Source organism: Solanum verrucosum, unplaced genomic scaffold, assembly GCF_900185275.1.
Source record: "Solanum verrucosum unplaced genomic scaffold, falcon-dt-bn FXZP01000257.1, whole genome shotgun sequence".
In the NCBI taxonomy this organism is placed as follows: domain Eukaryota; kingdom Viridiplantae; phylum Streptophyta; class Magnoliopsida; order Solanales; family Solanaceae; genus Solanum; species Solanum verrucosum.
In genome coordinates, this window is record NW_026020539.1 from 1,989,720 (window position 1) to 2,061,808 (window position 72,089).

A 72,089-nucleotide genomic window follows, 5' to 3' on the forward strand; every position below is an offset into this window, starting at 1 on the left:
TTCTAATTTTTAAATTAAAATAGAATTTATTGTTAAGTAAGTTATAGACTTATGCTTTCTTTATTAAGAAAAACTAAAACTAAATCATATTTATTGCTATGTTGAAATTGTTATAAGAGTATTATGTTAAAATTTTTGTTTTGAATTTATAACTTATGTTATATTTTCAGTTTCATTTGTTTTAGTAATAGTGAATCTACATTGCATGTCATTTTTTAATTAGAGTTGATAAATTATATTTTTGTCAAACATTTAATAATTTATGACATTTTATTTATATATTATTCTTTTTATCAAACATGCATTTCACGATGTTCGTAGAAACTTCATACTTTTAGTTGTTACGATCAATTCAATTGAAATATATCAATTTGAAAAAATATAAATCAATTATTTTTTCATAATATTAGTTACAGAAAATATGTTTATTAATTAATATATTTTCAAAAAAGAATATATATCTTAAATATTTAATTTAATGTCATTTATAAAGTTTCTTATTTGTCTAGTATAAATTTATTATAATTAATTTTTATTTTAAAAATTTATTATAATTTTATGATTACAATTGTGTATCCAAACAGAATATGTGTAATAACACTGTGGCATTCAAACAGGACATGTGTAATTACAGTGTGGCAACCAAACAAGTCAGTGTAATTACTAGACAGTGTAATTACTAGGCTGATAATTACTACCCTAGTAATTACACCAATTTCAATTACCAGGTGGCTTTCCAAACAGACCCTAAGAGTATTGACAAGGTCCATTCCACTTGTCACTTTTTTCCCAACAGTATTTGCCTTCTGCCATTTGTATTTCTGCAAAAATGAGAAAATTGAGAATTAATTAAATTTTCTTTTTGAAAATTCATAATCTTAAACAAATCATTATATTTGATAGGTATAGAATCATGACAACTCACCAGTTGCAGCAACAAGGAAGAGGCAAAAGAGGAGGGCGAGAAAAGTCCATAGCTCTTATTTTCTGTTGATTTCTTGGTGACGAAACAAACAATTGAAATGATGGTATTTATAGTGTTGGAAACTCAAGTTGTCAACTTAATTCCATTTTATTTGTTCAAGGATTACGTTGGATGTTTGATTAATTAGTCATGAGAGATGGATAATTAAATTATGACACATCAAATACAAGGAATTAGTCCAATACAATTATCATTTCTTTATTTGTAAAGAATTTGAATTAATCAAAGAGCCATTTCAGTGATAAAGTCTTCTACTAATTGATCAATTCTACATCTCCACAAAGTCTTTACAAAAATTCATTGAATTTTCGGTTGTTAGGTTTTTAGTGGTATAATAAACTTTAATCTAGTTGTAAGCATAGCCAAAATGTACAAGGGAAGGTGATTCTTCTATAGTTGTTTGTCAATCATCGAAACTAATTTGAGGATAATTGAATAGTCAAAGGATTATGTAAATTTACCTACGTGGAGTTACTTTTGGTAAGATAGGATTTAAGAATTCTTATCAGTAATGGACTTACTAATTTGAAGGAAGCATTCATTCACACAACAAATATTTTAAAGGTTGATATTTTCACCTCTTCAAAATTATCAAATATATCCTATTTTTAAAGGGAAAAGGCTCAAATATGTCATCGAACTTTCAGAAAAGGCTCATTTATGCCATCCGTTAAAAGTTTGGCTCATCTATGCCATTACCATTTAAGAAAAGGCTCATTGATGCCATTATTTTTTAACGGTGGTTTTGCAAAACCATTTTTTACACCTGGCCAATTATAATTCGGCCACGTCATTATTTTTTTAATAATAAAAAATCAAAATTCTGAACAAACATTTTAACAGTGGTTTTGCAAAATCATTTTTTACACGTGGCCAATTAAAATTCGGCCACGCCATTATTATTTTTATAATAAAAAATCAAAATTCTGAACAAATATTTTAACGGTGGTTTTGCAAAATCATTTTTTACACATGGTCAATTATAATTCGGCCACGTCATTATTTTTTTTATAATAAAAAATCAAAATTCTGAACAAACATTTAAAAAAATGGTTTTGCAAAACCACCGTTAAAAAATAATGGCATGAATGAGCCTTTTCTTAAACGGTAATGGCATAGATGAGCCAAACTTTTAACGAATGACATAAATGAGCCTTTTCTGAAAGTTCAAGATGGTTTTTAATGGCCAAGAAAATTCTAATTTGAAATACTTCACTTTCCCTCACACTTAAACCTCCTAAATTCACACTAAGGTAATATTTTCTTTATTTTTGTCCTTTACTAGCATTTTAGTTTGTTGATTTGTGCTCGGAGTTGGAATACTTTTCCACCTAGCTTTTCAATCGCATTTCAATCGGCATTAAAGGTTAGTCCTAAAACCCCGAGTTTATTGTTGAAAATTTTGAACTCTTTTGCAATAATAGTATCGTATTGATGTGTGATGGGCCTCTCTGCTAGAATTAGAATGTTTACATGCCTATTTCAATTTGAAAATTTTGCCCGTGGTGCTTTGATCGTCAAATGCATGTATTTGTTGTGATTATAATTGAATAAAATCTCATTGGGTTGTGATTGCATGTGGTTCAATTGATTGGGTGAAGTCTGAGTATCCCGCATGTGTGCTAAATGTCAAAAATTTACGCAATGATAGAACTGGTGACACCACTCTTAAGAGAAAATATCGTCCAAATGGCAAAATGCGGCACATCCAGGAGAAATCTGAGTATCCCGGGGCAATGGGTAGTGTAGGTCCTGATTGAATTTCGTTAGTGCATGCTTTGATTTTTCTTTCAAGGTTTGCGGGATTGAATTCGAGAAGGTAGATTGAAAATGGGCACGATGGGTCATTCGGCGAGCTGAATCGAGCTCGCCGAACCATTCGGCGGTTTGCCTATTTCCTTTACCTCGCTTTTTATTGTCGCGTCAAATTTGAGGTTTGATTCTGTAAATTTCGGTGAGAAGTCATAGCTTCACCGAAGGCACTCGACGACTCACCAAAAGTACTCGTTATCGCACTTTATTTACACCCTGAGACCCTTGCACTGTAACTTTCGGCGAACGAACCCTTGCTCGCCGAAAGTAGTCGGAGATTCACCGAAAGGACTCTCATATCGCTGACTTCCCTTAATTGTTTAGCCAGCCTCATCAGCGAGCCAGATTTAACTCGCCAAAGCGGTTCAGCGACTCGCCGACTGGATTAGCGAGTTTATCTGCAACAAGATTTGTTGTGCTAGAATTTGAATCTGTTTTCTTAATTTCTCTCGATCTTTTGCAGATATGGTACGCACCAATCTGACTGAACCACCCTATAAAAAGGAAAGGGCACTACAATAAATGAAGGAGGATCAAACCCTCCAAAGATGAGAGGAGATGACCTCCAACCGGGACACAAAGGCAAGAGAAAGAAACATATAGCTAGAAAAAGAGCAGCTATTGAGCCAGATTTCCCTGAACCGGAGGATGAACAACCTCTAATTAACCGAAGGGATGCGCTTCGGGCCAGATCTCAGCCCACAGCCACCAGTACTCCCTCAGTTGCCACTCCTCCGACTACAAACTCAGTGCTAGCCCAGGCATCCTCAGTAACTCTTGCACTTCCTATAGTTCCTCCACCGAGGGTGTTCAATAGATTGAAAGGTGATGGTTTACGAACCATCATAAAGGAGAAGTTGCTATCCATGGATAGTCTGGAAGGCAAGCATTCTGATGTGCTTGAAACTCTCTGATACCATGGATTTGACCAATTCACATGGCCCGAGGACTTTTCATTCCCTCCTAGGTAATAGAGTTTTACACTACTTATGGGGAGTTGGTGCCTAAGAACAAGAAGAAGTCAAGAGAGTTTCGATCGGTGAAGTTGGCCATGGTTAGAGGCAAGGAGGTGGAGTGTAACATCGAGCATATTAATGTTCTATTAGGTAGACCACAACACTCTGCACTCCCTTACGAGGGGTTGCCGATTGTTCAGTCCATGGATGACTTGAAGGGTTGGTTAGATCCAATGATTTCTGACACCACCCCGAGGTGGATGGATGCAGGAGCTCCCATTGAGAAGAGGGACATGAACATCGCCTCCAGGTTCTGGTTTGGCTTCATCAACAGCACTATCATACCATCCCAGAACGAGTCTATTTTGCGCCATACTAAGACGGCTTTCCTCGATTCTATCATGGCTAGGAAGCGGATCGACCTAGGACTGCTGACGTCGCAGGAGATGGTCATGAAAGCCAAGCAGAGACTTACCTCTCTGCCATTCCCGGTTTTGATCATTGAGTTATGCCGACGCGCTGGAGTACCCCGGGATCCTGCAAATGATATAGAGGTCATCCCTTCATCCTCTACGGACATCCAGCGTATTGAGGCCGAGTTCACATGAGAGGAGGTTGACAGGAGGAGAGCAGCTCCAGCAGATACTTCTCCAGAGTTCAATGTTGACTCATTACCAGTAGAGGCACCTTCGCCTACTCTGGCATCTGAGCCCTCAGGTACACCCGCTCCTTCTTCCTCTTCCTCACAGGATCCAGGTGTGTCCTCATCCTCCCAGTCTTCCAGGATTACTCAGGCCATGATCCTGAAGATGGGGCAGTTGGCCTATTCAGCTGATGTGAGAGCTACCCGATTGGAGAGATCCATCCCGGGGATGATTGACAGTGCCATACTAGTAACACTTACCCCCTTTCAGACTTCTGTTGATACCTTGACAGTGAGAGTCATTGCTTGTGAGAGCAGACATGGGGAGGCCTCTGAGGTGACGGCTTTAAAAGTTGAGATTGCGAGTTTGAGGAAGGACATAGACTATCTTAAGTTTACTGACTTCACTTCACTACTAGAGACTACTGAGGACGAGGATGCTCCTGAGACCTTGAGGATTCATCCGGCTACCACCGAAGATGTACAGCGGGATGGCACAGCTCAAGCAAAGTAGAATGCAGAGACCGACGATGAGTTGATATCAATACATGCTGAAGAGAGGAAAGATGAGGGCATATTCAGAGACTTGCCAGATCTTATAGAGACGATTGTGCAACCGGTGATCCAGACATTGCTGCTGGGACGTCCACAGCAGCTCCTAGTGGATCTGGTATTGTTATTCCGTCTCAGGCTACTCCGGGCACTGATGCCCATATATAGGCTACTACTCCAGCCACCGAGACCCCAACAGAGAGAGACTGCATAGACAGGACCTTTCTTTACCTCTCTATGTCTTATTATATTTTTACTTTTGGATACCTTTATATGCATTTGAGGACAAATACTTTTTAATTGTGGTGGGGTGAGGCCTACACATTTTATGTTGATAATTGTGTTTTGTGTATATATTTGGGTTGTTCTGCTTTAAAATTGTGTTTTATTTATTTATGTGGATGATTGAGCTTATGGCTCCTTTAATTTATTTTATTGTAACCTGTCCAATAATTTTTGCCACTGGTTGTTCTTTAGCAAAATTTAAGTCTCGGTCCCGATCAATACCGATGACTTGAATAGTGCTCTAAATCAAACAAACATGAATGCGCGGCTACGATGAGGCCAAATAAAGTTGCAAAGACAATATGTGAACTCTTTGCATCTCATTTTGACTGGCCTAGTATCAAATCGAGTCTCTTGTAATGACCGTTGCACACTAGCGAATGTGTGGAGTCTTGTTTGACTATAGTGTCAAAGCCTAGTGTGATGAGCTTACTTTTAAAAATGCATGATAGATCCTAGAATTTACCCCGTTGGTCTGATCGACTTAGTAAAGCTCTCTCTTGGCATAATCTTAGGCAACTTTGAAAAGTGTGAGCCAATTTGAAATATACCACTTATGTGGCCTACCATGTAAGTGTGTGAATCTCTTCTGAACAACCCATGAGCCTTACCTTTCTTTCGAAGAAAATTGATGAAATCATAACCTTTCTTTATCCACTACCTATAATCCTCTTGAATTGTGGTTAATTGAATAACCAACTTAGGCCAAATGCCTAAGTTGAGGGTATGGTGAAAAGATAAGGGCTAGTTAAGAAGTGCAAGGAAAGTCTCCTTTAACCCATGGTGTTGAGAAAAATGGAACCCGTCCATATAAAAAAAAAGAGAAAGAGAAAAAAGAAAGAAAAAGAAAAAGAATGAAAAAGAAAATTGTGGAATAAAGTACCAAAGAAATGGGGTTCCCAAACAGCCCTTGGAAAGTGAATAATAGGATGACTTATGAGCACTAAAGAGAATGATGAAGGAAAAGGGAAGGAAGTGTTGTGAGCACCACAATTCATGAGGATGAAAGCCACTAAGCCTAAATGACCATACCTCTGCACTCAGCCCCATTACAAGCCTTGAAAAGACCTTTTTTATCTTGAGAAAGCTGAAACAAATGTCAATTGGAAAATACGGGCAAACATATGGGTGAAAGCATACATTGTTTTCATTTTTGTGAGTGTGAGCGTTGCATCTGATTCCTGAACTTTAGATTACTAAGTCATTATGAGCGATTATGGAATCATTTTTTCTGTGAGGGCATTCAAACACTTTAGTTGAGCTTGAACTTGCATTTGAGGCAAGTATTGTGAGCATGAGATTCTCTAATATTGGTGAGTCACTACTTGAATCTTTAAGTGCACAATTGATCTTTGCATAAGTAAATTGAGTCATGTTGTGTGCATTCACGATTGAGTCTTGTGTAGCACTGTTCAAGACACCCTTTTTGAACGACTGAACTTGAGTTTGCTTGAGGACAAGCAAAAGTTTAAGTTGGGCGTGTTGATGAGTCCACTATTTAGACTCATTTAGGGCTATATTTTGATGAAATTAGTGTCCTCAAATGCATGTTTTATCTCGATATCTGATGAAAACCTTTAAGTTTCAAGTATTTGAAATTTGAGGGAAAGCATGGACACTATCGAGCAAAAAGGAGAAAAAGAAGCTAAAAGAACGAAGAAATGAAGATTTGTGAATTGTCAAACCCATTCAGGGAATCGCTAATAGATCGCATATTCTCCTTTTGTTCCAGTGCACTGAGCCCTGAAGGAAAGGAGCAAATCGGCGGTAAAAAGGAGCAGTCGGTGTATCACCGAGCGACTCCGCGAAGCAATGATACATTGCCCAATTATCCATGACATAAAGATGTTGAAAGCAAATGATGAAAGGCAATGAAGTAGACCAAAGGGCGGATCGCCGAATACATCGGCTATTCCCACTAACGTCGCCGAAAGATCCTTTGGAGCACATTTTCTGAAAACTATAAATACTAGTTCATTTTTATTCTTAGGGGCGAATGTTACCTTATTTTATCTAGTTTTTTAGATTATTAAGTTGGAGACAGATTTTTGAAAATATCTCTCTAAGTTTTGGAGAGGGTTTTGAAGAACTTGGAGCTTTCAAAGGGTTTCAAATTCAAGGAATTGGACTTGGGTCTCTTGGGTTCTCCACTCTTGGCTGGTTTTAAGAATTAATCTTGCATACCCATTGATGGAAACTGATATTGGTATACGTCTTTATCTCTTCTACATAGGTATCTAAAACCCAAATTCTTGGGGTGTGATTTTGTGAATATGGGTTAGATTAGTTGTTGGGTCTTGCTTGCTAATAGACTATTCATATTTTAAATGTGATTTCGTTTAGTGGTTGTGGATGAATATAATGAATTTGTAGTTGCAAATACAAGTTTATTTATGTGTTTTCGGCTTGCTCGAGAGATAGGTCTTGAAACTAAGACCACTAAATTGATGGCTAGTGTGAGTGGGTCGACATGAGATTCAGCTCGAGAGAGTGAACCCTAGTCCCATGTCCACACACTCAGCTCGAGAGAGTGAGTGGGTTAACGCGGAGGCTGTTCTTCATGCAGCATATGGGTGTCCGAGAGGAACGCATTTGAAACGGGGTAAGTTGCTCGCGACAGAGCTTATCCCCCTTAAAGTCTAGCTTAGTCACAAATACTCAATGAATTTACTATCAAAAGCATGTACCCAATGATTTGGTCTATCCCATATTCCTATCACATCCCAAGAATCCTGTCTCCATACTTGTATTTTTCCTTGTTTTCACTGTTTTGGTTGTTTCTTGCTTACAAACCCGCATTTGATAGTTGACGCTTGTGTCACCCTTTTTAATTTGTGATATTTTCATTCACCAAAGTCTTTAGCTGCGATTAGCTTTAGCACTTTCACCCTTAACCACTAATTCTCACGCCTACTCCCTTGGGACTTGACCCCAACCGTTGGTTGGGTTACTAAACTATTGTACGATCGTAGACACTTGCATCAAAAATTGTGTCTTGATTACGCAAACACCAATAAGCAACCTTACCAGTACACCTCAAAATCTGATTTGGGCCTACATATCGGGGACTAAGCTTCCCTTTCTTACCAAATCTCATTACACCCTTCATGCATGAAATTTTCAAGTAAGCTCAATCATTCACATCAAACTCAAGATCTCTTCTTCTACCATCGGCATAGGACTTTTGTCGACTTTGAGTCATTTCCAACCTTTCTCTAATAAGACGAACTTTATCCATAGCCTCATGTACCAACTCAGGGCCTATCAAAGCGACTTCACCCACTTCAAAGCATCCTATAGGAGATCTACACCTCCTACCATATAATGGTTCAAATGATAGCCATACCAATTACCCTAGAAATATATCACACAAGCTCTCAACATATCTTTAAAAGTTTGGATAGTACGCTATCCTTGCCTATCGGTTTGCGAATAAAAGGTCATACTAAGCTTAACACAAGTACTAATACCCTTTTGAGAAGACCTCCAAAACTAAGAAGTAAATTAGGTACAACAATCGAAGATAATGGATAAAGGCACTCCGTGCAACTTTACCATTTCTCTCAAGTACAACTTAGCATATTCCTTTGTCAATAAGAAATCTTGACGTGAATGAAATGAACCGATTTCTTCATTCGATCTACTATATCCCAAATCCAGTCATGTTGTCGTCAAGTGCAAGGCAAGCCAACGATGAAGTCCTTATTCAAATTTTTCCACTTCCAAGTAGGAATACTAATGTATTGGGGTAAACCTCCCAATTTCTGATGCTCAACTTTCACTTGTTGACAATTGGGACACTTAGCCACAAATTCCGCAGTATCCTTCTTCATCCCATTCCACCATAGATCTCCCGCAAATCACGGTACATCTTGGTGGCTCCCAGGTGAATGGAATATAGAGAACTATGGGATTTTGACAAGATCTGCTCCCTCAAGTCATCTACATTAGGAACACACAAATGACCTTGATATCGAAGCACTTCATCTCCCCTTTGGGGGAAAGCCTCAACGGACATTTTAAGCATTGCTTCCTTTAGTTCAACCAAAGTCATATCAAGACCTTGCTTGGCTTTCACATCTGCCACAAAAGATGATTCTGACCCATTGTGAACCATAACCCCACCTTTAGTAGAGTCTACTAACTAAACACCAAACCGGGCCAATCTATGGACATCTAAAACCAACTCATTTTTATCATTTTCGATGTCAGCAACACTACCCATAGATAACCGACTAAGAGCATCTGCCACCACATTCGCCTTACCGGGGTGATAGAGAACACTTATATCATAATCCTTCAATAACTCAAGCCATCTTCTTTGGCAAAGATTTAGGTCCTTCCGATTAAACAGATATTGCAATCTTTTGTGGTTGGAAAAACATCAACATGAACACCATACAAATAATGTCTCCAGATTTTAAGAGCAAACTTAACTGCCTCTAGCTCGAGGTCATGGGAAAGATAATTCTTCTCATGAATCTTAAGTTTCCTTGAAGCATAGGTAATAACTTCCCATTTTGCATAAGCACACATCTTAGCCCAATTCTCAAAACATCACAATAAACAACAAAACCATCAGTCCCTTCCAGTAAAGTAAACACTAGAGCAGAAGTAAGTCTATCCTTCAATTCCTGAAAGCTCTTTTCACATACTTCGGACCATATGAACTTAGCCTTCTTTTGAGTTAATGTTGTCAATGGAGAGGTAATCGATGAAAACCCGTCAACAAACCTTATGTAGTAACCAGCCAAACATAAGAAACTTCTACTATCCGAAGGGGATAGAGGTCTAGGCTAACTCTTAACAGCATCCGTCTTCTTAGGATCTACCTCAATACCCTTACTTGAAACAATATGACCAAGAAAAGACACGAACCTTAACCAAAACTCACATTTTCTAAACTTTGCAAAGAGTTATTGGTCTTTGAGAATTTTCAACACAACCCTCAAATGATTAATATGCTCATCTTCATTCCTCGAATAGATCAATATGTAATCAATGAACACAATCACAAACATGTCAAGGTATTGTATAAACACCCTATTCATCAAATCCATAAATGTTGTCGGAGCATTACTCAAACCAAACGCCATTATCAAAAACTCATAATGACCATACCGAGTCTAAAAAACCGTCTTCGAAATGTCATCTTATTTCACCCTCAATTGGTGATAACCCAACTGAAGGTCAATCTTGGAAAATTAACTCGCTCCTTGAAATTGGTCAAACAAGGCATCTATCCTTGAAAAGGGATACTTATTCTTAATGGTCACCTTGTTCAATTGTCGGCAGCCAATGCACATACGGAGCGAAGCATTTTTCCTTCTAACAAACAAAACTGGAGAACCCCATGGAGAGATACTCGGTAGGCTGAAACCCTTATCCAAAAAATCTTTCAATTTCTCTTTCGGCTCCTTTAGTTCTGCCAGAGACATTCGGTGAAGAGGGATAGAGATAGGTTGTGTATCTGGGAGAAGGTCAATACCGAAGTCTATTTCCCTTTCGAGAGGAATATCAGGTAAATCATCTGGGAACACTTCCGAAAACTCATTAACCACAGGGACCGACTCAAGAGTAGGGGTTTCGAAATCTACATCCATCACCCTAAATAAAGGGTATATGCAACCCTTAGAAATTATCTTTCTAGCTACAAGACAAAAGACAAACTAACCCTTAGGCATAGAATTTCCCCTTTTCCACTCTAAGACAGGCTTATTTGGAAACTCAAACTTGACTACACGAGAACTACAATCAATAAAAGCATAACATGAATGCAACCAATCTATACCAAGGATAACATCAAAATCTAGGATATCAATCTCTACCCAAATCAACAAGAGTAACTCTATGGGATAAGAAAACAGGACACTTTCTATAGACCCTCTTAGCCACAATAGAACCACCAACAGGATTAGAGACAGAAAAGGGGTATAACAACACATCCAAAAGAATATCAAACCTTATAGCCACATATGGCTTCATAGAAGACAAGGTAGCACCAGGGACAAGTAAAGCATAAACATCAAGTTGAAAGACTTTTGACATACCGATAGCCACATCGGGAGAACCGTCTTGATCATGACGAGTCTGAAGTGCATAAAATATGTTTTGCTTGGGAGCATTTAAACCCGAACCACTAGGACTGGATGAAGGGTTAGGTTGAACCCTTTGACGATTATCTCCATCGTTCTTAGCAACTAAAGGACAATCTCTTATCTTGTGGTCCATCATACCACTACTAAAGCAAGCATTGGAACCCTCTAGACACTTTCCCTCATATTTCCTTCCACACTTAGCATAAGTAGGCAATACAACTTGCTCCTTGAGGCTTAGGGTTAGACACCCTTTCTTTGTTGAACTTAGAAGGAACATTGGAGGAACCTTGATCGGAAAACCTCTGTCAGAACTTAGAACGACCATGTCCATCGGACCTTGAATATGAGAAATTAACATTATAGGTTTTAGCCTTCTTTGCCTCCCTACACTTTTCCTTAAGTTTATCCTCTTTAATTTGTTAAGAATGAACCATGAGACGAGAAATGTCCATATCATTAATAAGCATGGTGGTACGACATTATTTAACTACCATTCCGGATACGCTAGAAATGAACTTAATCATTCTTGCCCTAGGATCGGCAATCATAGTGGAGCATATCAAGACAATTATGTGAACTTCAAAGCATATTCCTTCACATTCATACTTCCTTGACTAATGTTGATAAATTCAAGCACCTTTGCATCCCTCATCAATAGGGGAAATAACTTATCAAGAAAAGCAACTTTGAACTTTTGCAATCGAGAATACCCGCATCTTCCGATCTTCCCTCTTTCCATTGGTTGAACCACACTTGAGTGACACCTTAAAGTTGATAAGAAGAAAACTCCTCATTTTCCATCGGCGTCACTACCATGATCATCAACACCTTGTACACCTCATCAATGAACTCTTGAGGATCCTCCTCAACCTTAGAACCCTGAAAGTCCAGGGGATTAATTATAGTGAAGTCCCTCACTCTAGATGTCATCGTACCCACATTTGGGTTCACGGGGACCGAAACCTCCCTATTGTCTTGGGTTGTCTTGGCTTGATCCAATACTTGAAAATCAGCCCTAAACTCTACATTAGTCACTTTCTCAGCCAAAGGATCTGCCGAAACTGGAGAAGCAGGAGCTTTTCGTTCCACATTCTCCCCCACATTTCTTCTAACATATGCTCTTCAAGTAGCCATATCCCATAGAGAATCGATTAAGGATTAAGAGAGAGACCTTATAGAGTTAAACTAGATCACACGACTTAAGAGTAATGAACGAAGTGGAGTTCCCTAAACATCTTGTAGCTTCTCATTCATAAATGTGGTGTGCTTCACACTCATGAACAAAACTATACTCAACGTGGCTTATGAGACTTCCTAGGACCTTTCTCAACCTTGTGCTCTGATTACCAAGTTTGTCACGACCCAAGGTGGCCCCTGGGTGTATCATGGCGTATAGGACCCCGAGAGACCCCATACAAGTCACTTAGCATCAGCATACAAGAAATAAAATAACAAACAGATAAAGAGAAACATTTCAAGTCTAAAAGTTTTATCAAAGTAAAGCGGAAGTCTAAACATTGTCGCAAATCCATCTAGTACATAAGAATGAATCTGGGCGTAGCCTGTACATCATGTTCCAAAATGGAAAATAAGAAAGGACTAAAATGATAAATGTTCGGTCCTCGAAGCATGAGGACTCACCAAGCCCAAAATCTCCTCATAGAACTCTAGCCACAAAACTGGTAATGTTGAATGTCGGATCCTACATTTGGGAAAATATAGGCAAAAATATGTGTTAGTACAAACATTTACCAAGTATGATAGCAATGCAAAAAAAACATATAAAGTCATGCTAAAAAGGGACATTTTAATGAGCATGCAATGATCGAGCTAAAACATGAATCTTGAATGTTAGAAAACATAAGTCATAAAACATGATTAATGCAAGTGAACATCATCTTAAAACATAAGAAAGATACTTCTTGAAGTAACCTTAGTTCATCATAACTTGCTTGTGGGAAGTAGCCTTAATCGACATATAAGATCATGTGAGCTATCAACATGGAATCTGATGTCTCCCACACCGAAAAGGGTTTTCTTACTTTCCAAGGTAAGGAGCATGAACTTCTAGCTTATGTGGATCCACTTGCTAATGTCTATCTAGACAATCCTATGTTGGAACATAGTTTATGGGACACAAGTAATCGCCACTTGTCCACTCGGTACTAAGCTTAACTTCCACAGAATAGTTCTTAATCATATTCATCTTAGCTCTTAAAGGAACATGGGTAATCACCTTGTGTCTTTCACGTAGAGAGCATGGGTAATCGCCTTTTGCCTCTACATTATAATAGCTCCTTATCATTCGTTCATTTTAGGTGAGAAAGCATTTCAACCTTAGGAACCCTTATTATGTGAGAAAACCTTTCACAATCATGTTTTCATGTGTATATAAGAAAATCCTTTCAATAACACAACAACAACAACATCATTGATACTTTACTCTCAAAGCATCCTTAAAATAGTGGCATCTATTTCATGAGAACATGTTTTATTTCATAAACTCTTCTTTCATAATCCAAAACCCACATCATATAATCATTGCTTGGAAAAAAACATGGAAATTACATGGGTTCATGGGGGGTCATCATAAAAACATGAGATTAACTTAATTCATTCATAAAAGATCATATATCAATCAATTAAATCAATAATTAAGAGAACCCATAATATAGAAGAAAAATCCTAACTCAATTGGGGATTTCTAACTTTGAAAATTAGAGATGTTGGAAACTCCATGGAGGAAAGGGATCCGTGGATGAAAACCATCATAACTCAATGCCAATTGCTTAACTACAATGGAGGATTAATAGACTTGACTTGAAACCCTAGGTCGAACCCTTCTTCTTCAAGCTTTTTAGAGAGAGAAATATTTGAGGCGAAGACTTGTTCTTATTTTGTAAATTTGAGAGAATGATTTCTATTAGGAAATTTTGGGGTTAAAAACACTTATATAGGGGTTTTGGTGAAGAGTAAAACGACATAGTATTAGGTTAGAATAATTAGGAAAAAACCCAAAAGCCCCTAAGAAAAATAATTGTCGACGCCAAAGATGGACAGACCGACGGTCCGTTGGTCAAAACACGGACCGTCCTGTCAGGGCGTCATCTAGATCAGAAACTGAAATTTTAGAACCTTAAACAAGGGGACCCACCCATGGGTCGTGATCCAATCAACGAGCCATGGGTCCCAACCATGGTCCTCAACATTCGACCTCAAAATCTCTCTAAGTTAGGGACTCACCTACAAAACCAATTTACGGCTCGTGCATTGGATGATGGACCATCCTGGTGCACCGTTGAAAATTCCAGAAAACTTGATATTTTGGAAAAACTGACTGGCCAACCATGAACCTGGCCTACAGTCTATGGGTCATTCCACGGGCCGTGGATGGCACCATCAGAATTGGCACCAGATTTTGAAAAACTCAAGTTTTTTGTCTTTTCGAATGTGAGGTGTTACAGTTATACCAAAAATTGGATGTATGAGAGTTACCCATTCAGCCAAAGAGATAGACACAACAAATCTTGAAACGAAAAAAAATGTAGAACAATCTATTCTAAAGAAAGAGTTAATTCAAATAATCATTCACATGTATGTTTAAAGTTTGAAAAAGTAAGGGGAAGAATAATAAATTCAACATACCTTTGCCGCAAGGAAGTAGGGCTTTTGAAACTTAAAATGATTTCATGTCTTCGTATATATACATACAAACAAATTTTCACAATCGGTTTAGCTTGAAGAAAGAAATGGGATTGTCTCAATCCTCAGATTTTTAGACAGTTGGCAAAGGTTTTAGGTAGTTGATAAATTTTGGGGATTTTAAACTTTTATCGACAAGACTTTAAAAATTGATAGCTACATGAGTTTTTTTGTCTACCTTAGTCCTTACTTCTTGTTTCCTATCGTTTGTCACGCCCATGTTTCTCCCCCTCTTAGAAAGATTTCCAATAATTTTTAAATAATAATTTCTGGACACATTTGTTAGAACGATTACAATTCTATGAATACATGCATGTTATGAGTAATAAAATGTAATAATTACAAATATTATTATAAATTTGTGACAAGAAATATCAAATGAGGGATCATTTTTTAATGTTTAAAATTTATTTTAATATTTAGTACCTCTTCTATCCATCCTTCCTAAAAATATTAATATTTTAAATATACAATAAGTTTACCATAGAGGATAAACCAAAAAAAATGTAGATTGAAGCTCAACACTCTAAATTTCTACCGTGTTTAAAATACTATTAATGGCTATGATGTGAGATACAAATGTATGCTGGTCACTGAGAGTCTTGTAGACTAAGATTGGATTGAAGGCTAGGTTTTTTATAATTCTTCACTAGTAATAAAATTCTTTATTTTTGATGTTACCCCTTCAACCAAAAAAATATTAAACCATAATAATCTCTTTTTTTTAAAAAAAAATAAAGCAAATTTCTCAAAAGCATTTTCATTTAGTTTCTGTCAAATGAAATTTCTTCAACACTTAAAAGTGTAATAACAAAAACTGATTGTATGAGAATTCCCCATTTAGCCAAAGAGATAGACACAACCAATCTTGAGAAGAAAAAAATGTAGAACAATGTATGCTTAAAAAAGAGTTAATTCAAATGAACACTTTACATATATGTTTATGGTATGAAAAAACAAGAGGAAGAAGATAAATACACCATACCTTTTCCAGAAGGAAGTAGGGTTTTCGAAACTTAAATAATATGTCTTTGTATATATACACACAAACAAATTATCACAAGCAGTTTGGCATGAAGAAATAAATGAGATTGTCTCAATCCTCAGATTCTTAGACAGTTGGCAAAGGTTTTAAGGTAACTGATAAAATTTGGGGGTCTTAAACTTATATCGACCAAACTTTGAAAAATGATAGCTAGATGAGTTTTTTTGTCTACCTGAGTCTTTACTTCTTGTTTCCTGTCGTTTTTCACACCCATGTTTCTCCCCCTTTTAGAAAGATTTTTAATAATTTTTAAATACTAATTTCTAGACACATGTGTCCCATATTAATTTTTATAGATTCTTTAGAACTATTAGAATTCTATAAATACATGCATGTAATGAGTAATAAAATGCAACATTTATAAAAAATATTTTTAAATTGTGACAAGAAATATCTAATGAGGGATCATTTTTGAATGTTTAAAATTTATTTTAATATTTAGTACAAGTTTTAATATTTAGTACAGCTTCTACCCATCCTTCCTAAGAACATTAATAATTTAAATATAGGGACAAGGCACATGTACCCCCTAGACTATGACCGAAATTCAAGAGATACGCCTTAATTAAACTAAGGTCCTATTATCCCCCACTGAAAACTCTTTTTTTTTGTAATTGTGTACACCTTTTGGCTTACGTGGCACACTCCATGACTCCACGCAGTTGAGGCGCGTGGGAGATATTTGGAGGCCACGTAAGCCAAAAAGGTGCACAAAATTGCAAAAAAAAAATGGGTTTAAGGGGCTAATAGGACCTTAGTTTAGTTAAGATGTGTCTCTGATATTCAGTCATAGTTTAGAGGGGGTACTTGTACCTTATCCCTTAAATATACAATAATTTCACTGTAGAGGATGCACCAAGAAAATGTGGAATTGAAGCTCAAGACTCTAATTTAATTCTACTATGTTTAAGATGCTATAAATGGATATGATGTGAGACAAAAATGTATGTTGGTCAGTGAGAGACTTCTAGACTAAGATTGGAATGTAATCTAGGTCTATTATTTTGCTTTATAATTCTTCACTAGCAGTATAATTCTTTATCTATGATATCATCAAAATTACCCCCCTTCAACCAAAAAAAAAATCCTAAGAGTCTATTTTTTTTAAGAAAAAAAAAAATAAAATCACAAAAGCATTTTCATTTAGTTTCTGTCGAATGGAATTTCTTCAATACTTGTAACTGATATAACAAAAATTGCCAGTATGAGAATTCCTCATTCAGCCAAAGAGATAGACATAACAAATCTTGAGAAGAAAAAAATTTAGAACAATGTATGCTTAAAAAAAGAGTTAATTCAAATAAACACTTCACATATATGTTTAAGGTCTGAAAAAATAAGAGAAAGAAGATAAATTCATCATACCTTTGCCGAAAGAAAGTAGGATTTTCGAAACTTAGTTAATCATTCATGTCTTTGTATATATACATACAAACAAGTTATCACAATATGTTTGGTGTAAAAAATAAATGAGATTGTCTCAATCCTCAAATTCTTAGTCGGATGACAAAGGATTTAAGGTAACTGATAAATTTTGGGGGTTTTAAACTTTTATCGACCAAACTTTGAAAATTATTGATAGCTAGATGAGTTTTTTTGTCTACCTGAGTCTTTACTTCTTGTTTCCTAGTGTTTGTCACACCATGTTTCTCTCCCTCTTAAAAAGATTTTTAATAATTTTTAAATACTAATTTCTAGAGACGGGTGTTGCACGTGTGTCCCATGATAATTTTTATAGATTCGTTAGAACTGTTTGAATTCATAATACATGCATGTAACAGCAATAAAATACATCTACAAATAATATTTTAAAATTGTGACAAGAAATATCAAAAGAGGGATCATTTTTTTATGTTTAAAATTTATTTTTAATATTTAGTTCAGCTTCTACCCATCCTTCCTAAAGGCATTAATATTTTAAATATACAATAAGTTTATCGTAGAGGATGCACCAAAAAAATTATGGAATTGAAGCTAAAGACTCTAAATTTCTACCATATTTAAGATTCTATTAATGGATATGATGTGAGACAAAAAGTATGTTGGTCAGTGAAAGTCTTCTGGACTAACATTGGATTGTAATCTATGTTTTTTATTTTGTTATATAATTCCTACCTAGTCATACAATTCTTTATCTTAGATATCATCAAAATTACCCCTTCATCCAAGAGTAAATTAAACCATCAAAATCTGTTTTTAAAAAAATAAAAAACAAAGCAAATTTCTCAAAAGCATTTTCATTTAGTTTCTTTCTAATAGAATTTCTTCAACCCTTATAAGTGTTATAACAAAAATTGATTATATTAGAATTCTCCATTCAGCTAAAGAGATAGACATAACCAATCTTGAGAAAAGAAAAATGTAAAAAAATGTATGCTTAAAAAAGAGTGAATTCAAATGAAAACTTCACATATATGTTTAAGGTTTAAAAAATATGAGGAAGAAGATAAATACACCATACCTTTTCCGCAAGGAAGTAGGGTTTTCAAAACTTAAATAATCATTCATGTCTTCGTATATATACACATAAACAAATTATCACAATCCATTTAGCGTGAAGAAATAAATTAGATTGTCTCAATCCTCAATTTTTTAGACAATTGGCAAAGGTTTTAAGATAATTGATAAATTTTGGGGGTTTTAAACTTTTATCAACCAAACTTTGAAAAGTAATTTATCCCTCTCTTAGAAAGATTTTCAATAATTTTTATATACTAATTTCAGGACACATTTATTGCACCTATGTCCCAAGTTGATTTTTATAGATTCGTTAGAACAATTAGAATTCTATGAATACATGAATGTAATGAGTAATAAAATACAACAATTACAAATATTTTTTTAAAATTGTGACAAGAAATCTCAAATGAGGGATCATTTTTTAATGTTTAAAATTTATTTTCATACTTAGTACATCTTCTACCCATCCTTCCTAAAATTATTAATATTTTAAATATACAATAGGTTAACCGTAGAGGATGCATCAAAAAATGTTGAATTGAAGCTCAAGACTCTAAATGTTTTCCATGTTTAAAATGCTATTAATGTATATGATATGAGATAAAATTGTATGTTGGTCAGTGAGAGTCTTCTAGACTAAGATTGGATTGAAAGCTAGGTTTTTTATTCTGCTATATAATTCTTCACTACTAATAAAAAAAATTATTTTAGATATCATCAAAACTATCCCTTTAACCAAAAAAATATTAAACCATAAAAATCTATTTCAAAAAATAAAAACAAAGCAAATTTCTCAAAAGCATTTTCATTTAGTTTCTATCAAATGGAATTTGTTCAACGGGTCGTGGTGCTCTTCACGAGCCACTTCACGGCCCATTACAGGTAAGTCGACATTGATGAACCTGACCCGACCCGCGCGACCGCAAACCCAAAATTAATTGTTTTAAAAGAATTTCTAGAGCCAAAGGTTAGGTTCTTTCCCATTCTTCTCATTTGTAACACCCTTTTAAGAGTATAAAACAGTTTTTGATCATCCATAACTCCAAATCAAAGAAAACCCAAATCCTAAGTGTGCATTGCAAGGAAGCCCTAGATTCAAGTTCATCTACTCAATTATGTGCGAAAATTTGAGCAAATTTTGAAGTAAGTTCCTTTACCCACTTGATATAAGTTTGATCTTATCTAAAATCAAGTTAGAACTACTAATTATGGTTCCCATTTTCGTATATTTGTATGATGATTGAATTTTTGTGGGTTATTTGTTGTGGGTATGAGTTTAAATGATGGAATTTCATGATTCGAGGTTGATCTTACTTATAATTTGTCATGGGTTGTGCTTGTAAATGGAAATATTGATAATGTGTATTCATAGGTTGTAGGTTTGTATGAAGTTTATGTGTGGAACAGGTTGATGTTTAGATTTTGTTGGGTTGAGTCAAGACGTTGAAATCATGTTATGAAAAGGCTCGGCAAATCATTTTTGAGTGTTTGTGATTGATGGAATTGATAAAAGTGTGTTGGGTGAAACATTACCTACGAATCTGGCCTAAGTGTAAGTACACAAGGGGCTTCACGGACTGTGTAAGGAGACACGAGCCGTGAAACCTCTCGTGAACCACACCAAGGTGATAGATAACTCACTGGCTAAGTTCACGAGGGCCTAAATGTCTTGTGGTAAACTTAACAGACCGTGAAGCCCTCCGTGAACCATAACCAGTGGGATGGTCTAAACTAAAAGTTCATTGTGTCAAGTTCACGAAGACCTAGACGGGTTGTGGTACCACCACGGACTGTACAGGTCCTCATCTCAAAAAAAATAAAATATATATCGGTCTTTCATTCTTTTTAGCTTCATATGTGGCCCTTCCCAATGATAGATTGGGTGACGACATTCTTAAGGTAAGGCGTCACATTGTATACTTACACAGGGTAAGTTTGAGTAACCGTTAGTGCGTCAATTAATAGATGTTACTAACCCTCTACTTTCTCAGGTACAATGGAACCAAGGTGAAAGACTGCACAGCTGCATGTCTCACCACCTCTTTCTCCAGCTCAAAGTTCAAATGAGAAGGAATCTAGTAGCTCCGAGGTCAGGATAACTACGGAGATCGAAGATAATTCACCCCAGCTACTAGATCTCGGACAGCTACAACTACTGGGCAGCACACTCCTTCCTTGTTTAAAGAGGAAGGCAGTGAGTGTGGGAGTGGTCAAGAGTATGATGATGAGTACCAAGCATCTCCAAATGAACCTCAACTAGAAGAGGGTGAAGAGGAAGAAGATGAGGCCAAGGAGGATAACGCTGATGATAGATCCGGGGATCCGATGGTGCGGTATGTTCACCAGCGTGAGTCTGACCCGGTTGTGAGGCAACAAATAATCGATTGCTTTCACCGAATGTGGACAGTACCTAGATCAGATGAGTTCTTTGAGCATGGCATAGTATCCAAGGCTGGAGGTTATGACGGGCTACCTATTATACTTGAGTCCAGAGTGGTAGAGACAGATATCCAGGCATTACCAAAAATCCACAAACTTTTCAAACTGCATCAGTTTGATAGGATGAACAACATGCCATGAGAATATGCACTCTACCCAACTAGAGAATTTTATGCCTCATATGTAGCAACCCTAATGAACTTTGTTGCCGACACTGAATCGACAAAGAAAGGGCAGAAAGCTTTTGTAGCTACATGGGGACCGCTAGATGCAGTGTTGGTGAGGGGTAAGTTTGTGGATATCTCAGAAACCACTATAAAAAGGATGATACATGACCCAGAGTATACACACATGTTTCATGGGGTCATTTGAAGGTAGGCACTATGCAGTAACCAGTGATACAGAGATGGATGATCCGAGTTCGCGGGAGCGTGTCTTGTGATGGATTGCTTGATATATCGCCACAAAGGGAGAGGCTATAACATGGGTGTTAGGGGTACAAGCGCAGATTACAAAGGCATCGATGTCATTTCTAGCCAAGGTCTGGTAGGCAGTCGATCGTGCATAGTTGCGGCCTACAGTTAATGATAACATGTTGTAACATTCACTTGCATCTATAGTCTCTTGCCTCATGGGTGGTTACCCTGTGAATGTGGGCCGAATAATTTCCACATAAATACGGGACATGGCACTGCCTCAAAGGTCGTTTCCCTATTTTATAGGGAAACTCTGTTTGCAAGAAAATATCCCCCCCCCCAAATAAATTAGTGAGCAGGTGGGTAGATGCATCCAAGGTCACCGCGGCATCAAAGATAAAGAATGTGTCCAACCATCTTCATGGTTTGAGAGCAGAGCCGGCAGGACCTTTGGCAGTTGTACCAAATGTGCCAATTGAGATTCTGAGAGCTGAGGGAGGTAGTGAGTAGGGTGATTCTTCACAGCCAGCTGCAGGAGCGCCACCACCACCATTTTCATCTTCACATGCTACAAGTACCTTCATGTTTATCCCAACTATAATTTTAAAGCGATTGGTTACAGAGCAGCGGCAAACACAGTCCATAGTTGACTAGATAGTGGTCAAACTACTTCAGGTAGTACAGAGAGATGTGTTGGTTGCGGAGAAGCGGCTGAAAGATGAAATGAGGCAAGAGCTTGCGGTGCTGAAGAACCGAATGGATGATTTTGAAGCCCATGTGAACAGCCAACTACAGGTTGCAAGTTCTATAGACGGTGATGCTTTGAAAGCACAAATGGCTGAGATGAGAGCGGATATTGTTTCACTCTCAGATCAGGTGTTATTTGCTGGTGCACAAAGAAGCAAAGATCTGTGTCTTAATCAACAGCTGAAGAAGAGTACGTTGCTACCTCTGGTGCTGTTAATCAAGCTTTATGGTTGAGAAAAATCTTGATTGACTTGGGGTTTCATCCAAGCAAAGCAATTGAAGTCCTTTGTGATAATAAATCATATGTTGCCATGGTAAAGAATCCATTTTTTCATGGAAAGTCTAAACACATTAAAATAAAATACCATTCCATTCGAGAAGGTGAAAGGGAAAATGAAGTTCATATTTTGCATTGTTGTGGTGAAGATCAACTAGGTGATATTTTTATAAAAGTGCTACAGAAACAAAGATTTGAGCTTCTTAGAGCTAAGCTTGGAGTATCCAGCAACACTTGCATCAAGGAGAAGTGATGAAGGGTGGTATATTTTTTGTATGTGATGCTAAGTGTTGTCATGTTAGTACTTTTGTCTGGATATTTTTTATATAACTTTTGATTTATATTTACTACAAAGTTCTAGAATGTAGAAGATATTGTAATATATGGTGGAGCTTGATTTAAGCACAAAATAGGGAGTCAATTTCCAGGATTTAAGGGATTTGACACCACTTTATGTATCTATATGTAGTAAGCTTTTGCTGAATGAAAAGTGTTGCTCCCTTTCTCCAGATTATATCTCTATTATCATCATATTTGTCTTATGTTTCTCTCCTTTAAATTCAACTCTGATTGAGGTGATTTGAAGTCCTGCGTGATCCGGGAGCTCGGGGCCACGTGGATGGATGATCTGGGATCACCTGGGAACCTTCGTTGGAGGTAAATTCCACCCTGAAGGGGTTGCCCTCTGTCTTAAGTTGATCTTTAATGGTGATATTGTTGCTTGATCTGATTTTGGACTATTATGAGCCCATAATTGTGTCCCTTTTTTTTATACAAATTCAGGAAGGTAAATTGGACCTTTTGACGGAGTCAATTCCAAAATTTTGGATGTGGCTCCCACTTTTCCCGTTTCAACACCAATTTGGGTCCATCTCCATTTTGTGTGTTTTGGTGTCTAAATGATTGTATTAATGTTGTTATTCATTTTTTAATAGTGTAGTAGTGTTCAGAGGCCGCTCGGAAGGGAAAAGCTCTAGAATAGTGATATGAAGTGTGTGTGGTCTGCCTTAAGGTAGGTTAGGACTTTTCATTCCTTAGATTGAGCTTGAATACGTAAATTTGTATTGATTTGTGTGAACTTGGGCCTAGTATCTAGTTGTTCACGGTTAGTTTATTAGAAATCATATTTTAGGCTATCTTATCAGGATTTTGGGACTTAGAGCATGCTAGATTGTTGTTTTAGATCATCTTTACGTTGTGGTGTGTTTTTGTTGTTATTTATGATTGATATTTAGCATGTTTGGCCTTAGTCTAGGCTTATACTAGTGATTGTCATATGTTTGTGTAGTTTTAAGCCCATAGTCATTAGAATCTCTTCGACATTACTTCGGATGGCTTAACTCCTTGTAGACTGTTATAGCAGACCAGGTCTGATAGTTTGATCCTTAGTTAGGCGATAACTCAGCTCAACTTTCCCTTTTCTTTCTTGGATTTATCATAATAATCGACTTGGCGTATATGAGGTCTATTGTGGGCTTATCGGTGATTGGCATCGAATTGTGGAGTTGGAGCTGGATTAGGTCCTGGAAGAGTCTGAGGTGTTCATGTGCTATGATTTGGACCAGTGTTGAGTTGGCAATGGATTCTTAGAGGTATTGGAGTTAAGTTTCTACGGTTCGAGCCTGTATTCCCTGTTATTACTCCTATTTTGAGGTTCCCGTTTGCATATTCTCCACTCGAGTTTAGTCCATGTTTGAATTACCTCTTTGATCAGTTTTAAGTCATGGTGATCATACTCCATTTGATCCTATTCAAGTTCTGACTGGGAGATTCTATCTAAAGTCCCATTTGATCCAATTAAAATTCTGACTGGGCGACTCTGTTGTAAAATCCCATTAGATCCGACTAGAGTTATGAATGAGTGATTTCATTGGATTCTTGGATGCCTTTATCATGGTTGTAGTCCAGGAAAGTTCTTGGCAATTCTGGTAATACCCTCAAGTTCTCTTATTAGTTCTTTGTTATTCTAAGTACAAGGTTATGGGGATTCGCTTGGGTTTTACTTATAAACTTACGCACAAGTGTAGCTTCTAGGCTTATGAGGGCCAGTAAGATTTAGTTAGATGTACTTACTTCTTTTATGTTCTTAGTACACTCGTGTGCATTCCTTTTAGCTTCTCTTTCTTTGACCTTTGTTGTGTTTAAATTCTAGCATTTCATATTGCCTTTACTTTTCTTGCACAATCGGCTTATGATGCCTACTAAGTACATAATGTTTTGGTACCCATGTTACACTCTGCATCTATTATGTAATGCAAGTTCGCACCAGTTATCAATACTAAGATCAAGCCTACATTTGTCGGATTCAGAGGCTAGGGTAAGCACATGGTGTCCTGGACCTTACCTATCTCCACCTGTATTTTGATGACTTGTGTTTTGTATTTTGAGACAGCCTTTGTATTTTGGGTCCACTTTTGGAACTTGTACGCTTTATCTTAGTAGCTTTGTACTTGTGACTTCCAAGTATTGGGAGGGATCTTATTATTTTATATATTTTTTGGTTTGCTTCTATTTCTCTCATATTGTTGATTTTAAGTTGTAGAAACCTTGTTTCTATCCTTACACTCATTAATTACCATTTCGGATTACATGTTGGCTTACCTACCGGTGGATTATAGTAGGTGTCATCATGACTTGAAAAATCAGGTCATGACATAAAATTAAGGACCAACATTAAGATTAATCAATAAGAAGAGTTTGGTATATAAAAACGAAAACATGAACCTCATAGTGAGGACAAGATCAAAATCTTTTTTCTGAATTGTGATCTAACCAAGAGGTCTGAATTTGGAACAAAATGCCATGCATGCATTGCACTTCAGCATTGATCAGTGGATCATTCTCATTCATACACAACTTAATCAATTCGGATTTTTCCATTTCTAACCCTAAGGGGTCATTTGGTAGTTGGTTAGAGTTATGGATGTATTAGTTATGTAGGAATTAGTTATGAGTAGATTTATGTATTATTTTAAGCAGGTTTTAATTATGTAAGGATTAGTTATTCATATTTTAGTTATAGATTTATTAGTTATTCCACTTTCTATCCTGCATAAAATGATGCACAAATTCTCTCGTAACTTATACATGTATTAACTATGTGGATCTCTAAATTGTCAATCAAACATCGTATTGACTTTATAAATGAATTACTTATTTTCTATCAACCAACCAAACATCGTATAAATTATACGAAAATTAATATATGAATAACTTCTTTTTTATCTAGCTACGAGATGACCCCTAACATTTCATACATAAAAATTGTGGAAGAAATTCCTAAAATCGGAACAAAAGAATCCAACATGAAAAACTGTAAAGATAAGGAATATATACAAAAGTAAGCTTACATTTTCTAAACCATGAGCAGTTTGAGGAAATTAAGATTTAAGTTGGAGAATTCATTAATGGAGATTTAAGGGGTAAAAAGAAGAAACATTCATATTTTGAATAGAGAGTTTTCTTCCCAACTTGTTAATGACACGTGATCAGTTTTTATTGATTATAGTTGCCGTAATAATGTTTTTCGCACACCTCAATACAGTGTAGTCTTGTAAAGGTGTCATGTCATCATAAAAGGAGAACGAAAATATAAAATAAATAATTTCTGAGAGGGGAATAATAGGATCCTTGTTAAGTTTAGGTGTGTCGCTGAAATTTTTGAGTATAATTCAGAAGGTATTTATTCCTTATTCCTAATTTATTTAATAATAAATTTGTACAATGCAATTGCTTCAGTAGGAGCTGCTATCAGTATTGAAAATGTCCTTAATTCTGCAATTCATTTAGTGACGTGAAATCCATCATTGGCTTACAAGAATAAATGAGTTATTTTTTTATATAATTACATGATACGTATTATCGTTGGAGGTAAAAGCTACACAATTTTTCATAAAACAATGTATTTATTTAATGTACTATATTGATAAGTTCATGTAATAATAATCATCTAATGTAATGTATTGATAAGTTCATGTAATTTATGTAGAGAAAAGACATTAAGTCACCACTGAAGTTGTTTCGAATTTTCAAAAAGACACCTTAACTTTGTGGGTGTCCTATTTTCCCATTGAACAATTTAAGAGTGTTATAAATATCCTACTTTTCACCCAACCTCAATTGCAAGAAAAGAGGTGTAATCACGCACCAATTGTTGTTTGACACGTATTAAATTCTTTTAATTTTTCATTTTCATTTTCATTTTCATTTTTCTATTTTTATTAACTTTATTTTCATTTTTTCCCTCTTTCTTCTTAAATCTTCATAACTCAAATCCTTTGTTCTTTGTTGTAAATCCTCCAAAAGTAGCAGCCATTGTCGCCTCCGTGATGCTTCCCTGTTACAACACTATTTCCGCCACTAAAACATCACTAAAAAAATCAATTCAACTCTCAAGTTACTAAAGCAAGGTAATGAGACCCAAAAAAAAATGAAGTTTCATAGTACTCTCTAATCAATGGAGTTCACATTTGTTTTTTTTTTTAAAAAAAAAAAAAGAGGATAAAAGAAGAAAAAGAAACAAAGAAAAGCAAAGAGACAAGAAAAAAGGTGATAAAAATGGATGAAGTAAATGATCTTCTAAGTTGTAGAAGATAAAGAAAAGATAATTGGATTTTGAATTTGGGTGAAGAAGATAATGGGGAAGATGATGTAAATTAATCAAATAATTAATAATAAAGAAATAAAACGACACATGGCACTTTAAAACTGGTTAATGGCAGTGAAAAGACTGAGTCACGCGCCTCATGTGCGTGGTAACAACCAAGACGAGGAAATGGGTCAAAATGACCCATTTACAAAGATATTAAATTAGTTCTGTGGGGTGATAAAACACTTCCAAAATTAAGGTGTCTTTATGCAAATACGAGACAACTTTAGTGATGACTTTATGTCAATTGGTACATACGTGCAATATGGATAAAAACATGAAAAAGTTACATAATATAGCAAATATGTGGTATGTATTTATTGTCTATAACTATCCTTAAAAAAACATACGTAGTATAACTAAACTTAATTTTTTCTAGCATCTCTCTCAATCTCACTCGCCTCTTTCCTCTCTCCGGATTCTCCCCTCTCTCACCTCTCTCCTCTGCCTCTCTCTTTTAATTTTTTTTTCTTGTATTTTACTTTATTTGTTTGTATCAATTGTATATTTGTATTCTCTCTCTCATCCTTTATAGCCATTTTTCTTTGTGTGTTCATATTAATTGGATATTTTCTCTCTCACTGCCTCTTTTCTATAATCTTTTTTCTTGTATTTTATTTCATGTGTTTTGTATTGACTGTATATTTGTTCTTTTTTCATCTCTCTCGTCCTCTATCTTTTTTTCGTATTTTTTTTTTGTGTATTTGTATCAATTGTTTTTTTTTTTTCTCTCCCTCTCCCTTTTTCATTTTTTTTTCTGTGTGTTTTTATCAATTGTATTTACTCTATTTTTTCCTATTCATCTCTCCTTCTGTAGCTATTCTCTTGTATTTTGCTTTGTGTATCGTATTAATTGAGTAGTTGCGCTCTATCCCTCACCTTCTCTCACTGCCTCTTTTTCTTTAGCCTTTTTCATATTTTCTTTTTGTGTGTCCCCCCTCCCCCCCACTATAGACTTTTTTCTTGTATTTTATTTTGTTTGTATTAATTGTATACTCTCTCTCTATACATATATATGGACTTTTTATTATATTTTGTTTCGTGTATTTATATAAAAAATTGTATATTCTCTCTCCCTCTTTATGTATACAAGTGACACAGGAGCTTTGAATACTAGTGATATAAGAGCTTTAAATACAAGAGATAGAAGAACAAACAAACAGTAGCTTTGAATACTAGTGATGTAAAAGCGTTAAATACAAGAGATAGAAGAACAAACAAATACAAGTGATACATAACTTTGAATACAAGAGAGATTAAATTCAAATGATACAAGAGCAAATGAATACAAATGATATACATAAAGCGAGAGGTGAAAATATGGAATACAACATAAATGCACGCAAGAATACAACATATACATTCACGTGATACCTCAAAAAAATAGGTAAATACTTTAAGTGAAATTACAAAACACAGAGAAAGAGGTGAAAATACAAAATACAAAGAGAAAGAGACCTGAACTTACAAAATACAAGATACAAGAAAGAGAGAAGTGAAAATTAAAAATACAAAATACAAAGAGGCAGAGAGGCAAAAATACAAGGAGGGAGAGGTGAAAATACAACATACAAAATAAAAAGAGGCAGAGAGGTGAAAATACAAATACAAAAAAGGTAAAAATACAAAATACAAAGAGAAAGAGAAGTGAAAATACAAAATACAAAGAGGGAGAGATGTATGAATATAAAATACAAAGAAGGATAGAGGAAGAAATACAAAATACAAAGAGAGAGAGGTGAAAATACAAGGGGGGGAATACAAAATACAAAGAGAGAGATATAGGGGTGAAAATACAAAATACCAAGTGGGAGAGGCAAGAGAGAGAAGAGTGGCGACAGAGATTTAGAGTACTAATTATGCTCAAATGCCAAGTCATTTTCGAAGTTTCTCAATAAACATGTACTTAAATAGGCCCATACGGTATTTTGTGTACCTTTCCTTCCTTATACCAAGGAAAAATTGTAGTAAAAGTTATATGAGTGGGGCTGGTTACTTCTAACGGGAGGCCTGAAATAACCTTGTCACAGCATCTAAGAGAAACCCAAAGAAGAACAGCCCAATATTACAAAGATTCAGCATCTATAGACAAAATCTCATTCTAAAATTTTTTACAGTTTATTTCAGATTTTTTCTTTCACGTCCCTATTTCCATCTGGGGGATGAACTTTAGGACATGCGTTATTAGCAGCAGTAGTTCCAGAGTCAACCTTTTGCTGTGGTGGTGGAGGAGGTGGAACAGTATTGGCAACACCATTGCTGCTCACATTGTTTTGTCTACCTGAATCGGTATCTCGCACCATTGAAGAACATTTTTCTTCTGTAATCAAAATAGACATGTTAAGTAATAAATAATTAGGGCATCCCAATAGAAACGTAGCAGTACCTACATATGGACTTGTTTTCCTCTCGTGAAGTGGGGAGGGATAACAGAACTGCAAATGAACCAAAGCATAATTTGAAGTTTTAAAGCTCCCCTCGCCCCTTAAACATAATCAGAAAGAACGAATATTGATGACTGACAGGCTATCACATTTCAAGTTTGTTTCTAACTAATTCTAGGAAATTTCAAGTTTTACGGGCAAGGGAACAGGAAAGTAAATTCTTTACAAGTCCAGTGGACCACACTTTAAGGTCTGGTCTACTGGGATCAATGTATTTTCTGTTCTGAGTATGTACACCAACTTGACTTCTTCAGCTAAACTTTTACCAATGAGAGAATAAACTGCCTTCGTAAAGTGAGATTATCATCCTATGATAGTACCACATTCAATCGGTAAGCCTTTTGACTCCAGCACTCACAAGACTTGTGCCAGTTTTGTGTGGCTATTTTTCTCATCTAAATTCCAAATTTTCAGCTTTTGGCAACTGATTATGTGCAGAATCTCAGCTTTGAGACTACCTAACCAACAGAAGGTTCAGTTAATGGAATCTTCTTTGGCCTACCTCACTTTCGCAACCCTCGGCATAGAGACAGGAATCCAAAAATATTTCAGTACAAAAACTCTGATCTTTTTTATTCATATTTCTTTTCTCAAATCTCAAAAGTATATATGTTCCATCAGACTACTTGTGCATACTTGAAGAAAATAATCCATATAGGACTAACTAGTTGGAATAAAGGCCTAAGTATTGTTTTTACAATTTAAGCCTGGTATTTGGCAAGTCTTTTAAGCCTGGTTAGAGTTTTATAATATCGATGCAAGTAAATGTGAGATATACTCTATTTTAGTTAGCTCCAAGTTTGCCTTACATAATATATGAATGAGTTAGGAATGCATAGAGCGGAATAGTTACAGGAGGATTATTGCAGCCGGTTCCCAACATAGCTTCAAATTGAGGCATAGTTGATTGGTTGCTTGATTGAAGCTTTCTTGTCGTATCAATTTTATGGGTTATTTGTGGTTTCATTGATGCAGATACATTTGACCAGTGCTATCAATTGATGAAGCAGAATCAGATTTTCAGACGGAAAAAAATAGAAACTTGCCTTTTATTTCTCCTAAAGTGATCAGCTTTTTAAGGCAATCACGAGTCTGTGCCAACACAATTCTCTCCAGTTCTGGGTAGATCTCTGCCATGCCCTGCCCATGAGGCAGTTGGAAAGATGTATTATTGCTTAGGCTTGTTAGGTCATTAGGGGGAGCAGCAGCAGTAGTAAAAATTGTATCCTGTTCATCGCACATGAGAGCTAACGTTCCCGGAGATATTGGCCTTTCTGCTGATACATCAGCACCATCCAGTCTAGATTCATCCACCCTGATACTCTCGGCCTGGATTCCTGTTGAACAATCATCAGGCATAACCTTCTCAACACCTGAGGAGGGATAAGAAGCTTTTCTGTGGTGCTTGGCCTGTTTTAATGAAGCATCTTTTTCATCTGAAAGCATGAGTATTCAATTAAAAAATCATGTGATATTGGAAATGTCGGCTAAAATCAAGCAAATCACATGGAAAAACGTACAGATACTAGATGCTAAATATTTCCATGGTGAAAAAAAATGATACTCCCTTCATTTCAATTTGCTTGTTTGGTTTTGAGTTGGTACGGAGTTTAAGTAAAGAAACGTTTGAATCTTGTGATCTTAATGGATATCAAGCGGAAACATAGGGTTTGTTTGGAAAACCACCTGGTAATTGGATTTGGTGGCCTAATAATTACAATGGCGTGTTTGTTTGCCACAATGTAACTATATTGTAATATACAGGTGTACTGTTTGGATGAACAAGTGCAATCATAAGGTTGTATTAATTTTAAAAAATAAAAGTTAATTATCTAAAATTAAAATTTTAAATTAGATGAATAAGGGCCTTTATAAATAATATTAAATTAAATATTTAAGACATATATTGTCTTTTGAAAATATACAAATTAATAAACATATGTTCTTAATTAATATTATAAAAATAATTGATTTATATTTTCCAAATTAGTATATTTTAATTAAATTAATCATAAAAACTAAAAGTATAATATTTCTATGAACATCATGAAATACATGTTTACAAAAATGTTAATATTATAAATATAATTCTATAACCATATTCAACAATGAATTGTATCTTAATTTAAAAATTAGAATACTAACAAAATTATGCTAATGAAAAAAGAAATAGAATAAATAAATAAATAATACGAAAAATTGAGTGGAATCACATGAAAAAGTAAAGGTTGGGGAATGAGAAGGATATGAAATTAATTAAAAATAACAAAAATAATTTTTTTTTAAAATAATAAAAATAAAAAATAAATTAAAACAAAAAATACAAATATAAATAAAAGACAAAAAAGAATTTTAAAATTTTTGATGTAATTACACCCAATTCCTAACCCTCCCTTGGGAATTGAGGAGTGTAATAACTCCCCTTCAATTACACCCAATTCCTCTCTCGCCAAGTAATTACTTGGTCTATCAAACATGTCAAAGAGTGTAAACAACACTCAATTACACTTAATCACAATTACATTGTGGCTTTCCAAACAGGCCATAGAGTTGAAGGCTCAATGTGTGAAGCCTATCTTGCTAAGAAAACAACCCATTCTTGTTCTTAATACTTCGCAAGTGATGTGTCATGTTTGCGAAACAAGCCGAATCGGCACAATGAAGGAGGTGAGAATTATCCTCTCGTGAAGCCGATCAATCTTTAATCAAGCAGGTTAAGGTTAAAAAATGTACAAGGAGGGATCTTAGAAGTGTAACATCACATTAGATTGGAAGAAGGACTAGGAAAGAAACAGAAGAAGCCGTGACAAAGGCTTGCACAAAATTTTATGATTAAAGTAAACTAGAATCTCACCCTCTAAGGGTCCTCACCCCCACCACACACCCCCCCCCCTTTCCTTCTCTTTCAGTTCCTTTCCATTCAGTACAACCAATGAACCAAAGAAAAACAATTCCACATCAATTCACTTATTGTATTTTATCATTTGTAGAAAAGTTTAAGAAAATTCAATTCTATAATGGCGGTAACAAAATAATTGACCTAGATTTTTTCCTTACTAATTGGCATGCACATTATCCAAATATCTGGTCAAGCCTCTAACTCGACATTGTTCTCACTTAAAATGTCTAGATTGATCATAGATCTTCTAAACCCAATCGAAACAAGCTAACTACAGTCTACAAAAGAGAAAGTTGCTAAAAGCCCCTCAACCTATATTCAGATTTCCAACTACACACTTCAATTTCATGGGGGTCCTATCACCCCCCTAGAGTGTTCAAACTATAATAATTACACCCTTAAAAAGCCACAACCACATCTATGTTGACCTATGAATTTCACGCGTTTGACATGTGGAAATTTTATTAAATTTCTTTTCTTTCTTCTCTTTTTTTTCATTTTTTATCCTTTTCTCCTATATTCTCACCATCCCTTCATACAGTAAAGATACTTTCACCATTTTCACCATCACAGCAAACACCAAAAATTCATTGAAGTTGGGCTTGTGAGGAAGAGAGGTGAATAATGATGGCGGAGCTCACAGAGAGATATTTGAGCTTTGCTCATTGGAGAATCTGGGAACAAGCTAAAAAAGTGAGAGGGAAGGAAAAAGAGAGGATGAATGGACGTAGTGGTGTTGCCACTAATGGAGGTCACCTGAGACGAGCATTATCCTCTTTGGAAAGATGAAGAGGAGCTGATGATGTGCTCCATGTCATCATCCTCAACACCGATGACGATAATTTTGAAGAGAAAAAAGTTGATCCACCAGTGATTGAACAATTAATAATGTCAATTTTGCTGAATGAGTGCTCTCAAATGAGAGTACTTCCATTAAATAGAAAGAATTCTGATTTACATGCCTAAAAATCTGTTATATATCCCTAAATATATGCTATTCCAAATTGTAATATCTCTGAAAATATGCTACATTAATCTATGCTATCTCCTATCATCATTACACAAATATTTAGAGTTATAACACAGATATGTACAGATATTTAGAATCTGTCCAATCATGCCAACAACTAAGATATATGACATGCCGACTCTTAGATGTAGTTAATTGATTGAGATTTGAGATTTGAGATTTGAGATTGATAATTAAAGGATCTATTAGTAAAAATATATTTTTCCTTTTTTGGGGGTTCAAATGGATTTGATTTAAACCTAGATTGATGTTTAACAAATCGAATAAAAAAAAAAAATCTTTTTAGGGGGTTCAAATGTATTTGATTTAAACCTAGATTGATTTTAAGGGTGATATAAATACATGTTATTTTATCTGTAGTTGATTAGATTGGTTTTGCATTAGATTGGTTTAGCAAGTTTTGTACATGAGTGTTTGAAAACTTGTTTGTAGTAAACTTGCACCTTAACTAAGGCTTGTAACTTACCAAATTCTGTACTATCTATGACCAAGTGTTAGGAATGTTTGTCAACCATGGAAACCTCACATTGCCAAACGATAGAGGTTTTGATTGATGTCATAGACAACCTTACTCCTGGACATTGTCTCTCCATGGATAATGATGTATCCTCTTCCACAATTGCCACATAATGATGGTTTGAGCAACCTGATATAGTGGTTTCAGTTTAGTAGCATAATCTCCATTCCACCATTGTGTTATTGCCTGATTTAACTGGATGAAAGGGCCCTAAACCGCACTTGCTCCTGTAGATAGACTCCAAAAGCTTTTAGCAGACTCACCAATTAGGAACAGGTGGATTATAGTTTCCGGTTGAGGATTCTCACAACACCTGCACCTTAAAACAATGGCAATACCATTCTTGGTTAAAACATCACCTATTGGTAGCTTTCTCGCCCACACCCTCCACAGGAAGAAAGAAATTTTGTAGGGTAGGCTAGATATGTTGAAATACCACTATCGATCCGCCTTTTGTCTCATAGTCTCCCCCAGGCACTTTTAACTGTAAATTTGCCACTACTAGTGATAAAAAGGGTTATCACATATGTTAGATTGTTCTCCTCTAGGCAAAACACTGATAATATGATCAACTAGGTATATAGATAGTGTTTATCTCATCAGTTCCACATTCCATTGACCCTCTTGCATGAAGAAATTCACCTCTTCAATGTTGGCATCTAGCTAATTTGAGGGCACCAAATAAACCAGGGGGCCTAACCTTAACCAAATGTTAAACCACAAATTAGCAGTGTCATTTCTAGGCTCCCACCAAATGTTATTTTAAGTTTCATATCTTGCTTCAAGCATTGTTTTCTAGAGTTAAGAGCATTCTTTCCATTTGATCATTGTGGGTATTTGCTTCTTATAATACTCTCACAGGTTGATCCATAAGTTTGCTAAAGTTCTAAACTATCTTTGGAGACATCAAGGATAGACCTGAAACACATACCCACCCACACCCCACACCCCCTGCTTTGGTAGACACATCTTTAACCATGATGACAGTGTTTACTCCCAAGTGTTAGGAAAGGAAGCTTCGTATTTTTGCCTGAAACCCTCAGACTCATGCAAATCTTCCTTGATCATCGCTAGAGAGTTCCTCTCTACTGAGCTGAAAATAATTGCATCATCTGCATACGCAAGATGATTAATTTTAGTACTCCATTTAGGCATGTCAAATTCTTGATAGTTATAGGTATCCAATAAAGACTCGGAGCTTAGAGAGCACTACTGCAAATAGAATAAACAGTGCAAGAGAAAGTGGCTCTCGTTGTTGCACTCCCTTGGTAGAGTGAAAAAACCCCAAGACTATTCATTGAATAGTATGGAATACCAGTTGTTAGCTAGTAATCTCCATATCATATCAATAAAGCTCTCTGCAAAACCCATTCTCTTGAGAACTTAAGTAAGATACAACCATGACACTCTAGCATATGACTTGGCGATATCTAACTTGATCACAACATTGCTGGCTTACCCTTTTTCCTTATGCCAGTAGCACATTTTCAATAATGTTCCTCCCTTTCACAAATACCTGATTGGTTGGAAGATTTTCCTTGAGGTAGAATATCCTCCAATCTATCATGACCACTCTAGAGATGACCTTATTAACAAAGGTGTTCAAACTGATTGGCATCAAATATGCAAACGACTGAATGATTGCTTTCTTTGGTAGTAAAACCAAGTTAGTGTGAATGATAGCTCTACGAAAGCGTGTCCTTCAAAGAAAGTTTTCACTATGTCTTCCTAATTTGACTTGGTCTTCCTCTTCTTCATGCATGTGGGTTTCTTGATCTCCTTATTTGAGGCTAATTCCATGTGCATATTTTATGAGAACTTCCCTTGTATAGAAATCCAATTCGTTGTTGAATTGAATTCTCATGTATTGCAATTCTTCCAAGGAATCTTGGTGCACACATGAACAACTTCATCGTCTATCTTTGATAATCTCCTTTGTTCAGAAGAACAGGTTTTCTGATGAGTTCCTCGGGTAGTGTTGTTAATAACTTCACTTCTTCTAAGAAATATGTGAGGACCTGGTTCTTGATTCTTTATTCTTTATTCTCCATTCTTCAGTCTTCATCCCCAATGTAGATTATCACTTGTAACAGTTTGTCAATCATCAAAACACCATATGATCTTGAATCTTTCCCTTTTTTGATGATGATAAACCCATGGGTACATTCTAAGGTAATCAAAGAGTGTTCTTGATCAACCTCTTATGTTTCTCATATGTGTTGCTTCTCTTCAAACTAGGTTCATATTGCTTCAGCTCTTTGTTCTGCACCTATCTTCTTCTTTTTCTCAGAGAACCAGTTTCTTCATCTGGTTTCTCAAAGAAGTACATTCTCCAAATTTATAGCCATCAACATGAATGAATTATGACTATTTTCTTTTGCAGTTCTCTTTCTTGTTTTTCCTATCCTCTGAAAACAGATTCCTCAGCTCTGCAGTACCTTGGAGCCTATTTCTTTTATCATATTTCTAAGGCACTTGTTCATTTCTGGTCTTCTTATCATTGTTTTCCGGGAGTGGGTTCCTTCCTTTTTGTATACCCTGATCTCTCTCTTTATTGACTTTCAGTCGGAGAAAATATTTTCTTTCTTTATGTCATGTGTTAAGACTTTTACACATGCTCATGCTTGCTTCCTCCTAGCTTGGCCCTTTCAACTTGATCAATGGTTGAAACCAGTAACCCAAGCATTCCTGGGCCCATTATGTAGGGAATGTAGGTTGAATACCCTCCACCTGTTCCAGCTACTTGCTTTTGTTGATGACGGACCAAGTTCCTTTCTTTCGTTGCGTCTTATTTTGTACCTGGTCGAGCATGTCTTTTGGGCGCCTGGTGCAAGGATGATTGCAGGAGATAGATATGAATACCCTGTTGTTAAGTGATTTCTTTTCTTCATGCCTTGCTCTGCTCAGATCTTCTTATAGCACACTATTTCTTTTAAGCTCAGCAGCAGCTCTCTTTTGATGATTTTGAGCAGTCCTTTGATCCCTACATATCTCCTTAGCCCAATTTTTAGCTTTTAAGAGAGCAATTGTGAGTTCCTCTTTCTCCATCTCCAGTGAATACTTTTCATAACTTAGAGAGCGAGCTTGCTCCTTTAGATCCTCAATTTCCAGGCTCTCATGATCATTAAGTCTAATTCAACAGAATTGTATGCATTCTCCTCGTTCTCCTATGAAGTATGGAGATCTTTAAAGGCATCCTTGGACTCAGAGATATGTGCCTGATCTAAAAGGCCATTAGTGCAAAGATATTCTCTGAATCTGATTGTTCTCTTGCTGCCCGTTCTTTTGTCAGGAACAACTTTCTCTCGTCATATCTTTTTGGACAATCTCAAATAAAGTAGTCTGAGCTTCCACATCTACAACAACCTTCTGGATTGCCTCTTTCAGGTTTAGGCCTTGACGAGCCTCCTCTATTCAGGAACCCTCATCTCCTGACTATTCTTTGGAACCTTTGTTGAGTAATGCCATGTCCTCTTCACCAAAATCTTGGTCATGGGTAGCTATAAGGACCAGGTTCACAGCTCTGCTTGGGGGAATATTCTTCTGTGTCTGGAGCTTCCCCATCTCATAGGTTTTTAGATTTCCCAGAATTCTTCCATGGTCATTCTCTCCAGATCTCTTGCTTCTATAATGGCATTCACTTTGCTCTCCCAGGAGTCGGGTAATATGTCTAGCACATTCATAACTCTTTGTGCTTGAGGAATAACCACTCCAAGAAAAAGAAGTTTATTGGTTATATTTGCGAACCTATGGAACATCTCTTGAAGAGATTCTCCCCCATTCATCTTAAAGAGCTCGTACTGCTTATTTAAGAGGAGAACTTTGGACTTCTTTACCTGACTCGTTGCTTCATGTGTGGTTTGTAGAGTATCTCATACTTCTTTGATAGTTGCACATGATGAGATTCTGTTGGATTCATAGGACCTGTGTTACAAATAAACAACTTTTTTTCCTTAGCGTTCTTTTGGAAGGCCTTGATGTCTTCATCATTGTATTTATCTCTCCTCTTTGGGATGGTCTTCTTTCCTTGTCAACCGTGGCATGGGAGACTTTGGGGCCTTCCATGATGATGTGTCATAACTGAGATCCTTTCCTATGATGAAGTCTTGCATTTTTTGCTTTCCACCAGCCACAGTATTTACCATTGAAGCATGGTGGTCTTGTTGTTGATTGGCCTTCTTAAACTCCAGGAGGTGCAGGACAGTTTGCTGGAAAGGATGGATCTCAACAACCAGCGGTCTCAATTGGCTAGAAACTGGATGCGTTGGGATGACCAGGCAACCCCATCTGCGATGGAGATGGCTGGAAAGTGTTGTTAGAATAGGAATAGGTTTATACAATCCTATTAGAATAGAAATAGGTATATACAATTCTATTAGAAAAGGAAAAGGAATAGTAATAGAAATAGAAATAGGAATACTAAATAGTATCCTACTTGGTAAAGGATTGTATTCTAGGGTCTCAATGTAATAATGTAAACAAAACAACAATTCAATAATATTATTTTCCTATATTTCTCACATGGTATCAGAGCCTCTACGATCTTGATAGAAAATCAAAGCGCTTCCGTTGCCGACGGGTGGCACCCATATATGCTGCCCGTCTGGCCAACGATTATGTTAGCAGTCACCGTGTATCTTTTCGATGACTATTTTCTCATATCTAATTTGTGTAGCACCGTGCCATCATTCCGATGACTACTTTCTTATATCTAATTTGTGTAGCACCGTGTCATCATTCCGGCGACTACTTTTTTCATATTTAATTTGTGTAGCACCATGCCAGTGACTACTTTTTCATATTTAATTTGTGTAGCACCATGCCATCCTTCTGGTGACTACCTTTTTTTGCATATCTTATTTGTGTAGCACCGTGCATCTTTTCGGACTACTTTTCATATTTAATTTGTGTAGTACCGTGGATTTTTTCGAACTATTTTCTCATATCTGAGTTGCATAGCATCATGTGTCTTTTCAGTGACTCCTCAGATTTGATTTGCATAGTTCCATTTGTCTTTCCGGCGACTCCTCAAATCTGATTTGCGTAGGGTTGTGCCATCATTCCAACCCTACCCGTATAAATTTTACTTTTTCAGCTGAGTCGTGCCATCATTCCTACCCTACCCATATTATTTCTCTTTTTCAATGGGGTCGTTCCATCAATTCGAACTATCCTATATAATTTCTAGTTTCTAGTTGGGTCATGACATCATTCCGACCCTACCCATATAATTTTATTTCTTAGATTGTGACCACTTTTAGCCATCAAATCTAATACTCCGACATATGAGCATGTTTCGGCCAGTTTTTCGGTGACTTGTTTAATATCGACTCGTCTATTGATTTCAACATAATCCATATACTTTATACTAGATTTTGAGCACTTGCAACGACCGTTGCATTGTGAAGAAGCATATATGGAGCAACCACCTAATTTTGTTGCTCAAGGGAAGTTTAGTAGCCTTGTATGTTGATTACATAAGTCATTCTATGGTCTGAAACAGTCTTTGCAAGCTTGGTTTGGGAAGTTCCAACACTGTAATTTTATCACTCTGTATTTTATGGGCATTATGCATCAAATTCAGTATTTCATGAGAAGACCAAGCACATTGAGATTGATTGTCAATTTTGTGAAGTCGAGTGATCAACTTGCAGATATCTCACCAATCCCCTCATCGGTCCTCGTGTTAATTACATTTGTAACAAGCTAGGTACATGAATTGTATGCACTAGCTTGAGGGGAGTGTTAGAATAGGAATAGGTTTATACAATCCCATTAGAATAGGAATAGGTTTATACAATCTTATTAGAATAGAAATAGGTATATACAATTCTATTAGAAAAGGAAAAGGAATAGTAATAGAAATAGAAATAGGAATACTAAATAGTATCCTACTTGGTAAAGGATTGTATTCTAGGGTCTCAATGTAATAATGTAAACAAAACAACAATTCAATAATATTCTTTTCCTATATTTCTCACAAGTGCCTTACATGATTGCGCATGGTCTTGATGTGACACCGAAGATCTTACTCTTGCCGGTACATGGTGACATATGGGAAGTCAGCCACCAGAGAGGTTTGTTGGACTTTGGCCACCGGAAGGTCCTGAACCTAGTGGTGGTGTTGGTTTTCGCACAATACTCACAAAACGGGTAGTTGATACAAACAGCCCTAAAAGTAACCGGAAAATGCGTGATGACTATCTTTTCCTCTTCTGAATAATGCTGGTGACTCCAAATCTATGATACCATGTGAACAATGAAGACATTGGAGAAAACATTATGGAGATGCAGCATATCACAATTGTCTTACACTGACCCTTTACACTTTACAAGTACATAATCATGTTTTCTGAGTGTGGGAAACTACCACTAGGTAGAACTATATACATTTTAACTATGTACATTAACTATCTAACAATACATAAGGTAGAGTTCTCTAATTTGTAGATCTCTTTCAGCAACATGCCCACAACAGCCCAATTCTATGTCTCCCACCGTCTCTTTTCTCTTGTGCCTTTTCTTTTCCTCTATACCATTTTTTCTAAAAAAAAATATTATCTTCTTCCTACTTGGTTCTATTCAGAAGAAAAGAGATGGGAAGAAAAATGAATCAAGTAAGGAGAAAAATAGAGACAAATTTTTTTTTTGACATGATGGAAATTACTCGAGTATCATGTGTGAAGGTTATTTTAAGGTATTGCCTATGTATCCCAAACTCCCCTACCAGAAATCGCTAAAAGGAGCAAACGAGAATCAGAAACAAAACTTGCAGTCTCTGGAAATCCTCAGTAATGAATAAAGCACTACACACATAAATGAGTCCAAAAATGTTCACACTCCTGAGCTATTCATGCCACACATATGATCCATAACCCATTTAGCTAAAGTTTCCATACTTTTGAAGTTTGACGTTTTCAGTTTGGGGCAATGTATTCACTTTATCTATACTTAGTTCAGAAGGTAAACATTATCGCATCCATTTAAACAATTACCTAGAAACGGTGTTGTCAAAGGCACACTTAAGCCCTGAAGCAAGGCTCAAAACGTGTTGAGTGATTCGCCTCGCTTGATGTACACTTCAGTGTCGTCATCAAGGTCCTGAGGCATACTTTTCCCCGCCAATGATCCTCTTCCGAAGAGGCAACACTAAACAATTGATATTTCACTTTATCGTAAAAAAAAATTGATTTCTTCGTTCATATATTTGTCATTCATGATTAGAATTATTAGCCTTGGACTAATCATAAATATTTCTTATTTTTTCTCCCTTTTTGCCTTTTTTCATTAAAGCTCATTATTTATTTGTGCTTGACCCTACGGACCTTAGAGCTTTATAGCGCTTTTTACTTTTGATAACACTGCTTAGAATTAAATTCATAGAAAAATTGAAGGAATTGCTGGAGCTACTTGGGTCATAGCTCCAAGGTATTAAGAAGGAAAAAGGCTTGATTGAAGTAAAAAATAAATAGAAACAGAAGAAAGCACTTCAGTAATGATTCAAGAAAAGACTTGGAAACAATTGTATATCAAAAATAAAAAAACTTGGACACAATTGTAAGTATGTCCTGTGGAAATATCAATTAAACGAACTTAAACAAATCTGGAAAGTAAATTTAACGATGAAAAGATATACTACTTAAAATATTGGTGATGCGACAAGATGTAAACTAAAGTCTAGTTTCTCAGAAAACATCCATGTATACCTGAAAGCATCTTGGCCGCTTCCTGTGCATAAACAATTAAAACAGAGCAAAGCTCCTTGATGTCATGGTTCTGGATTATGTCTGCTAACAGAGACCTACAAAATGACAGAACAATTAGTTTTCCGAAGGAGCAGTGGGCGTTTAATTTCTCAAGGATAGTTAGCAATACCTGTAGGTAACCTTTGGAGGACCTAATGCTGCAGCATTACTAACACGGGGACCAGGAATGGAAGACAACAAAGATGGTGGAACTGAAGCTTTAATCTGGTTTTCCTGTATGATACGATTTGAGTTCATTAATCAACTATTATCACAATATTCAGCAAGTGCTAAAGCAAGTTGTTTCTCCTGCTTGTTAGAAAGCATAGAAACACTGATCAATGACCATAGAATCAAGAATAATAACTGTTCATTACAAAATTAAAATCCTATTGAACAGACCCCATGCCAGAATATGCAGATAAATGCACAATTGAAATACAAGTCAAGTTGAACCGGAGAACAGTTTATGTTTACCTGTTGAAACTGACCGAGCCTATGAACAGGGTCTTTAATCATTGACCCAGAGAACAGCTCCTGAGGCTTTCTATTCTTATTCACTGGAGGAGATCCATAACCAGAGGATCCAATGGCATCAGTTATAGCAGCATTTGCTGCCTGCTGGAGATATGACATATTGTTGGCATGATCTCCATGCAAAAGTGCCTGCCTCTCTTCACTTCCTTCAAAATTTTTGCAGTCCATGCATTTGCAATTTTCAGAGCAAAGAATATTGGCTTGGAAGCACTCACAGTACTTCTTCAGGCAACCTGATTTCTTGCAGTGGCAACCTTTGTTATGCTTTGGCAGTACTAAGCCATCCCCAGCATCCTCCTGCATAGATACATGCAAGTTTCTTCATTGAAGCAACAGATTGCAGTTGCTATTTGTAAATACATTACAAGCAAACACACATCAAGATCCATATCTCCCGAAACTTCCTACATGAAACAGTAATTTCAAATAATCCACAAGATTTTAGAGAAGACGAGAAAAATTACTTCAGTCACCTTGGAAAGCAACAGTACCACAAAAATAAAAAATTAAAAGAGCAGGACTAATATCACAAAGCAAGAAGCATAAAGAGAAACAAGAACATGTATAAGTATTGCAGTAATACCTGAAACTAGGACGAACACTTTTATCATCAAAAGTAAATATTATTTCTTTAATGACTCATTTCATTTGATTCCTAGGAAAAATACTCCGTCCCACGTAAAGTGAACAAAGTCTGAGACTGATATTTGACTTAATTTCTCAGAAGTGTAGAGAATAACAGCCGCCTTATTTTGGATGATCGAGAAATCTATCTGGAGCCCATTCCACGTGAAGTGAACAAATTTGGAGACTGATATATGACTTATTTTGTTGAAGTGTGGAGAATAACAGCCCGCCTTATTTTGGATGATCAAGAAATCTATCTGGAGCCCATCCCACATAAAGTGAACAAATTCGGAGACTGATATTTGACTTAATTTCTCAAAGTGTAGAGAATAACAGCCCGCCTTATTTTGGATGATCGAGAAATCTATCTGGAGCCAACTTTTTGGGCAAACGTCAAACCTCAAAACTCGTAGATGATGGGCCCGCTCCTTTATCTTTCTCCACTTAAATACTGGGTTGACTTTGCTTGGCATAGGTCTCGAGCTTGGGACATAAGACACAAGTCCTTCAATCTTTGTCAATTGAGCTAACCCCTGTGGGTGAGAATAACAGTAGGCCTTATTGAACTAAATATAAGGAAAAACAGTTTATTTATTCGTTCCCATTTGAATCCTTGATTGTAAGCCTTAGAGATCTCTTTTGTATTTTCATTCAGATTTGGATGCAGACGTCTATAATTCCATATTATGTAACTGCTAAGTATAGTTCAATACACTTTTGTCTTAAATTTTTGAAGCTTAATTTTTTTATGTTCTTATATTATTACGAAAAGCTCCCAGGCACATTTCCCAAGGTAATGCACTAAAGTTACTTTGTGGAACTATTGTCCCATGGTCCTTCTGATCACCGGAAAACACGTATTTCCTTCTTTTCTTTTAACCTTTAAGTAGATGGACAATAGCGTTTATTTTGAGGAGAGGATCAGCAGATTACTTGAGATATCACTTTCAGGAGGGCCACCCAGAGGTGCTCGAAGAGTTCTTACATGAACTTTATGAATGGCTAGTAGGGGGTGAGAGAGAAGATAGAGCGGGACGTATGGGCGGGGACAACCCATTTCCTTCCCCACCCAGCCCATTAAGAGCATGGCCTAACACAACCTATTTAGGGCCTGGCGGGTCACATTAATGAGAGGTTGTTGGACTGGCCTCAATAACTGGCCAACAACCCAGGACACGCCTACAGGGCTGTCCAATTACACCAATTAATTTTTTTTTTTTAAATACTTCCTATCAGGTCACCCCAAAACAGTCTCACTCTCATAAAGTATATCTTTCTCACCCCCCCCCCCCCCCCCTCTTAAAAAAATTGCATTTTGACCCCCAACTTCAACTGTATATATCCCTAATCCCTTCTTCATTTTTCAATCATACAATCTCTAAATTTTCTTCTCTCTTAAATTGCCATCAAAGATTAAAAGCTCACAATTATTTTTTTCCTCTCAAAATTCCTAATTAGTTAACAATGTTTGATGTTATTAACTTAGCAACTAGCAAAAACAAACTTCAATAATTTACGGTTATATCTATTTTTGTTTTCAATTTGCCATTTTTGTATACTCGTTCCAACTCTTACTTAAGTGGTTTAATTTCCATAAATATTTGATTATTCTGAAAATTTTGAATTTGTTATTTTATTTGCATAATGTCTACTTCCTATGGTTATCTGCATAGTGGTTTACTTGGTTGGTGACAGGTAATGATGAAGGTAAGACACAAGTTGGTAGTTCTATGATTAACAATCTCCTATTTTTTGTAAATGGTTTCACAATCACAGGAAATGCCTGCACATTTTCTAACAGCTCCAAGAAAACATAGGAATAGATGAATATTAATTAGATGAGACTTCCAAATTTTTATCTAAGTCCATTACTTTAGTTTACTCATTGTTTTTGAATTTAAATTTGAAGTAATATTACTAAATATAAAATAAACAATCAACCTACATTGGGCCCACTCATCCCTCCCCCCCAACCCACATCCTTAGGGGTGCAGGGTTGAGCTAGGCTCAACAATTTCCAAAATGGTCCAGCCAACAACCCAACTCTTAAGGAAGACGCTCCCCCTCCCCCCTCCCCTAAGCAACTGGCCCTTAGGGGTCGCACTAGGCCTAGACCGCCCGACAAGCCATCCTAAGGGGAATATGACTAAAGCACTTACTGTTAAATCATTTTACTTAAAGTTTATGAAGGATAGACGAAAGAGATGTGGAAGTGTGTAGAGGATGCCAAGGCGCCAAAAAGAAAGGCCTTTTCACATGGTGTGTAGTGAAGGATACAATACGGAAAGGATAGCGGAAAAACGGAATCATCTTTTGGTACATCGCTTCAGATCACTAATCAGCTTTGGAGTCTTACATTGTCGTTATTAAAATCCTGGGTCCTACCTAAAGTATGTTGGAAAAGTTGTTACAGCTGGAGCATTAAGAATATTTGGAAGAAATTAAATAGGAGATTTTTCCAATGAAAAGGAAGTTAAGAGTTTAAGGAAGTACTCTTTATTTCATTTATTTTTTGGTGTAAAGAGAACACTTCACATGTATAGATGACTGGGATAGCTTGATAGATATTTGTGGTAAAACCACTTTCATAACCTGTATATAGTTTTGGTCTTGGACACCATTATGGTCTGTTAATAATGAATGAAACTTCATTTACCCCCCTATCCCCTCGAAATATTGAAACAGTTTCATAGACAAGCAAATGTAGACCATGCGGAAATCAACCAAAACCATATATCAAAGATGTTTCCAAATCTAAAACAGAACTAAAATAAGGATAGCTTCACCAGTGCTTCAGATCTTAATGATGCATCATCCATGAATTTGCTTAAATTCAAAAGAATACCCTTTTCTCTCGAGTTCCATGGGGACTGCTGGCAATTTTAGGTCTGAATGCATTTGGATTACGCTCTAGAGTAGCTTCAACAGCTTCTCGCCTAGAAGCTTCATTTTCGACATTATTATGACAATTGGCACAGTTGCACCCATCACAGAAAATGCCAGAAGCAAAGCATTCACAATACCTGAACCAAAATTAAAGGAAAATGAAAACAAGTACATACATATATAAAGGTATATGTTAGAAGCAATAAAAAAAATCACACTGCATATGTAATTGTAGGAAGGATTGGAACTCATGTTAACATTTTCAGCAAGAGAACTTGACAAATGCTGAGCAACTTAAGTGAAAAAGAAAAGGAAACTGTGCTGCCAAAAGTAAAGAACAAAAAAAAAAGATAAATCATCTAGCTAAAAAAGTAGTCGTCTAGATGACACTTAACCATACCTAAAGAAGAAAAACATAATATTCTTTTTTTATTTTTAAAAAACCTACATATTCTTTATATACAACCTGGAATGTCAAAAATAAAAAGGCTTAGAAGCAATGGCAAACAGATTATATTGAGACCTCTATTTATCAGAATCAGCAACAGGTAACATCATCTTTATATGTTCAGATAAGATGCTTGAGGGTAACAAGGACAGATGAAGAAGGATTATACAAAAGCACCGTTTGTTAAAAGGTTTGGCTTTTGATATTTACGTTCCTTCAGTGATGGAAGAAAATAATGTATGGAACATGGATATCATTAATGTACTCAAAGGAGCTCATTTGGCTAATCCAAGGGAGAATTAAAACACAGGAGAAGTCCTCATGTGACTTCAACTAAGATGAACTGGGTCAATTTAATCATTGGCCTTCCAAAAATGGAGGACCTGAGTAAGTGAACATGAATAATAAATTCACAATAACAATTCAAAAATTGAATATCACTTTAAAAATGATGTCAATTACAGGGAGCTGATCTTTTATAACGAGAGAATGTTAATCCCTGTCAATTAAAAAGCGTGAGAAATCGGGTAACAATTGATCCCCCAAGAGTAAGTAATCCATTTCCGAAAATCCCCATCACCGTGCACATGTGCACATAGATAAATAAAAAGATAATACAATCAGTCCCTACTATGATGGAAAAGAATTTAATGTGCACAGACTGCTGCAAATGCAAATTTAACACACTGAGAAATCGAGTGACTATTGATCACAAAGAGTAAGTAATCCATTTCAGAAAATCCCCGTCACTGTGCACATGTGCACATAGATAAATAAAAAGATAATACAATCAGTCCCTACTATGATGGAAAAGAATTTAATGTGCACAGACTGCTGCAAATGCAAATTTACCACACTTGAGTGTTTCACCAAATTAGGCTGTGCAAAAGCATCTAATCCAGTTGATGAAAAGAGTTGATTGGTAGGATAGACTAACCATTCAGCCTTTGGCAAAAGTAACAAAGAAATCTTCAATCATATTTTCTAGAATCTCTTAAGATATAGTAATAATTTGTTAAGTTCTTGAATTAAAAATGTCGAAGAGTTCAGTAGCAAAATATAGCTGCACCCCAAGCTAAGCATACTAAACCAAGCGACAAATCATTAGACCAATAGGAAGAACCTCTCAATGGTCATCTTTTCTAAGAAAAGAACTTTTACCTAGATTTCCTAGTGCTTCTTTTGTTAGATTACCTGCAAAACAGGGCTTTTTTCTTTCTATAGATGATGAGTAAAAATTTTTTGTTGCCTCTTCATAGATTTTGAAGAAAATATTTACTTAATATATAGCTTTTTCCTTCTTTAATTCATTGTTTTTGTACTTGGAGCCTTTACTTCTTTCACTGCTTCTCTACTTGGAGCTTTGCCTCTTAAGAGATGGTTAGCAAAACATAACAATCAACACTAAGAAAAGTCCACCTAGTTTCTGATAGAGAATCTCCAGCTGCAGTCAGAACAACCAATTATCCCGTCTCAGGACTCAGGCTAAAGACAGTAGATACTGAAAAGCTAGAAAGGCGTTATGCTGTCCCTATCACAAGTTCATTAACTTCCTAGAACTGCATGAGGTATGAGAGAAGGACAGAAAAGAAGTTATTGCAGAGCCTATCAGGTTCAATTTAAATCATTACAAAATAATGACCTTTCTAATTACCTTCAAATATTAGCCATAAATATTGGTGGGAGATTCTACATATATTGTGCATGAAAAGGAGGAAGTACTTACAACTTTAAACATCGAGAATGTTTACAGTTACACTGCTTTGGCTTTTTAGGTGTACCATCCTTTGCTTCACTGGAACTTTGCCTTGACCTGGAAAGAGAGTGTACAAATTTCAGGAAGTGTTTAAAGAGAAAATTTGATGCCTCCCACACCCCTCTTTGCTATACATGTAGGAAGTGAGACAAGTGGGATAGCCTTGAATATGAATAAAACACAACAACCACACATAAAATCCTATTTGATTAGCATTAGTGGACAAAATTCACAATTCAATCAGTGAAAGGAGCAGTGATTTGAAAAGGAAATGTGTAATAAGAAACAAACCTCCTAGGGTTTTAGACAGGAGTCGAGAAGCAAAGCACACACTTCTTCAAAGTAGAGAGAAAAATTTTAAGGAAGAATACAAAAATTAACCAAAAAAATGGGAATTTAGTACTTATAACATCAAAATGCAACTAACTTCATTAATTTCAATATCCAATAGACAACAATGACAAAGGAATCCGAACATTTCAAAACAAATAACATTAACAAAATTTCCATAAACCCACAAAAAGATAACTTCACTAACAAAATTGATTTTCAGTTTTTAATTAATTAGCGATCGAAAGAACATATTTCTACTGTTAACTTTCATTTTTTTACTTGCTTACATAGTGTACTAAGAGTTAGCTTACAAATGCAAGTCTCGTTTTTTTATTTCCTAACAATCAGTTTATAAGTACAGAATTAGCTAAAAACAAATGTGAAGGACAGCAGACAAAGGTAGCGAACTCCTTTGTTAACTCATATGTTGAAAGGCTCGAAGCTCTAATTTATCCCCATTTTTTCATCTTTAGTTAGATTGAGACATGCATTTGCTTCCCTCTTGGATCACTCTCTACTCATATGAGAAGCTATGAACCCTCACTTCACATTGCACCGTTGCTTGATTACTTTTCATAACACTGGAAGAGGACGACTATTACATAGTTTTGTAAGGTGTCAAAGTGACAGAAATGTTGTCATTGAAACATCAACATCGTTTAAAGACCTTGCCGCACAATTTGGCATAGTTAAGCAGAAAAAAGGATGTAAACCGGAAAGTATAATCAACTGGAAAATTAGAACCACATGCAAAGATGGAAATTACATTAGTTAGAGCATACTACAAGAGAAAGAATGGTGTTTCCTAACAAAAATCGGCAAGGGAGGAACTAAAAACTAGTTCCCTAGCTTGCAAGAAATGGCCTTTTCTGTTTCTGAAGTCATAGAATGCATAGTCAATAATAAAACTAGAGAAACTGTTAGCACATGCTCAAAGGCTGCTTGGGTGAAATTCAAACAAATCCATAAGAATTTGTATTTTCAAGCATCTACCTTTACTAATGAATTTAGCTGAAAAGAACATATTTATTACTATTGAAGATTGAAAATTCTAGCAAATTGAAGGGCTACACTTACAAAGGTCGTATTAAAGGCTGCGGAGGCAAGACAGGAGCTTGTTGCATTGGCATCAACAGTATATGTTGCTGCAATTGCGGCTGTGGCCTTATCAGTTGTGTTGACTTCATGGACACTGTTAACTGACTAGACTTGATTACCTCCGGTTGAATAATCTGGTTAGCATGTTCCGGCAAAGACACCGTCAGGGCTTGCCCCGGTACACCACCCGTGAAATCCAGCTGCCTCGCTAGCTTCTTTGCCGGATTATCCGTTTCCACCTGAACGCTAGCCGGCTCCGATTCAGCCATCTTTGGAGGGAAATGCCCTCCCTCACTTTTCTCCATTCAAAAGCAAAACCAAAAAAAATCCTCAAAAATTCACCAGAGAAATTCTGACGGCAAATTCAAGAAATTCAAAAACCGAGAACAGAAGCTATATCAAACAGTGAGATTCACAGATGACAGATATATATGTGTTGCGTATAAATCCTCGCTGTATGTATAGAGAAGAAGCAGCTACTGAACTAGCCTGGGTCTCGCTCCTCCCTCTCTACCTTTTAAAATTCAATTGGTAATTATGGTACGCAAATCTCATCCTACGGTATTTATCGCCACAGTTAAACAGACGGCTCAAATTCATAGAAGCATCTAAACTTCTCTTTTCCACCGTTAGATGACTGTCTGCGTAATATACTGGGATTATTACAATTTACCCTCTCACCTACCTAGGTGATTCAATTAAGGGTGACAAAAAAATTCTACAATATAATTTTTGATGATTTTACTCACTCTTATTGAACGTATATATATATATATATATATATCAAATTTAGTTAAGTTTATCATAGATAATAATTAAGATTTCGAATCTTACTTTTAATTAAGAAATTAAATAATTAAAAAAAAAAAATCTCTCTCTCTCTCTATATATATATATAAAGGCAAATATGAAAACGTTGATGTGGCACCTTCCAATGGCCTCTATTATTTATCTATTTTGTCAATCTATATATATATATAAAGCCAAATATGTAAATGTTGATGTGGCACCTCCCAATGGTCTCTATTAGTATTTGTCTATTTTATCAATCTTTTGAGCTTTAATCTTTTTTTTAATTACAAATTAAAATTGTATTCATGATATAAGAAAAAGAAATCTAACTCCTATAATTAAAAAATTGTGTAATAGCTAAATAAATGATGGTACAATCTATATATATATATATATATATATATATATATATATAAAGCCAAATATGTAAATGTTGATGTGGCACCTCCCAATGGCCTCTATTAGTATTTATCTATTTTGTCAATTTTTTGAGCTTTAATCTTATTTTTAATTACAAATTAAAATTGTATTCATGATATAAGAAAAAGAAATTTAACTCCTATAATTAAAAAATTGTGTAACAGTTAAATAAATGATGGTACAATTAGGATACATCATAAACATAATAATTAAGAAATTGTGTAACGGCTAAATAAATAATGGTACAATTAGGATACATCATAAACATAATTTCTTCAATAAAATTGTTGTTAAATAATATTGAAATTAAGTCATCGATTAATTAACTCAATGAAAATGACAGTAACTAGAATATGAATGTTAATTTTGCTATTTCAACATAATTGATTGACTAAAAATTTGTACTAATTACGGAAGTTCAATATTTTTTTCTATTTGCGAAATTAATGAAAAGTTACCCACTTAATTCTTTTAATTACACATCTTCTTCTCCCTCAATTGTAACTTACATCTCATTTAAACCCATTAAACCCCTTTAATTACTCCCCAATCATTCAACTTAACCATTCATATATTCTGCAATCTTTTTCCACAAATTCAAAATATGGGAGAAGGTAATCATAATGATATGTATTCTTCTTTTTCTGATTATGATTTGAAGGAAGCAAATATAGTTTTATGTCATTTATTCCAAGGCCACCAATAAAAAAATGTCTAGATTTGCAACATAAAGGTTATGAAGAAGGATATCATATGAAAACACTGATGTGGCACCTCCCCATGACCTCTATTAGTATTTATCTATTTTGTCAATTTTTTGAGCTTTAATCTTATTTTTAATTACAAATTAAAATTGTATTCATGATATAAGAAAAAGAATTTTAACTCCTATAATTAAAAAATTGTGTAACGGCTAAATAAATAATGGTACAATTAGGATACATCATAAACATAATAATTAAGAAATTGTGTAACGGCTAAATAAATAATGGTACAATTAGGATACATCATAAACATAATTTCTTCAATAAAATTGTTGTTAAATAATATTGAAATTAAGTCATCGATTAATTAACTCAATGAAAATGACAGTAACTAGAATATGAATGTTAATTTTGCTATTTCAACATAATTGATTGACTAAAAATTTGTACTAATTACGGAAGTTCAATATTTTTTTTCTAATTGCGAAATTAATGAAAAGTTACCCACTTAATTCTTTTAATTACACATCTTCTTCTCCCTCAATTGTAACTTACATCTCATTTAAACCCATTAAACCCCTTTAATTACTCCCCAATCATTCAACTTAACCATTCATATATTCTGCAATCTTTTTCCACAAATTCAAAATATGGGAGAAGGTAATCATAATGATATGTATTCTTCTTTTTCTGATTATGATTTGAAGGAAGCAAATATAGTTTTATGTCATTTATTCCAAGGCCACCAATAAAAAAATGTCTAGATTTGCAACATAAAGGTTATGAAGAAGGATATCATATGAAAACACTGATGTGGCACCTCCCCATGACCTCTATTAGTATTTATCTATTTTGTCAATTTTTTGAGCTTTAATCTTATTTTTAATTACAAATTAAAATTGTATTCATGATATAAGAAAAAGAATTTTAACTCCTATAATTAAAAAATTGTGTAACGGCTAAATAAATAATGGTACAATTAGAATACATCATAAACATAATAATTAAGAAATTGTGTAACGGCTAAATAAATAATGGTACAATTAGGATACATCATAAACATAATTTCTTCAATAAAATTGTTGTTAAATAATATTGAAATTAAGTCATTGATTAATTAACTCAATGAAAATGACAGTAACTAGAATATGAATGTTAATTTTGCTATTTCAACATAATTGATTGACTAAAAATTTGTACTAATTACGGAAGTTCAATATTTTTTTTTCTAATTGCAAAATTAATGAAAAGTTACCCACTTAATTCTTTTAATTACACATCTTCTTCTCCCTCAATTGTAACTTACATCTCATTTAAACCCATTAAACCCCTTTAATTACTCCCCAATCATTCAACTTAACCATTCATATATTCTGCAATCTTTTTCCACAAATTCAAAATATGGGAGAAGGTAATCATAATGATATGTATTCTTCTTTTTCTGATTATGATTTGAAGGAAGCAAATATAGTTTTATGTCATTTATTCCAAGGCCACCAATAAAAAAATGTCTAGATTTGCAACATAAAGGTTATGAAGAAGGATATCATATGAAAACACTGATGTGGCACCTCCCCATGACCTCTATTAGTATTTATCTATTTTGTCAATTTTTTGAGCTTTTATCTTATTTTTAATTACAAATTAAAATTGTATTCATGATATAAGAAAAAGAATTTTAACTCCTATAATTAAAAAATTGTGTAACGGCTAAATAAATAATGGTACAATTAGGATACATCATAAACATAATAATTAAGAAATTGTGTAACGGCAAAATAAATAATGGTACAATTAGGATACATCATAAACATAATTTCTTCAATAAAATTGTTGTTAAATAATATTGAAATTAAGTCATTGATTAATTAACTCAATGAAAATGACAGTAACTAGAATATGAATGTTAATTTTGCTATTTCAACATAATTGATTGACTAAAAATTTGTACTAATTACGGAAGTTCAATATTTTTTTTTCTAATTGCAAAATTAATGAAAAGTTACCCACTTAATTCTTTTAATTACACATCTTCTTCTCCCTCAATTGTAACTTATATCTCATTTAAACCCATTAAACCCCTTTAATTACTTCTCAATCATTCAACTTAACCATCCATATATTCTGCAATCTTTTTCCACAAATTCAAAACATAGGAGAAGGTAATCATAATGATTTGTATTCTTCTTTTTCTGATTATGATTTGAAGGAAGCAAATATAGTTTTATATCATTTATTCCAAGCCCACCAATTAAAAATGTCTAGATTTGCAACATAAAGGTTATGAAGAAGGATTCAATACTCAAATTGAGAACAATATTTGGCTTTATTTTATTTTTATTGTTATTGTTTATTTTGATCATAAATATGTAAATGATATTTCTTTTTGTCAAAATATTATTATCTTATAAAGTTATTTATTTTTCAATTTCCTCTACACCATGTTTGTTCAATTGGCGTTCCTACAGAGAGGAAGATGAAATTCTTAAACAAAGCAGCATCTACCTAGAGATAAAATTTGATATTTGTCCTAAGTTTTTTTTATTCTGGTACATTGTCTTATTAAAGTTTATACAAGTAAAATTATTATAGTTCTTTGTTATATATCCATCAAAAATGAAATACTTGACTTGCTAATTTTACAAACTCCTATTTGAATATAATTTTCATGATATATCCATTTAATTTTTGGAAGATATGACTGAAATTAGATGAAAAAGATAAATAAAATTATCTTATTATTGTAAAAATAAGAAGTTAACCTTTTATTTGTTTATTTTTTTATATATATATAGACACACACTCATTGAATAATTATACATTTAATTTTAGTTTTACATTTTTATTCCTATGTATTCATTGAATTATTTTTAATTATCTATAATTTTAATAAGTTCCACCTAAACTATATAGTGAGAGATATACTATGAAAGTGTGTGAAATTATATAATGCTAAAAACATGTTATTTTAATATTTTTCTTTCATATAAAAAAGAGTGGCATTTTCTAAATTCATTATTAAATTAAGATATAACTTATAATACACAAGAAAATAGATAGAAGTGAAATCAATATATATTAAAAACAAGTGTATATTTTGATTTATTGCTTAAATATTACATTTTTAAAAATTTGTATCAATCTAAAAATTACAAATAGAACAATTGATATAACAGTGTTATGATCAGAGTCCATAGAAAAAAATGTAAAGTTATTTGTTGAAATTACAAAAATTAAAGCAACATATTTTTTTTTCATCTTATCTTATTTATTTTTGTTAAAATTTAAAATATAAAATACTTTAGTGATATATCTTTTTGACCAAGAACTACAATTATTATTTTCTTTTCTTTGGTCTCTATTTTTCTTCATTTGTGAGTCCTTGACATTACATTAGGCTTTCTACCTCTTTTTGCCCTATTTTTGACATCCTACCATTTTTCTTCTTTCCCTTGATTCTATTCAACCATGGATGTGGCTTTCGATTTTGTAGCTCTTTATTTTTCCGTTCCTTTTTTTTCTTGCATTTTATTCTCTTCTTTAGCTTTCAACACTATTGTTTGCTTTCTTTTGCACAAAGCCACATCCTCTCCTCTTTTTTTTTTCTTCTCTTTTTCAACACCAAACTCTTTTCATACCCATTTTTCTTTCGGTTTCCTCTTTCATAGCCACCCTCAACTTATAGATTTTCCATTGGTTGAGGTGCACAATACCCGATGTCGGATCAGGACCAAGATTGAGGTCACTTTTTACATTAGTCATCCTCAACTTAGGCTTCGAGGTGCACATGTTCAAGGAGGGACCGGGGTCAACACAATAGATTATGGGAAGGTGAGTTAGGGGTTTAGAAAGAAATGGTCTAATTTAGGCTCAAAACATTTGGATCAAAGGGAGCATTAATTTCATTTGGTTGGATTCTTTTTAGGCAATTTGTGGACTTATCAGAACAAGGGCCTATGATCATTTCGTAGCCTCTAGAGTAGATTATCTTAGCAGGACTAAGCGGGCAAGTTCTAGATTGGCACAAAGATTGTTTGAACAATCAACTATTCTCACACACTCTTGGCACATAGTTTCATTATCAGATTACCCAGTTCAATTTTTAGCTTAAGTCATGCCATCAAGTTGGTTCATTATCATGTCATACTCAAAGCCAACGCATTCAACTCATTCTAGTCTACAGATTTTAGCACATATCACAAATTTTCAACGGGTATCATTTTTTAAATTTTTTTTTCTAAAAGCTTTTGCCATCATGCTTCATTATTTCTCATGCTTCTACACATACAGTCCTAACACATGCCGGTTCAACAGAAATTAAAGTCTCTTGGGGGAAAAGAACATATGCAAGAAAACCCCAAGAGAGGATTATGAGTTGGGTTACTCAGATGACACCCTATCACTCACAATCCAATTACCCCATCCCCAACAAAAAATAGGTGCAATTGTCCCCAATGCACAGAAAAACAATAAAAAGTAATGGATTGGGTGAAGCAAACCTGTGGCGCATAGCGCCGACGAACTATCAACAAACGGGTGGATCCGGTTTCCTGGAGCCCGCTGGAACAACACTTGGGTCATCCTCAGTAGCGTCCACATCATGTAGCCTAGCACTCTCAGTAGTGCTATCAATCACGCTCACCGCACCATCAGTGGTGCTCACATCTTCCCTCTCAACAGTCAGAACCTCGACAACGGGCACAGAACTCGAAGCCTCAAGCGCACTCTCACTAACCTTTTGCTGGCGCAAATCCTCATCTATAATAGAGGCTTTTCGAGCCTGTTCAGTCTACTGGCACTCCCACTTCTTTGCTCGAGCCTCCTCAGTAGTGTCAGAATTGTGGCTGGAGCGGTGCCTTTTCCCACGAGCATGGGTGGGCTCGGGCTGTGCTATGTCCTCACTGAATAAAGCTCCAAGTATCATCGGCTAATACATTAGGTGCAGACTCTGGCTCATCTATGGGCATAGCAATGATGGAATCAATGTCGGCCCGGAGACTGTCCAACTCAGTTCGAATGGAGGAAAAATCTGTGACGGGGGATGGTCGTGCGAGTACTCTCAACTCGAAGGCATCCAAGCGCTTATGAACGGCCTGAACATTCTGATCCACCCTAGTTCCCATCTTCTTCTCCATCCTAGCCTCAGACTCTGCAATGGACTTCTGCATCCATGACTTCACATGGTGAAGCAGTGTGGCCATCTGCGCCTCCAATTTCTGAACTCGAGCTAACGGCACAACAGAGGCTCCAGAAGGCGGGGTGAATCTAGATGAGCTTGGGGAATGACTAGTGGCCTGAGAAGAGGAGGCCGGGGAATCATCAGTGTGGGCTGGAAGGGCAGGCTCATCGCTTTGCATCTGTACTAAAGCAATACCCAATGGCACATCGATCTGCGACCCTCTGTGTGGTGCTGCCACATTTGCATCGTCCCGAATCAGGCGAATATCTAGGGTCCCCATTGCTTGTATCAATTTGTCACAATGCCAGATCGGTACTCCAGAGTCCCTGCATAGCTGAAAAATGAGGCACGGAAAAGGGTAAGTAGTGGAGGTCTTGAACGCCCTCTTATGAATCTCTGCCAGCAACATACAAGCGAAGTTGATCTCGAACCCAGCTACTAATGGTGTAGCTAAAATTTAGCAAATTCATACAAGAAAACTGATGTTGTAGCTATATCACAAGCAATTAATAGATTTACTAAAGCATCTGTGATAAAGTTACTACGAAAACTGAAAAAGAGGTCAATGAAATCCACTAATAATCAGGCTTAATCAAGAAATAGTCTTCCCATCTCTTTGCCAAAGCACCGAAATCGTTTTTTTCTTCATCCACCTAATTTCCACCTCACTCATTCTTTCACTCTTTGTTCCGACACTATTCAAATTCTAATTCCCTAATTTCGAAAAACAAAACACAATCCCTCAAGGAACGGGTAAAAGATGCAAAGACTAATCAAAAACGGATTTGGGTTTAGCTAATTGGCTGGGTCTTTTTATTTGAAAAAAATGATGTGGACCAATGAAAATTGATCATTTGTTTCGTTAAATTCCATGTCATATTTCTGTTAACTTAAAGGTATTTTTGAACCTAAACAAATGTTAAGGGCATTTTTGAACCATTTCTAATACGTTAAGGGCATTTTGAGCCTTTTCCCTTCTTTTTTTAATATCAAAAGACCTCAAAACCCCAAATTATTTTCATTCTCTTCTCCTCTAAAAACTCTGCCGCCTCTTCTTCTCCCCTTCCCCTTTATCCTCTCCGTCTTCCGGCGAGAATCGCCATCGCCGGTGAAGCCAACAACTGTTGGTTGCCATCGTTTCTCCCTTCTCTTCCCTCTTTCTAGCGCGAAGCAGCAATAGTTGCACGGGGACAGCAACCATCCGACACCACCGGCGAGCGCCGCCCTCGTTTCCTCTTTTCTCCTCTGAGTTTCGGCAAAACTAGACAACAACTCCGATCGGTGAACCCGACCTGTAGCAGCAGCTGCCGGATAAAAGCAGCAGCAACAGTAGCTCGGGTGAAGCAGCCTTAAGGCTCTAACACCGGTCGACACCAACAAGTAGCCAGGCGAGAACCTGGTCATCAGCAACGACAACAAGGAACCAGCGAGATCCTCGAGTTTCCATTCCTCTCATCTCCGGCGAGGCTCGAATTTTTGAAATTTTGCACAACAAGATTTGTCCAGGTTCGTTCTCCCGTATTGATTTTTATTTGATTCTTAGCATGATTAGTTAAACTTATAGCATGCTCTTGAGAAAAGTCGATAATCGTTGTAATTCTCGTTTTAATATGAACTATTCTGACTTTTGATTGCCATGTTCACCCATTAGCTTAATTGTCCCCCTAACAATTGTGTTGTTTAGAATTTAACTTTTCTTGTGCTAATTGGTCTGTTTTGACCCCCTAAATGCTTGCTAATTTCCCTTTACTAATGATATTACTTGTAGTATTATTAACAGTCTTGTATGTTATAATGGATTCCTTTATTGATGGTTCCTTGATTAATGGGAATAATGCTTATTAGTTGATTGTGTTAATTTGTCCTTGCTATAAATATTAGTCAAATTCCTGTTTTACTTTCCTTGTTTTGATAAACTGATTTTATGTTGATTGGTTTCCTTAAATGATGCCTGTTTGTTCGCTATGTTGAAATTAATTAGTCTCTGAAACCATATATAGTGACTTCTTGATTGATCTCTTTACCTTCATTAAAACTTGGCAGATTCTTACATACTTGGTGATATCTTTACTCGGTTGAAAATTGACTTTTACTGATTTGGTTCTTCCTTTTCTTAAAGGAAAATAATATTTCTTGATTGGTTCTAATTGATTCTATCCCCATTCTGGCTATATACTCTCTTATTTGCTATATAAACAGATGACCCCTTTCATTATTGGGATAGTTTAACACTTCAAAAAAAAAACTCATTAAAAAGTACTATGTTCATAAAAGGAGTTTGTTGCAATTCTCAAAGTGTGTTTTATTTGTTGTGTTGTTGTTTCGATTGAAGCTGCTAATACTTCATTGCTCAAATATATTCTGCTTAATTGGTTAGTTCTCTTCATTAGTGTAATTTTGTTTTGCAATGTTGCATGGTTGTATGCTTGAAATAAATAAAAGGAAGCATCCGGGTTAGTTTCTTTATCACTTTCTTTCTCAATGTGTGGTATTATATGTGTTGTGACTTGTTTGAAGTTCGTGTGATTGATCAGAATGACTTTTTATGTTTTACGTATATAACTATTGTATAATCTTGTCTTTGGTATATTACATGTGTGTTGGCAGTCCTTTGTTTAACATGTTTTTGAATTTAAAGATTCAAGACGTGAAGAGTTGCCTAGGATGGGTTTCCGGATGAGATTCTGCTTTTATTGTTGGTTATATTTGTATTGTTTCATTTTTTGTATAACTCTAACTCTCTAGATATATATGATATAACTCGGAGAATCATCTAAAGGGGGGAGGGGATATACGTGCTACTTGTTACTTTATCTCAACTTATTTGTGTTAGAAAAGCATGCCTATAGGATTGTGATTTGTTTTATCGTTCTTATTCTTATAATACTCATTTGAGATCTGTCTAAAAAATAAAATAAGTCACTATCGTCATTAATCACCTGTTTAATATTATCTAATTATAGTTTAAAGTTGATTGTGCATATTACTGGAGTGTTGTGACCACCTTCTATATGATAACAATAAATAATATATTTGCTCCTTGTTTCATCTAATTCAACCAAAGCTCATTTTATATAAAAAGAATGAATATTTAAATATTATCATAATTTGTTTTGTATTGGACTGTTCGCCCATTTTAGATATCATGCCTATAGGGGTTATGTCACACCCCTTTTCGCGCACGGCGGCGGGAAGATAGGGTTTTTCCAATTTAAGTGACGGTATTGATTCAGGGATTATATTTTATTGTTTCAGAGTCGCCACTTGGAATTGAGTTATGGTGTTCCAAGTCGCCTTTTCGAATCCCTAATCAATAGGAAATGACTCTTTTAGTTTTGGTCTACGAACTAGAAATTCGGGTAAGGAATTCTGTTGACCGAGGGGAAGGTATTAGGCATCTCTCGAGTCCCGTGGTTCTAGCACGGTCGCTTTTATTGACTTATACTTATTTTAATATGTTTTTGGATAATTTGTGTCTACGGCCCTGGTTCACTTATTTTTTTAATTGTTGAGTTTTATTAGTCTTAAATCGGATGCATAACTGCATTCTCGATCTTGACATTTTAAAGACATAACTGTCTTCTTTGCATCACACTTAATAACCTTATTTTTATAAGTCACTACCTTAAATTAATAAAACTAATTATATTAGTGGACAAGGTGCGTCACCGCATCATTCAGTTTATTTTAATATCTCAAAAAAGATGTGTAACCACATTCTTAATTGGAACAAATATTTTTTAATTTATTTAAGTGTTTGATCTAACATTAAAAGAAAATATGTATTCCTAAAAAAAACAAATAAAGTAAAATACTAAACTTCTAGAATAATTTTTTTTGATTATTTTACATATGTTTTTATTTTTTGCAATTTCTTAAAGTTGATGTCAAAATTAAGTGTACACTTTCTAATCAAAGAAAACAATATCGAATTGCAAAAAATAAATTTCATTTTTTGTTTAATAAAATAAAACAACAATAATTTATTTATATTTATTTTTTAGCCTAACTATACCTGTTTTATCATTATTATCTAAATCAAGACAAGAACAATGTTATGATTTGTTCATTTTTAAGAGATCACAACTAACAAATAAAAATAAATAAATGAATAAAAATCATCAATTAAAGCTACCTTCATTCATGAAATAGAGATATAACAACTAACAAATGAATCATTTCTATCAAATTCATGAATGAAACAAAATATAATAAAATTTGTCATAAAATTACATCAAATTCCATGAATAAATTAAATAAATAAGGTGCTCGAAAATTTTGAGAAGAAGGATGAACATTTTGATATGTTGGCGCTCGCCATTGAGGATAGTTTTGTGGGTATGCATATTGTTGTTCAGTGTAAACCGCATATTGAGGTGGAACAACATAATATTGTGTGTCTTGCCTAGGGAGATAGTGATGGTATTGAGGTGGTGCAGATTGATAAAGTGGACCCCTTGGACCTTTTTGTGTGCCTGACACAACATTTGCTACATCCTCCTTCATTTTCTTTCCCCAAAAATTTCATAATCCATTTTTAATCACCTGTGTTGTAGCTTTCAAGGCAGCTTGACTTACAATTTTTCCAGACTTGATGCCATTTTCCACCATTTCACCAATCTTAATAACTTCAGCAAATTTTTTTCCAACAACGGAAAGTAAATAATGAAAGTAATCTGGTTCTTGCGCTTGAAGGAAAACATCAATCATTTCAGACTCTTTCATTGATGGCTTAACCCTAGCAGCTTGCTCCCTCCACCTAATAGCATATTCACGAAAATTTTCAGTGGTCTTCTTCTTCATGTTGACAAGTGAAGTGCGATCTGGAACTATGTCAATGTTATATTGAAATTGTTGAACAAAACATCGAGCCAAATCATCCCAAGTATGCCAGTTAGAAGTATCTTGGTCTATGAACCATTCTGAGGCAATTCCCATCAAACTTTCCCCAAAATAAGCCATGAGCAATTCTACTTTGCTTCCAGTCCCTCTCAATTGATTACAATATCTTTTTAAATGAGCTACAGAATCTCCATGTCCATCATATTTCTCAAACTTTGGAGTTTTAAAACCGATGGGCAGATGAACGTGGGGAAACATGCACAAATCATTGAACGAGACACTTTTGTGACCTCCCAATCCTTGCATATCTCTTACACTCTGTTCCAAACTTTTCATTTTTCTGGCCATCTCTTCATGTTCCTTATTCTTAACAACTTTTTCAGCTTCAACATGTGAATTATGCTGATGAGTGTGAGGGTAAGAGCTTGGAATTTTAAAAGTCAATTCAGGAGTATAATCTCGATCATATTGAACTTTGGGTAGAGGATCGTTGTTGGATTTTGGCTCCATTATAGGTTGTTGAACGACATTAGTCGGCGCAGTTGAAATGAATAATGGATTATTTGTCATAGGCGTACTCAAAGGGTGCACTGTAGAAGTTCCAGCTACATTGGATGCGGGACCGAATCCAGGTGGATAAATTGGATCACTTATCGATACTTGGACAGGGGGTGACATATTTGTATTTACATAGTCACGGATTGAAGGCGGTGGAGCTTGTCCACTCATCCAAGCTTCGTACATCTCCGTCATTTGCTTTCTTAGTATCATTATCTCTTCGGCTCACACTGTTTCTTGTGACATCATCTAGTTCTGGACCTCATCATTGTCCGACTCATTTCCGTCTTTGTGAGTCATTTTCTTTTTCCCTTTTGACCTTGTATTATAGGGATGAGATGTCAGCTTAACCACAACTCAACCACCTTAATTTAACTGTGCATAAATAATAATGCTTGTTAGGGTTAGACCTTCTTCAGTTATAATTTTTTTTTTTAATAATGCATTGCTCAAATCCGTTTGAGATTGCATACGTAACATGCTTGCAAAGATCTTTGCATATTTTTTTAAAAACTCAATAACTAAGCTTTTCTTTTTTAGAGTTTTGAGATAAAATTCTTCAGTTTTTTTTTTAATTTGAATTATTAAAAGAAAATTAATAAAAACTTATTTTTGATAAAAATTAAAGCTTCTTGTTTTCCATTTTTTTTGAACTTTTGAAATACGATTTTTTATTTTTTATTTTTTATTTTTTGAATAAAGATCACCGAACCCAAAGAGGGTTGGCTACGTATCTCATTGATGTGAGAATTAAGTGTGCGTAGTTCGTCCAGATTGGACAGTAAAAAAAAACTTTAAGATATTAAATTTTTATTTTTTATTTTGACAAATGTAACTTTTGAAAGTATTATGAAAGTAAAATATTTTGAATTTTCTTTTTACAAACTTTATGAAAAAAATCTAAATAAAAATATTATTATTCTTTTCATTAAGTAATGCAAATTTTTTATTTTATTTTAAGAAATGTATAATAACTTCTAAAAGAAGAAATATTTTCGTGTTTTCTCTTCTTTTTTTTTTATAAATAAGATCAAAAGATGAAAAAAAAAAATTTCATTGCATTAGTCATACTAAAATGAGTAAACTTATGGAAACTTTCAAATAAATACATTTTCATGTAACACATAAAATGAGCTAAGTGGTCAAGTAAGAGAGGGATACTTGTCCTGGACGGACCCAACTCTTGTTTTGAGGTTTACTAAGTCACGTGAATCAGAGTCTTCTAGGGATAACCATGTCTATGCTCTAGTTTTACTAGGTTCAAACCGGAATATGATAGGTATCTAGACTGGTTTACCCGAGTAGACAACTCGAGCTAAGGAGGGGCAACTTATCGGTAGCAGCGCTATTCCGACTTCATTGCTGGTCCACCCTTGCCTAACATGTGTAACTAAAATCCTTCACTAGGTGCCCAGACACTCCATCTTTATCTCAAAAAAAATTGGGATGCATAATTGCATTCCCTACTACCCTATTTTTAAAGACTCAAATGGTGTACGAGAAGACAAATTATATACAATTCAACAATATCAAAGCGATAAATGAGTAGCAAGTAGCACATTAGGTCATCAAAACAATATATCCAACGAAATAATATAAAAAAATAAAGTAAAAGTCAAATATACAAAGCTCGAATTCTGGTTATTCCCCGGCGGAGTCACCATAGATGTCACACCCCTTTTCGCGCATGACGGCGGGAAGATAGGGTTTTTCCAATTTAAGCGACGGTATTGATTAAGAGTTTATATTTTATTGTTTCAGAGTCATCACTTGGAATTGAGTTATGGTGTTCCAATTCACCTTTTCGAATCCCTAATCAATAGGCAATGACTCTTTTAGTTTTGGTCTACGAACTAGAAATTCGGGTAAGGAATTCTGTTGACCGAGGGGAAGGTATTAGGCATCCCTCGAGTCCCGTGGTTCTAGCACAGTCGCTTTTATTGACTTATACTTATTTTAATATGTTTTTGGATAATTTGTGTCTACGGCCCTGGTTCACTTATTTTTTTAATTGTTGAATTTTATTAGTCTTAAATCGGATGCATAACTGCATTCTCGATCTTGACATTTTAAAGACATAACTGTCTTCTTTGCATCACACTTAATAACCTTATTTTTATAAGTCACTACCTTAAATTAATAAAACTAATTATATTAGTGGACAAGGTGCGTCACCGCATCATTCAGTTTATTTTAATATCTCAAAAAAGATGTGTAACCACATTCTTAATTGGAACAAATATTTTTTAATTTATTTAAGTGTTTGATCTAACATTAAAAGAAAATATGTATTCCTAAAAAAAACAAATAAAGTAAAATACTAAACTTCTAGAATAATTTTGTTTGATTATTTTACATATGTTTTTATTTTTTGCAATTTCTTAAAGTTGATGTCAAAATTAAGTGTACACTTTCTAATCAAAGAAAACAATATCGAATTGCAAAAATTAAATTTCATTTTTTGTTTGATAAAATAAAACAACAATAATTTATTTATATTTATTTTTTAGCCTAACTATACCTGTTTTATCATTATTATCTAAATCAAGACAAGAACAATGTTATGACCTGTTCATTTTTAAGAGATCACAACTAACAAATAAAAATAAATAAATAAATAAAAATCATCAATTAAAGCTATCTTCATTCATGAAATAGAGATATAACAACTAACAAATGAATCATTTCTATCAAATTCATGAATGAAACAAAATATAATAAAATTTGTCATAAAATTACATCAAATTCCATGAATAAATTAAATAAATAAGGTGAAGTTGAACCTTAAATAAAGAGAATAAGTATCGCAAAATATTTATCGAACCTTGATTAGAATACCCACGAACCTTTTTATAGATTGTATGTAGTGCTATATGTTTTGTATATATATGAAAGAAATGAGAAAGAAAACAAAGATCTGGATGAATTGATGTATTTTTAAAAGAAAATAAAAGAGATGTGAAGGTTTTTTTTTTTTGTTTGCTCGTGTGTTTTTATTTTTGGGATGAAAAATGTTTTTTTTTTCTTTTCCTTCCGTATCTCTATGTCTCTGTGGCCAGTGTAGGTAGTATATAAATGTATGTATATATGGGTGTTGTAGTACGTAGGTGTGTAGTGTGTGTGGATGTGGGAGGGAAGAGTGGGGTAGTGGAGGAGTATGTGGGGTGAGGGTAGGTGTAGTGGGGCTAGTGAGGTAGTGTGGGTAGTTTAGGTTATTATATTTATTAAATTAAAAAATAATAATATATATATATATATTTATATCTATATAAACCATAATAATAAAAATATTAATTAATTATTTTGAATTAATAAAATATGAGAAAAGTCAAATAGCTAGTCTAAAAATATAATTAAGAAATACTAGCTTATTTATTAAAATTAAAAGAAAACATATATTTTTTGTACTTTTTCAATCTTTTAAAATAAACTTACTAAAATACGATGAAAAATAAAATATTTAATTTATATATAAAAGTAATATTTATGTACTAAAAATGGTGTAATACCTTAAATTCGGTCAAAAATTACGTGTCTACAGTTTTACCTCTCTTTGACTGGAAACCCGAAGAGTTTTCAGACAAAGAAGTAAGTAACGTGACAAGTTTTGAACGGACTCTTATTCGAATAGAAAAATATGCGACCGAGTCCTAGTTTTGCACATCCTACATATCTCGGGTTATAGGGGAATCAGGTCACATGTAGTTCAAAGAGATGAGGTGATGAGTTTGAAGTTAAGTGAGATTTTATCGAGGCTCCAAGTTGCGGTTCCTATCCTTACATAAAAATAATGAAAGCTAATAGTCAAAAAGAAAATAAAAGTACAAGCTCCTATCTATACAGCTTCTCTTGAGTCTTCACTTGTGTCTTTATTTTCAGATATCACCTTGATTTTTGGGTGAGTATCTTGATCTTGAATTGGATTGAGGTTTAACTTGCCGCTTAGAGTGAGTTTTTGGCACTCTTCAAAATGACAATTTGAATATGTTCTTGAATGACTGCATGTTTTCTTGATCAGAAGCTGAATAAAAATAGATGTCAGGAAGTCAGGCTGTTATATGCATTGAAGAAGCTGATTCTGACTATCACGAAATTGATCATTATGAAAAAGAGTTGAAACTTTGTTCTTGAATTTCCAATCCATGTTTCGCTTGAAGAACCCTGAAAACCATCACAAACAAAAGAAATAAACAAAAATTTTGCCCCAGTTTTCACTGGAAAAATTTTGTGAGTTATTAGCAAATGTAAATTTTCAAAAATAAACTCAGACTAGGAAGCGTTTATCCTAGGAGAAAAAAAAATAATGTCTCCGAGTAAGAAGTGTTTACCTAGGAGAAAATAACTAATTCCTATTATGTAAGAGGGTCCTGCTAATCCCATTATGTAGGAGGGTCCTGCTAATCTAAATCCATTATGTATGAGGGTCCTGCTAATCTCATTATGTAGAAGGGTCCTGCTAATCTAAATCCCATTATGTAGGAGGGTCTTGCTAATCCCATTATGTAGGAGGGTCCTGCTAATCTAAATCCCATTATGTAGGAGGGTCCTGCTAATCTAAATCCCATTATGTAGGAGGGTCCTGCTAATCTAAATGTCATTATGTAGGAGGGTCCTGTTAATCTAAATCTCATTATGTAGGAGGGTCTTGCTAATCTCATTATGTTGGAGGGTCCTGCTAATCTAAATCTCATTATGTAGGAGGGTCCTGCTAATCTAAATTCCATTATGTATGAGGGTCCTGCTAATCTAAATCCCATTATGTATGAGGGTCCTGCTAATCGAAATCCCATTATGTAGGAGGGTCTTGCTAATCTCATTATGTAGGAGGGTCCTGCTAATCTATATCTCATTATGTAGGAGGGTCCTGCTAACCCCATTATGTATGAGGGTCCTGCTAATCGAAATCCCATTATGTAGGAGGGTCCTGCTAATCCCATTATGTATGAGGGTCCTGCTAATCGAAATCCCATTATGTAGGAGGGTCCTGCTAATCCCATTATGTTGGAGGGTCCTGCTAATCTACTGCCTATTATTCAGGAGGGTCCTTGCTATACTACGTCCCATTATTCAGGAGGGTCCTTGCTATACTACGTCCCATTATTCAGGAGGGTCCTTGTTATACTACGTCCCATTATTCAGGAGGGTCCTTGCTACACTACGTCCCATTTTTCAGGAGGGTCCTTGCTACACTACGTCCCATTTTTCAGGAGGGTCCTTGCTACACTATGTTCCATAGACTAATAAGACGAACAAACACTTATCCAATATGGACTATAATTCGTGTGCAATGTTGCCATTTAGCTCTTTGCAGACTAAATTGAGCATCTAGGTTTTTGGATCTTTGATATCAAAATAACTTGTGCCCCTGATTCAACAAAGAAAATTTGTGAGTTTAAAAACGTGGTGGTTGGTTTGTGGTTCTGCCTTTTGACGAGGATTGCTCAAGTACTCATCGTGTTTTACTTTTTTCCAAACACCCAGTGCTCGTTATTGATTGATTGTATTTTCACCCAAATTTGCTCATTTTGAGGGACTTAAATCCAATATCTGCCTTTATGTCATGACACTCATTGTTTACCCTTCATTAAATCATGGACTTCTTCTGAATCCAAAACTTGCTGACAGATGATAACTCATTGGCCTGATGCTTTGCATTGTACAAATTTAGAGTTGGTAACAAGTCTTGAAATCCTTTCTTACTTTCTTGACATAAACTTGACTCAAGGACATATGAAACAAAGTGATGAAAAGTGAAAGAAAAATATATACTACACGAGAATAGCAGAAAATGATTCGATTAAGACTCTCTTTTAGAAAGAGAAAGAAAGAAAAACTTATCTGAGTGTGGTAGCCGACTCTACTGATCATGACATGCAATTTGAATTGATTACCTGATTTGTCCATCTAATCTATTCATCGACCATTATTGATCATCTAATCTTGATGTGGAGTTCCAACTATTTGACGGAGTCATAACTAATTTCAAACTCTTATTCGCCTTATGATGCCCAGTTAGGGTTTTCACCAATAAGACTCTCTCATGGTTTCATCATTTGTACCCTTATCATACTTACTCTTGACATTTCAAAGGTTGATCCAAAGGTCTTTCTTTGATTGAAACACAACTTTTATACAAGGTTAGAAAGAAATGACAAGATAAAGGCTCAAATACGACTTTAAATGATGAGATTCATTTTAGCTTTGGATAGAAAAAAAAGAAAATAAATAAATAAATAAAATGACTTTTGCCCCATTTTTTTACAAACATGGAATTTTGGATTTTTTATTTGGTTTAGACCGAACCCCACGCTAGGGTTGCCTACGTATCTTATCGAAACAAGAATCAGGTCAAACGTAGTTCATGAATTTTGTTTTTTGTCGTTATTGGATTTTTATTTTTATTTTTTCACTCCAACTTTTCTTTTCTCTCTCTCTTTTTTTTTTCTTCTCTTTTTCACTTTTCTCTTTTCTTGACTTTTTTTTTTTACTGTATTTTGATTCCAAAAGAGGGGTATGAAAGAAAGTAAAATTAATGTTCAAAAGGGATAGCAAAGGATTACACGATGTTTGGATAGTAGAATGAAATGCCTTCGTCATATCAATTATTAAAAATGTCAAATACAAGCAATTCCCTTTAAGATGTGGAGCGAAAATCATACAATATTTCTTTGCAACATATGTATTGATGAATATATATATCATTTTATTGCATGTTTGTCAGGTGAGTGTAATACCTTCTTGACAACAAATGACATGTCAAGTCATATGATTTTTATTTTTTTTTGTTGATACTAAAGGAAGTATCAAGGTGTCGAAGTGCTTTATTCATTTCCTCAAGAAAAATAAAATAAAATTTCTTTGATCTATTCATTTTATGATTAGATATAATCTTAAGATCTGACTAAATCCTTTTGCATATCATGTCACAAAATTGAACTGAAAAGAGATGTATATGTGTAATGCCAAATAGAACGGATCAAAGTGACACAGAATAAATATTATATTAAAGATTTAAAAAAAAACTTGGTGACAAGACAACAAACTAAATTTAGGTCACAACTCTATAATAACTCAAACTACGACAAGACTCAACAAACAAACGCATAAGAGAAATGATAGAAAGATTTGACTTACTAAAAATAAAAATGATTGTATAGCAGAAATGATGACAAAATAAACTATCTATACACTCTTTTTAGAGAAAAGAAGAGTGTCTCTCAATCACCAAGCTGAACTTCTTAGCCACTGCTTTGCACGTTAGCCTTCGTAAAAGCTCTACCAATTTCAATTGTCTTTTCTTCAGAATTGTCACATTCTTTGTCATCACATATCATCTCGATAAAGTGTACATCACTATGCGCCGGTAGATGATTCTTAGTAACATTTGGGGGGTCATCATTTTGAACCACAATCATCTTTGTTTGAATCATCTCTTCCACCTTTTTTGTAAAATTACGACAATCTTCAATACTGTGCCCTGGAGCATCAGAATGGTATGCACATCGTGCTGTAGGATTAAAACCCTTTGCATGTGGATCCACATAATTTTGAGGAATCGACTCTAATATCTTCAAATGTTTCAACTTGTTAAATAAACTTGTGTAAGACTCTCCAATTGGTGTGAAATTGTTTCTAGGCCTTTGACCTCCTTCAAATCACTGTCTCGGACAAAGATTATAAGGTGCTCAAAAATTTTGAGAAGAAGGATGAACATTTTGATATGTTGGCGCTCGCCATTGAGGATAGTTTGGTGGGTATGCATATTGTTGTGCACTGTAAACCGCATATTGAGGTGGAACAACAGAATATTATGCGTCTTGCCTAGGGAGATAGTGATGGTATTGAGGTGGTGCAGATTGATAAAGTGGACCCCTTAGACCTTTTTGTGTGCCTGACACAACATTTGCTACATCCTCCTTCATTTTCTTTCCCCAAAAATTTCCTGATCCATTTTTAATCACCTGTGTTGTAGCTTTCAAGGCAGCTTGATTTACAATTTTTCTAGATTTGATGCCATTTTCCACTATTTCACCAATCTTAATAACTTCAGCAAAAATTTTTCCAACAACGGAAAGTAAATAATGAAAGTAATCTGGTTCTTGCGCTTGAAGGAAAACATCGATCATTTCAGACTCTTTCATTGGCGGCTTAACCATAGCAGCTTGCTCCCTCCACCTAATAGCATATTCACGAAAATTTTCAGTGGTCTTCTTCTTCATGTTGACAAGTGAAGTGCGATCTGGAACTATGTCAATGTTATATTGAAATTGTTGAACAAAACATCGAGCCAAATCATCCCAAGTATGCCAGTTAGAAGTATCTTGGTCTATGAACCATTCTGAGGCAATTCCCATCAAACTTTCCCCAAAATAAGCCATGAGCAATTCTACTTTGCTTCCAGTCCCTCTCAATTGATTACAATATCTTTTTAAATGAGCTACAGAATCTCCATGTCCATCATATTTCTCAAACTTTGGAGTTTTAAAACCGATGGGCAGATGAACGTGGGGAAACATGCACAAATCATTGAACGAGACACTTTTGTGACCTCCCAATCCTTGCATATCTCTTACACTCTGTTCCAAACTTTTCATTTTTCTGGCCATCTCTTCATGTTCCTCGTTCTTAACAACTTTTTCAGCTTCAACATGTGAACTATACTGATGAGTGTGAGGGTAAGAGCTTGGAATTTTAAAAGTCAATTCAGGAGTATAATCTCGATCATATTGAACTTTGGGTAGAGGATCGTTGTTGGATTTTGGCTCCATTATAGGTTGTTGAACGACATTAGTCGGCGCAGTTGAAATGAATAATGGATTATTTGTCATAGGCGTACTCAAAGGGTGCACCGTAGAAGTTCCAACTACATTGGATGCGGGACCGAATGCAGGTGGATAAATTGGATCACTTATCGATACTTGGACAGGGGGTGACATATTTGTATTTACATAGTCACGGATTGAAGGCGGTGGAGCTTGTCCACTCATCCAAGCTTCGTACATCTCCGTCATTTGCTTTCTTAGTATCATTATCTCTTTGGCTCACACTGTTTCTTGTGACATCATCTGGTTCTGGACCTCATCATTGTCCGACTCATTTCCGTCTTTATGAGTCATTTTTTTTCCCTTTTGACCTTGTATTATAGGGATGAGATGCCAGCTTAACCACAAATCAACCACCTTAATTTAACTGTGCATAGATAATAATGCTTGTTAGGGTTAGACCTTCTTCAGTTATAACTTTTTTTAAAATAATGCATTGATCAAATCCGTTTGAGATTGCATACGTAACACGCTTGCAAAGATCTTTGCATATTTTTTCAAAAACTCAATAACTAAGCTTTTCTTTTTTAGAGCTTTGAGATAAAATTCTTCAGTTTTTTTTTTAATTTGAATTATTAAAAGAAAATTAATAAAAACTTATTTTTGATAAAAATTAAAGCTTCTTGTTTTCCATTTTTTTTGAACTTTTGAAATACGATTTTTTTATTTTTGAATAAAGATCACCGAACCCAAAGAGAGTTGCCTATGTATCTCAGTGATGTGAGAATCAGGTGTGCGTAGTTCGTCCAGATTGGACAGTAAAAAAAAACTTTAAGATATTAAATTTTTATTTTTTATTTTGACAAATGTAACTTTTGAAAGTATTATGAAAGTAAAATATTTTGAATTTTCTTTTTACAAACTTTATGAAAAAAATCTAAATAAAAATATTATTATTCTTTTCATTAAGTAATGCAAATTTTTTATTTTATTTTAAGAAATGTATAATAACTTCTAAAAGAAGAAATATTTTCGTGTTTTCTCTTTTTTTTTTTTTTTTTAAATAAGATCAAAAGAAAAAAATAAATTTCATTGCATTAGTCATACTAAAATGAGTCAACTTATATAAACTTTCAAATAAATGCATTTTCATGTAACACATAAAATGAGCTAAGTGGTCAAGTAAGAGAGGGATACTTGTCCTGGACGGACCCAACTCTTGTATTAAGGTTTACTAAGTCACATGAATCGGAGTCTTCTAGGGATAACCATGTCTATGTTCTAGTTTTACTAGGTTCAAACCGAAATATGACAGGTATCTAGACTGGCTTACCCGAGTAGACAACTCGAGCTAAGGAGGGGCAACTTATCGGTAGCAGCGCTATTCCGACTTCATTGCTGGTCCACCCTTGCCTAACATGTGTAACTAAAATCCTTCACTAGGTGC

The 72,089-nt window shown here is 35.0% G+C and overlaps 1 protein-coding gene across 4 annotated transcripts; it reads right to left on the reverse strand.

Moving 5' to 3' along the window:
* Nucleotides 1–29,138: 29,138 nt before the first annotated feature.
* Nucleotides 29,139–49,899, reverse strand: LOC125809947 (protein tesmin/TSO1-like CXC 5). 4 transcript variants are annotated; one of them, XM_049489483.1, is made up of 9 exons: nt 49,505–49,730; nt 49,365–49,432; nt 47,925–48,011; nt 45,710–45,887; nt 42,178–42,534; nt 41,831–41,934; nt 41,662–41,756; nt 30,552–30,945; nt 29,139–29,382 (listed from the first exon to the last, which is right to left on the reverse strand). In XM_049489483.1, exons 1-9 carry the CDS (start codon nt 49,688–49,690, stop codon nt 29,343–29,345), a joined length of 1,509 nt encoding a protein of 502 aa, XP_049345440.1. In that variant the 5' UTR covers nt 49,691–49,730; the 3' UTR covers nt 29,139–29,342. The 4 variants fall into 4 exon arrangements, with proteins under 4 accessions (XP_049345440.1, XP_049345439.1, XP_049345438.1 ...); XM_049489482.1 differs by having other exon boundaries at nt 49,365–49,444; XM_049489481.1 differs by having other exon boundaries at nt 49,365–49,899.
* Between the last annotated feature and the right edge of the window lie 22,190 nt (nt 49,900–72,089).

Excerpts from the sequence above, each read along its gene's own strand:
- LOC125809947 (XM_049489484.1), bottom strand. The coding sequence starts at position 49,690 with ATGGAGAAAAGTGAGGGAGGGCATTTCCCTCCAAAGATGGCTGAATCG. Across the intron at positions 42,535-45,709 it reads ATGGAACTCGAGAGAAAAGG|GAGGATGCTGGGGATGGCTT; the intron begins GTATTCTTTTGA and ends GTATCTATGCAG. Across the intron at positions 41,935-42,177 it reads GGCTCGGTCAGTTTCAACAG|GAAAACCAGATTAAAGCTTC; the intron begins GTAAACATAAAC and ends CGTATCATACAG.